General features: G+C 38.5%; 3 protein-coding genes and 1 pseudogene across 3 annotated transcripts; 2 read left to right on the top strand and 2 right to left on the bottom strand.

Annotated features, from left to right (window-relative positions):
* The first annotated feature begins 22,776 nt into the window (after positions 1-22,776).
* On the top strand, positions 22,777-40,238 carry LOC138441576 (olfactory receptor 2C3-like). The gene is made up of 3 exons (XM_069592701.1): positions 22,777-23,653; positions 27,803-27,828; positions 40,086-40,238. Exons 1-3 carry the CDS (start codon positions 22,777-22,779, stop codon positions 40,236-40,238), a joined length of 1,056 nt encoding a protein of 351 aa, XP_069448802.1.
* Positions 40,239-40,352: 114 nt separating this feature from the next.
* OR2C3 (olfactory receptor family 2 subfamily C member 3) lies at positions 40,353-41,312 on the top strand. Its single transcript, XM_069592700.1, has one exon. It carries the CDS (start codon positions 40,353-40,355, stop codon positions 41,310-41,312), a length of 960 nt encoding a protein of 319 aa, XP_069448801.1.
* Positions 41,313-45,553: 4,241 nt separating this feature from the next.
* On the bottom strand, positions 45,554-52,091 carry LOC138441574 (E3 ubiquitin-protein ligase RNF130 pseudogene; annotated as a pseudogene).
* A 16,771-nt stretch (positions 52,092-68,862) lies between these two features.
* LOC138441573 (putative olfactory receptor 2W6) lies at positions 68,863-69,816 on the bottom strand. Its single transcript, XM_069592699.1, has one exon. It carries the CDS (start codon positions 69,814-69,816, stop codon positions 68,863-68,865), a length of 954 nt encoding a protein of 317 aa, XP_069448800.1.
* Positions 69,817-72,089: the final 2,273 nt, after the last annotated feature.

The raw sequence follows: 72,089 nt of genomic DNA, 5'->3' as shown, positions 1-72,089 counted from the left end.
TTTCCAAAATACATAAGAAACTCATACAACTCAATAACAGAAATAATAATGAAAAATAAGTAGCCAAATAAAAGAATAGGCAAAGTATTTGAGTAGACGTTTCTCTGAAGATGTCTTACAGATGTCCAACAGTTATGTGAAAAGACACTCACCATCACTACTCATTAGGGGAATGCAAATCAAAATCACAATGAGATTTCACCTCAAACCAGTTAGGATGACTGTTATTATATTTTCTTTTTTTAATTTATTTTTTATTGAAGGATAATTGTTTTACAGAATTTTGTTGTTTTCTATCAAACCTCAACATGAATCAGCCACACGTATACATATATCCCCTCCCTTTTGAACCTCCCTTCCATCCCCCTCCCCATCCACCCCTCTAGGTTGATACAGAGCCCATGTTTGAGTTTCCTGAGCCATACAGCAAATTCCCATTGGCTGTTTTACATATGGTAATGTAAGTTTCCATGTTACTCTTGCCCTACATTTTACCCTCTCCTCCCCTCTCCCCATGTCCATAAGTCTATTCCCTATGTGTATTTCTCCATTGCTCCCTGTAAATAAAATCTTCAGGGCCATATTTCTATATTCTGTATCTATGCATTGCTGCTGCTGCTAAGTCACTTCAGTCATCTCCGACTCTGTGCGACCCCATAGACAGCAGCCAACCAGGCTCCCTTGTCCCTGGGATTCTCCAGGCAAGAATACTGGAGTGGCCTGCCATTTCCTTCCCCATATATGCATTAGAATGCAATATTTATCTTTCTCTTTCTGACTGATTTCACTCTGTATAATACGTTCTAGGTTCATCTACCTCATCAGAACTGACTCAAATGTGTTCCTTTTATGGCTGAGTAACTAATTATAATCTTTGCAGCCAAAGATGGAGAAGCTCTATACAGTCAACAAAAACAAGACCAGGAACTGACTGTGGCTCAGATCATGAACTCCTTATTACCAAATTCAGACTTAAATTGAAGAAAGTAGGGAAAACCACTAGATCATTCAGGTATGACCTAAATCAAATCCCTTATGATTATACAGTGGAAGTGAGAAAGAGATTCAAGGGCCTAGATCTGATAGATAGAGTGCCTGATGAACTATAAAATGAGATTCGTCACATTGTACAGGAGACAGGGATCAAGACCATCCCCAAGGAAAAGACATGCAAAAAAGCAAAATGGCTGTCTGGGGAGGCCTTACAAATAGCTGTGAAAGGAAGAGAGGTGAAAAACAAAGGAGAAAAGGAAAGATATAAACATCTGAATGCAGAGTTCCAAAGAATAGCAAGAAGAGATAAGAAAACTTTCTTCAGCGATCAATGAAAAGAAATAGAGGAAAACAACAGAGTGGGAAAGACTAGAGATTTCTTCAAGAAAATTAGAGATACCAAGGGAACACTTCCTGCAAAGATGGGCTCAATAAAGGACAGAAATGGTCTGGACCTAACAGAAGCAGAAGATATTAAGAAGAGGTGGCAAGAATACACAGAAGAACTATACAAAAAAGATCTTCACAACCCAGACAATCACAATGGTGTGATCACTCATCTAGAGCCAGACATCCTGGAATGTCAAGTCAAGTGGGCCTTAGAAAGCATCACTATGAACAAAGCTAATGGAGGTGATGGCATTCCAGTTGAGCTGTTTCAAATCCTGAAAGATGATGCTGTGAAAGTGCTGCATTCAATATGCCAGCAAATTTGGAAAACCCAGCAGTGGCCACAGGACTGGAAAAGGTCAGTTTTCATTCCAATCCCAAAGAAAGGCAATGCCAAAGAATGTTCAAACTACTGCACAATGGCACACATCTCACATGCTAGTAAAGTAATGCTCAAAATTCTCCAAGCCAGGCTTCAGCAATACGTGAACCGTGAACTTCCTGATGTTCAAGCTGGTTTTAGAAAAGACAGAGAAACCAGAAATCAAATTGCCAACATCCACTGGATCATGGATAAAGCAAAAGAGTTCCAGAAAAACATCTATTTCTGCTTGATTGGCTATGCCAAAGCCTTTGACTGTGTGGATCATAATAAACTGTGGGAAATTCTGAAAGAGATGGGAATACCAGACCACCTGACCTGCCTCTTGAGAAACCTGTATGCAGGTCAGAAAGCAACAGTTAGAACTGGACATGGAACAACAGACTGGTTCCAAATAGGAAAAGGAGTACGTCAAGGCTGTATATTGTCACCCTGCTTATTTAACTTCTATGCAGAGTACATCATGAGAAATGCTGGACTGGAAGAAACACAAGCTGGAATCAAGATTGCTGGGAGAAATATCAATAACCTCAGATATGCAGATGACACCACCTTTATGGCAGAAATTGAAGAGGAACTAAAGAGCCTCTTGATGAAAGTGAAAGAGGAGAGTGAAAAAGTTGGCTTAAAGCTCAACATTCAGAAAACGAAGACCATGGCATCCGGTCCCATCACTTCATGGGAAATAGATGGGGAAACAGTGGAAACAGCGTCAGACTTTATTTTTCTGTGCTCCAAAGTAACTACAGATGGTGATTGAAGCCATGAAATTAAAAGACGCTTACTCCTTGAAAGGAAACTTATGACCAACCTAGATAGCATATTCAAAAGCAGAGACTTTACTTTGCCGACTAAGGTCCATCTAGTCAGGGCTATGGTTTTTCCAGTGGTCGTGTATGGATGTGAGAGTTGGACTGTGAAGAAGGCTGAGCACTGAAGAATTGATGTTTTTGAACTGTGGTGTTGGAGAAGACTCTTGAAAGTCCCTTGACTGTAAGGAGATCCAACCAGTCCATTCTGAAGGAGATCAGCCCTGGGATTTCTTTGGAAGGAATGATGCTAAAGGTGAAACTCCAGTACTTTGGCCACCTCATGTGAAGTGTTGACTCTTTGGAAAAGACTCTGATGCTGGGAGGGATTGGGGAAGAAGAAGGGGACGACAGAGGATGAGATGGCTGGATGGCATCACTGACTCAATGGACGTGAGTCTGAGTGAACTCCAGGAGTTGGTGATGAACAGGAAGGCCTGGCGTGCTGTGATTCATGGGGTCACAAAGAGTCGGACACGACTGAGTGACTGTACTGAACTGAATATTCCATTGTGTATATGAACCACAACTTCTGTATCCATTCATCTGTCAATGGACATCTAGGTTGCTTCCATGTTCTAGCTATCGTAAATAGTGCTGCAATGAAACACTAGTTTCCTCAGGGTATATACCTAGGAGTGGGATTGCTGAGTCATATGGTGCTTTTATTCCTAGTTTTTTAAGGAATCTCCATACCATCTTCCATAGTGGCTGTATCAATTTACATTCCCACCAACAGTGCAAGAGTGTTCCGTTTTCTCCACACCCCCTCAAACATTTACTGTTTGTAGATTTTTTGATGTTGGTCATTCTGACTGGTTTGAAGTGATATCTCATTGTGGTTTTGATTTGCATTTGTCTAATAATGAGTGATATTGAACATCTTTTCATTTGTTTGTTAGCCATCTGTATGTTTTCTTTGGACAAATGTCTCCTTAGGTCTCTTTCCCACTTTTTGATTGGGTTGTTTTTCTAGCATTGAGTTGTATGAGTTACTTGTATATTTTGGAAATTAATCCTTTGTCAGTTATTTCATTTGCTATTATTTTCTCCCATTCTGAGGGTTGTCTTTTCACCTTGTTTATAGTTTCCTTTACTGTGCAAAAGCTTTTAAGTTTAATCAGGTTCCACCTGTTTACTTTTATTTTTATTTCCATTACCCTAGGAGGTGATCTTGCTTTGATTTCTGTCATCGAGTGGTCTGCTTATGTTTTCCTCTAAGAGTTTTATAGTCTCCGGTCTTACATTTAGGTTTTTAATCCATTTTGAGTTTATCTTTGTGTATGGTGTTAGAAAGTGTTCTAATTTCATTCTTTTACATGTAGCTGTCCAGTTTTCCCAGCACCATTTATTGAAGATGCTACCTTTGCCCCATTGCATATTCTTGCCTCCTTTGTCAAAAACAAGGTACCTATAGGTGCATGGGTTTATTTCTGAGCTTTCTATCTTGTTCCATTGGTCTATATTTCTATTTCTGTGCCAGTACCATACTGCCTTGATGACTGTAGCTTTGTAGTATAATTTGAAGCCAGGAAGGTTGATTCCTCCAGCTCCATTCTTCTTTCTCAAGACTACTTTGGCTGTTCGTGGTCTTTTGTATTTACATGTGTATTTTGAAATTTTTTGTTCTAGCTCTGTGAAAAATGTCATTGGTAATTTGATAGGGATTGCATTGAATCTGTAGATTGTCTTTGGTAGTATAGTCATTTTCACAATATTGATCCTTCCTACCCAAGAACATGGACTATCTCTCCATCTATTTATGTCATCTTTGATTTCTTTCATCAGTATCTTATAATTTTCTGTTTAAAGTTCTTTTTAGGATGACTGTTATTATATTTTCATAATATCATTACTAATGATACAAAGTACCCCATTATATAACCATGTAATGATTGTTTTTTGGTCTTTTCTCTCTCTCTCTCTCTCTCTCTCTCTCTCTCTCTCTCTCTCTCTCTCTCTCTCTCTCTCTTTCTCTCTCTCTCTCTCTCTCTCTTTTTTTTTTTTGTTACTTCAGTATTTCTATTATAATAATGCTACAATTGGCATTTTTTACAAAAAAATCTTTACATTGCTGATAATGTTTGTTTAAAATTTCTAATGTTAACTGGAAATTTCCCTCTATGAAAATAGTGATATCTGTAACATTAAATTACATCAGCCATTGGTGTGGGAGATTTGGTATCAGTTACTTCCCTAAAGCTTGGAGCTAGACCAAGCATGTGAGATGAAAGAAGATTCTTATCTGTTAACAGCTGCTGCTGCTAAGTCACTTCAGTCATGTCTGACTCTGTGCGACACCATAGATGGCAGCCCATCAGTCTCCCCCGTCCCTGGGATTCTCCAGGCAAGAACACTGGAGTGGGTTACCATTTCCTTCTCCAATGCATGAAAGTGAAAGGTGAAAGTGAAGTCGCTCAGTCGTGTCCGACTCTTAGCGACCCCATGGATTGCAGCCTACCAGCTCCTCCATCCATGGGATTTTCCAGGCAAGAGTACTGGAGTGGGGTGCCATTGCCTTTTCCAATCTGTTAACAGCTAGTCTCTGCTTATTTGTAGATAATACTGGAACCAAAATGGTTTCTTACCCAAGACCTGGGTAAAGAAACTGACTCTCAAATCTAACTCGATTATTTTATGTGGAAGGACAGACCAATAAGATGAAAATTGACTACTGGAAAAGTTCACAGATCAACAAAGCAGATACTTGGTTTAAAATGTTTTTAATGTCATTGCTTGACTAAATTTAAATTTTGTTATTTTCATCATATGGGAAAAAAGTTATCTTGATTTTGAGAAAAGATAAAATAATGATTGTATAGGAGATCATAATATGCCACTTTGGTGTAATGAAGATATTTTATAATCAATAAATGCAGGGAAAAGCCTTCTTTGAGCTCCCCTTATCTACTTAAACACAAAGAATTTCTTCAAAGAAATAATTCATTTGTAGTAAATCCCCTCCCTTGGAGTTTTATCACAGGGAGGATTGAATCATCAAAGGAAAGGAGATAAGAAGTCATCATCACATTCAAACAGACATTGTCATCATCTATCATACCCCCCATTATTCTCCTAAGAACCTAAAATTCATTTGCTGTCTGGTAAGTAGTGTTTGGAGAAGGCAATGGCAACCCACTCCAGTACTCTTGCCTGGAAAATTCTATGGACAAAGGAGTCTGGTAGGCTGCAGTCCATGGGGTCGCTAAGAGTCAGACACAACTGAGCGACTTTACTTTCACTTTTCACTTTCATGCATTGGAGAAGGAAATGGCAACCCACTCCAGAGTTCTTGCCTGGAGAATCCCAGGGACTGAGGAGCCTGGTGGGCTGCCATCTATGGGGTCGCACAGAGTCAGACACGACTGAAGTGACTTGGCAGCAGCAGCAGCAGCAAGTAATGTTTGTTCTCTCCCTTTTTCCTGTTAAGATATGTAAGCTCTCATATCTCACTTCTCCTTTGGATATTCACTTTCCAAAAAAATGCCCCCATGGATATAAAATTAAAATTTAATAAATTTGCATATCTTTCCTTCTCTTAATCTATTGTCAGTTTAATTTATAGGGCCTCAGTCACTAAGCTTTAGTAGAGAGAGACAGATGGAAAGATTTCCTCCATTACAATTGTCTGACATGATGATGATGATGATGATGATAATGATGATTTCAAGAAAGTTATAATTGTCTTAACTGATCCTCATCTGAAACTTGTGGAAAGTGTACCTTTGTTGCCACAACATATTTTCAAACATAGAAGTAAAATTTCCCTTTATGACATAACTTGCCTAAATATCTATATTACAGTTCAGTTCAGTTCAGTCACTCAATCATGTCCAACTCTTTGCGACCCCAAGAACTGCAGCACTCCAGGCCTCCCTGTCCATCACCAACTCACAGAGTTTACTCAAACTCATGTCCATTGAGTTGGTGATGCCATCCAACCATCCTCTGTCATCCCCTTCTCCTCCTGCCTTCAATCTTTCCCAGCATCAGGGTCTTTTCAAATGAGTCAGTTCTTCAGTTAAAGTGGCCAAAGTATTGGAGCTTCAGCTTCAGCATCAGTCATTCCAATGAACACCCAGGACTGATTTTCTTTAGGATGGACTGGTTGGATCTCCTTGCTGTTCAAGGAACTCTCAAGAGCCTTCAACACCACAGTTCAAAAGCATCAATTCTTCAGCATTCAGCTTTCTTTATAGTCCAACTCTCACATGCATACATGACTACTAGAAACACCAAAACCTTGACTAGATGGACCTTTGCTGGAAAAGTTATGTCTCTGCTTTTTAATGTATTGTCCAGTTTGGCCATAACTTTTCTTCCAAAGAGTAAGCATCTTTTAATTTCATGGCTGTAGTCACCATCTGCAGTGAATTTGGAGCTCCCCAAAATAAGGTCTGCCACTGTTTCCACTGTTTCCCCATCTATTTGCCATGAAAGTGATGGGACCAGATGCCATGATCTTAGTTTTCTGACTGTTGAGCTATAAATTACAACTTATGTTACAACTCAGTGTTTTTCTTCCAGTGCTACTGTCCAGAAATAATCAGGAACACTGAAGGATACAAGAGCCAAAGCTAACAGTGTAAGAACTTGAGGAGGTCTTGTTTACATCTCTTTTAGATTCAAGACCTAATTGAAAACATTTTCCTGAACAATGAATGATGTAATTTGGCTTAACAATCTGTGTACAGATCTGTGGCCTCATTCTCTCCATCCAGAATGCAAATGTTCAAACTTTCATTAGCATACTCATCATGAATGCCCTATCACCGACCAGAAACTATGCCTTCAACGAATTGCATGGCACCTTTTCCCCTGACATAAGGTCTTTTTGTTGTTGTTTATGGTCCTTTACCTAGCAGTTACTAAAATCAGATTTCTTGAATGACCTGACAGGCACTGGCACTAAGAATTAGCAAATATTAGAAGTTCTAATATTTTTACAACCTAGTAAGATTAGAGGTTAAGTTGCAGAAACTGATGTCATGATGGATTGTCAGTTGGCAGAGAAGCAGATGGTTTGGATTGTTTAAAGTAGAAGGTTAAACATACATAGTTTAGTAATCTTAATAACTATAAAATCTCTATTATTCAAATGCTCTTTGAACCATACTCAATAATAACTTCGAACATCATTTCTTATTATGTATTTCTAATTGATAGACACACCATACTGAAGACAGTTATCTGGTTTATAGGTTAAATCCCCCATGTATGAAGCATTTCTCTCTCATTGTATTTTAACTATGTCAGATGCTTTGTTAGGATTTTTTTTCTTTTTATCAAGCTATAACTTACACCTAACATGTAAATCTAAGTTGTATTGATTTGATACATTTATATATTAAATACAAGTACCGCCATACTTAACATTGTTGACATAGTCAGCACATTATATTACATAATTACCATTTCTTTCTCTTTTTTTTTTCATGATGAGAACATTTAAGATCTAGTCACTTAGCAAATTTTAGGTACATAATGTAATATTGTTAATTATAATCACAAGGCTGTGCGTTAGGTCCCCAGAACTTATTCATCTTCCAACTTCATGGTTGTATCCTTTGAGTAACATATCTTCAGTTTTCAAGGACACTAATTCTAGCCATGAGGCTGAGTAAATTCAGACTGGCACTCCCTGCTGACTGTGTTCCTGATCAGACCCTGAGATGAGGGAAGTCAAGTACAGACATTTAGCTGTAGAATTTGAACTTAACTGCTCTGGTTTGTACAATAACTGTGGTCAGTAACTATCCATAAAGCAAAAGTTATTTTTTGAAATTATTTTCTTTGCTTCCAGTATATTTTACCTAAAAGGTGTTTATAGTAAATATTGTAATTGTCAATACAGTAAATATGGTAAATATTGTAACTGTCAAAAATAAGTTTGACTCTCAGTGTTTCAAATATATGACTATTAATAAGGCAAAATAGAAGGTGGAGCCAAGATTGTGGAGAGGGAAGACATGGAGTCCCATGTCTCTCATACCTAAGATACTCACCAGATGCTGATGGGAGACCTCCAATGGCCAAGCGCATGGGAGGAGCCCCTGGGCAATCAGGTACCAGGTAGTGGGGAGCAGAGGGTGAGAGGTCAATGCAAAGTGGAGGGGACTGGTGCAACTGAGAGGTGGCTGGTGGAAAGGCAAGCAGTTTAGGAGCCAGGAATAGCACATCACCTTAGCTGGGAGGGGGATGGAATCCTTGGGAATTGAAGGATCCATTGAAGGTAGTCCCTGGAGTTCCCTGTACACTTGGCCCTGGGGATCTTTCTGGGGCCCAGAGTCTGGTCCTCCATGCTCTGGAGGCCCTCTGTCCTCCAGGGCTATCTCCACCCTCTCAGCAGAGTCCTCCAAGGCACACTCCATTCTTCAGGGCTTCCTCCACTTGGGTAGGCCCTGGGGATGTGAGGGGGAAGAAGGAAGAGGAAAATCCAGGCTAGTGGAGGCTTCCTCGGGGGCTTCAAGATCAGGGAACCACCTGCCATTCCCCCATTGACTAGGCCTGAGGAGCCCTCTGACCCCAAGCTGAGACCACCAACTTCCAGGACACTCTCCCCCGTCTGGGATCACTCTGAGCCCATCCCTGCACCCTCCAGGGCCCCTTCTATCCTCCAGAGTGCTCGCCTCCCTCTGAGGTCCCTTCCTCCCTCCAGGCTGAGCCCTCCACCATTTGTGGTTCCACTCCATCTTACGGATGCCCCCTTCCACCCTCCAGACCCAGCTGTCCACCCTCTGGGGTGTAGTCCTCAATCCTCTGGGCTCCCCTCTGCCCTCGGGGCCAAGCCCTCACTGAGGGCTCTACCATCCAGGGCCCCTCTTTGTCCTCCAGGGTGCCCTCTCAGGGCACTCTCTGCCTGTATAGGTGCTACTGGTACAAGAAGCAAGGTAGAGGAAAAGGAGCCAGGTCGGTGGGGGGAGGGTACCTTGTGGTGTGGAAGAGCAGAGAACCACCTGGTGTTCCCCCACCCACTCAGGCCCAGAGAGCCTCCTGGTGACATGGGCTTAATCTTTGGCACCCAAAACTGGAGGCACTCCAGAGGACACCTCAGCTGGAAAGAGCCCAAGCTTGCCCCCCTTCCCTGCCCAGTACATTATCCAGAGCTGTGGATCCTGAATGAGGACTTCACTTCCGGGTAAACTACACCTCTCCGTAAATCCCACCGCATCCTAGGCTCTTCCATAACTAAGTACTGGCCTTCACAGCCAAGAAATTTTCAAATTTTCTGCCTTTCTGTTGTTTTCTTTTCTTTTCTTTTCACTCTTTGCCAGTAGAGTTTGGTTTTACCCTCCAGTAGTTGTTTCATATATAACTTTTTTCTATTATTCTTTTTTAATTTTCTAAACTTAATTTTTCACTCCATTATTGTACTGCTCCTTCTTTTTTCATTATATATGTGTATATATACACATATATGTGTTACTATATGTGTATATACACATATATGTTATTATATGTATATATACACATATGTTATTATATACATATATATAGAGAGAGAGAGGCTTCCCAAGTGGTTCAGTGATCAAAAAGCTACTTTCAATGTAGTAGACATGGCTTCAAATTCTGGGTCCAGAAAATCCCCTGGAGAAGGAAAGGGCAACCCACTTCAGTATGCTTGCCTGGGAAATCCCACGGACAGAGGAGCTTGGCAGGCTACAGTCCAAGGGGTCACAGAATTAGACACAACTTAATGACTAAACAACAGCATACATATATATATGCTTTTCTTTCTCTCTCTTTTCTATTGGAGTACAGCTTTACCCTCCAGGGATTGTTTCATCAATAATAGCATTGTTTATTCTAATATATTAGAAATATTTTTTCTAATATATCTGTTGATTTTCTAAGTTCATTTTATTTTTATTCTTTGTTCCTGTTATACTCCCTTTTGTTTTTATTATTATTTTATCTTCTTCTTTGTTTTTGGAGTTTGGTTTTATGCTACAGTGCCTGTTTCAAACAAATTAATATTTTTTCTAGGATATCTGTTAGCATTCTAAATTTATTACATTTATTACTCTTTTTTATTGTTCTACTACTTTCTTTTTTTGAATTATAAAGTCTCAGAAGAAGAAGAGAAAGAGTCTTTGAAAATATTTGGAGAGATGATAGTTGAAATTTTCCCTAACGTCTGACAGGAAATATCTACCCAACCACAGGAAGCACAGAGAGTCCTAAACAGGAAAATCCTAGGAGAAAGACACCAAGACACATATTAATCAAACTAACAAAAACTAAATATAAGGAGGAAAAGTAGCAATGGAAAAGCAAAATATAACATATAAAAGAACCAGAAATTCTATAGGCCAGAAGGAAGTGTCAGGATATATTAAAAGTGATAAAAGAGAAAAACCTACAACTAAAATGACTCTACCCAGCAAGGATATCACTCAGTTTTATGGAGAAATCAAAAACTTTACAGACAAGCAAAAGCTAAGAGAATTCAGCACCACCAAACCATCACTACAACAAATGCTAAAAAAAAAAATCTTCTGTAGGCAAGAAACACAAGAAATGAAAAAGACACACAAAATCAAGCCCAAAATTTAGAAAAATGGCAATAAGAACGTACATATTCTTAATGACCTCAAATGTAAATGAGGTAAATGCCCCTATCAAAACACACAGACTGGATGTATGGACACAGAAATAAGAACCATATACCTGCTGCTTACAAGAGACCCACTTAAGACCTAAAGACACATATAGACTGAAAATGAGGGGATATAAAAAGATATTCCATGCAAATGGAAATCAAAAGAAAGCTGGAATAACAATATTCATATTTAAAAAAATTTTATAAAAACTGTTTAAGAGATAAAGAAGGACACTGCATAATTTAAAAGGGATCAATCCAAGAAGAAATTACAGTTATAAATATTTATGTGCTTCCCTGGTGGCTCAGAGGTTAAAGCTTCTACCTGCAATGTGGGAGACCTGGGTTCAATCCCTGGGTCGGGAAGATCCCCTGGAGAAGGAAATGGCAACCCAATCCAGTATTCTCGCCTGGAGAAGCCCATGTATGGAGGAGCCTGGTGGGCTACAGTCCATGGGGTCACAAAGAGTCAGACATGACTGAGCAATTTCACTTTCACTTTCAGAGGTGCACCTCAATACGTTAGTAAAATGCTAACAACCGTAAATATGGAAACAACAGTAGCATAATAATAAAAGGGGTCTTTAACACCCCACATAGACCAATGAACAGATCATCCAGGCAGAAAATTAATACGGGAAACACAAGTCTTAAATGACATATTAGATCACACGGGCTTAATTGATCTCTTCAGGACATTCCATCCATAAACAGCAAAATACGCATTATTTTCAAGTGCACGTGGAACATTCTCCAGGACAGATCACATCTTGGAAAATTGAAACTGTATCAAGCATCTTTTCTGAGCCACAACACTATGAGATTATGTATCAATTATAGGGGGAAAAAAAAGTGTAAAAAAACACAAACACATGGAGGCTAAACAATACATTTCTAAAAATCAAGAGGTCCCTGAAGAAATCAAAGGGAAAATTTTAAAAAAAAAACCAAATACCTACTAACAAATGACAGTAAAAACATGATGATTCACAACCCACGGGATGCAGGAAAATTTCTATGAGGGAAGTTTAAAGGAATAAAAGCCTACTTTAAGAAATGAAAAAAACATCAAATAAATAATCTAAACTTACACCTAAAGCAAGTGGAAAAAGAAAGCAAAAACCCCAAAGTTAGTAGAAAGAAAGGAATCATAAAATCAGATAAGAAATATTAATAAACAAAAAATACTAAGAAAACAAGAACAAAGATCAATAAACGTAAAGCTGGTTCTTTAAGAATATAAACAAAATTGACAAACCATTAGCCAGAGTCATTGAGGGAAAAAAAGGAAGACTCAAATCAATAAAATAAGAAACAAAAATGGAGAAGTTGCAACAGACAACGCGGAACTACAAAGGATCAAAAGACACTGCTATGAGCAACTAAATGCCAATAAATTTGACAACCTTGAAGAAATGGAAAAACTTTTAGAAAAGCACAACCTTTCAAGATTGAACCAGGAAGAAATAGAAAACATAAACAGACTAAAAAACATTTATTTCTGCTTTATTGACTATGCCAAAGCCTTTGACTGTGTGGATCCCAATAAACTGTAGAAAATTCTTCAAGAGATGAGAATACCAGACCACCTGACCTGCCTCTTGAGAAACCTGTATGCAGGTCAGGAAGCAACAGTTAGAACTGGACATGGAACAACAGACTGGTTCCAAATAGGAAAAGGAGTACGTCAAGGCTGTATATTGTCATCCTGATTATTTAACTTATATGCAGAGTACATCATGAGAAATGCTGGGCTGGAGGAAACACAAGCTGGAATCAAGATTGCCAGGAGAAATATCAATAACCTCAGATATGCAGATGACACCACCCTCATGGCAGAAAGTGAAGAGGAACTCAAAAGCCCCTTGATGAAAGTAAAGAGGAGAGTGAAAAAGTTGGCTTAAAGTTCAACATTCAGAAAACGAAGATCATGGCATCTGGTCCCATCACTTCATGGGAAATAGATGGAGAAACAGCGGCTGACTTTATTATTCTGGGCTCCAAAAGCACTGCAGATGGTGATTGCAGCCAGGAAATTAAAAGACGCTTACTCCTTGGAAGGAAAGTTACGACCAACCTAGACAGCATATTCAAAAGTAGAGACATTACTTTGCCAACAAAGGCCCATCTGGTTAAGGCTATGGTTTGTCCAGTGGTCATGTGTGAATGTGAAAGTTGGACTATAAAGAAAGCTGAGTGCTGAAGAATTGATGCTTTTGAACTGTGGTGTTGGAGAAGGCTCTTGAGAGTCCCTTAGACTGCAAGGAGATCCAACCAGTCCATCCTAAAGGAGATCAGTCCTGGGATTTCTTTGGAAGGGCTGATGTTGATGCTGAAATGACAATATCTTGGCCACCTGATGCGAAGAGCTGACTCATTGGAAAAGACCCTGAAGCTTGGAAAGATTGAGGGCAGGAGGAGAAGGGGACGACAGAGGATGAGATGGTTGGATGGCATCACCAACTCAATGGACATGGGTTTGGGTGGACTCCGGGAGTTGGTGACGGACAGGGAGGCCTGGCGTGCTGCGGCTCATGGGGTCACAAAGCATCAGACAAGACTGAGAGACTGAACTGAACCGAATCACAAGCTGATCAAAATTGTGATCAAAAATCTTCCAAAAGTCAAAAGTAAAGGGCCAGATATCTTGACAGGTGTATTCTATCAAACAGCTAAAGAGCTAACAACTATCCCTCTCAAGCTATTCCAAAAAATTGCACAGGGAGGAACACACCCAAACTCATTCTATGACCCCACCATCATCCTAATATTAAACCTGACAAAATATCACACACACACACACACACACACACACAAATCACAGGCCAATATTACTGATGAAAAAACGTAGATGCAAAAATTCTCAACAAGAGGATGGTAGGAAGTGTAAGAGAGAAGTGACATATGTATAATTATAGCTGATTTGCATTTTTGTATGGCAGAAATCAACAAACCATTGTAATTTTCCTCCAATTAAAAAATTTAAAAAAAATATTCGACAAAATACTAGCAAACAGAATCCAACAACACCTTAAAAGGATCATACATCATGATCAAATGGGGGTTTAATCCCAGGGATGCAAGGATTCTCCAGTGTATATACCATTTAAAGATGGTGAAAAATAAAAACCATATGATAATCTCTAGATGCATAAAAAGCTTTTCACAAAATTCAACACCCATTTATGATAAGAACACTCCTGAAAATGGGCATAGAAGGAACATACCTCAATATAATAAAGGGCATATACAGCAAACCCACAGCAAACATTCTCAATGGTGGAAAACTGAAAGCATTTCCTTTAACATCGGAAACAAGACAAGGGTGCCACTCTCATCACTATTATTCAACATAGTTTTGGAAGTCCTAGCCACATCAATCGCAAAGAAAAGGAAATAAAAGAAATCCAGATTGAAAAAGAAGAAGTATAACTCTTACTGTTTGCAGAGGACCGATACTATATGTACTGCTACTACTAAGTCACTTCAGTCATGTCTGACTCTGTGAGACCCCATAGACAGCAGCCCACCAGGCTCCCCCGTCCCTGGGATTCTCCAGGCAAGAACACTAGAGTGGGTTGCCATTTCCTTCTCCAATGCATGAAAGTGAAAAGTGAAAGTGAAGTTGCTCAATCGTGTCTGACTCTTAGCGACCCCATGGACTGCAGCCTACCAGGCTCCTCCATCCATGGGATTTTCCAGGCAAATGTACTGGAGTGGGGTGCCATCGCCTTCTCCAGAAAGCTGTAAAGCTGCCACTAGAAAATTACTAGAGCTAAGCAATGAATTTGGTAAAGTCACAGAATACAAAATTAATACACAGAAATCCCTAGCATCCCTATACCCTAACAACAAAAAGTCAGAAAAAGAAATTAAGGAAATAATTTCATTCACCATTGTAACAAAAGAATAAAATGTTTAAGAATGAACTTACCTAACGTGACAAAAGACCTGCATGTATAAAACTATCAGAACCTGTTGAAGGAAATCAAAGATGACACAAACAGATGGAGAAATATGCCATGTTCTTGGATTGGAAGAATCAGTCTTATAAAGTGACTATACTACCCAAAGCAATCTACAGATTCAATGTAATCTTTATCAAATTATGAATGACATTGTTCACAGAATAAGAGTAAAAAAAATTTACAACTTGTATGGAAACACAAATGACTGAATAGCCAAAGCAAACTTGAGAAAGAAAACTGGAGCTGGAGGAATCAACCTTCTTCAGACCATCAAGGCAGTACAGTACTAGCACAAAACCGGAATATGGGTCAACTGAACAAGCTAGAAAGCCCAGAGGTAAACGTTCCCTACGGGCACGTTGTCTTCGGCAAAGGAGGAGAGAAAATACAATGGAGAAAACACAGCCTCTTCAATAAGTGGTGCTGGGAAAACTGGACAGCTACATGTAAAAGAATGAAACTAGAACGCTTCCTAATACCACACACAAAAATAAATAGAAAATTAATTAAAGACTTAAATGTAAGGCCCAAAACTTTAAAACTACTAGAGGAAAACATAGGCAGTACACTTTTTGACATAAATCGAGCAAGATCTTCTTTGACCCACCTCTTAGAGTAATGGAAATAAAAACAAAAATAAAAAAGTGGGACCTGATTAAACTTAAATGCTTTTGCAAAGCAAAGGAAACTATAAACAAGATATAAATGCAACCCTTATAATGGGAGAAAATAATAGAAATGAAACAACCAACAAAGGGTTAGTCTCCAAAATATGCAAGCAATTCATGAAGCTCAATACCAGAGAAACAAACAATCCAATCAAAATTTGGTTGGAAGACCTAAGCAGATATTTCTCCAAAGAAGACATATAGATAGCCAACAAACACAAGAGAAGAAGCTCAACACTGCTTATTATTAGAAGCATGCTAATGAAAAGTACTATGAGGTATCACCTCACACTAATCAAAATGGCCATCATCAAAAAATAAATAAACAATAAATAAAAAACAGCGCTTCCCTGGTGGCTCAGACGTTAAAGCATCTGCCTGCAATGCAGGAAACCTGGGTTCGATCCCTGGGTCGGGAAGATCCTCTGGAGAAGGAAATGGCAACCCACTCCAGTATTCTTCCCTGGAGAATTCCATGGATGGAAGAGCCTGGTGGGCTATAGTCCACGGGGTTGCAAAGAGTCAGACATGACTCAAGCAATCCCACTTCTCTGGGCATTTACCCTGAGAAAGTCAAAAGCTACATGTGCCTCAGTATTCAGTGCAGCATTATTTGCAATAATCATTACAGGCAAGCAACCTAGATGTTCATCAACAGTTGAATGGATAAAGAAGATGCATTATATATATACATATATATATGTATACATATATAGACATATATACATATGTATACATGTGTATATATACACATATATACATACATATACATATACATATATACATATATGTGTATATACATGCATGTACATATATGTATATGCATGTATATACATATGTATATCTGTGCATATATGTATATATGTATACATATATGTATATAATGCATCTTCTTTATCCATATGTACATATGTGTATATATAGGCATACATATGTATGTGTATATATGTATATACACATATACATGTGTATATATGTATATGTGTGTACATATATGTATATATACATATACATATGTATATATAATGCATCTTCTTTATCCATATATATATATAAAATGAAATATTATCAGCTCTTAAAAGGAAGAAATGTGGTCACTTGCAGTGATGTGGATGAACCTTGAGTTTGTCATACAGAGTCCAGTAAGTCAGAAAGAAAAAAACAAATATCATATATTAACACATGCATAATTAATTTCTAAAATACACTGATGAATCTATTTACAGGCAGAAATAGAAATGCAGACGTAGAGAATGGGTTTGTGGATATGAGGGAAAGAGAGAGTACAAACTGAGAGAGTAGCATTGACATATACATTACTAAGTATAAAATAGGTAACTTGTGGGAAGCTTCTGTATAGCAGAGGGATCTCAACTCGTTCTGTGTATTGAGAGAGAGGGATAGGTTGTTTTCTGGGAGAGAGGCTCAATAGAGAGGTAACATATATAAACTGGCACCTAAAATGACTAGTGAATGAAGAGCAAACAAAACCCAAAAGTACTAGAAAGAAAAAAAAAACCTTAATGATCAGAGCAGAATTCAATAAAATAGTGATAAAAAATAACAAAGATCAATAAAACTAAAATCAGTTTCTTTGAGGTAATAAAAATGACAAACCTTTGCCAGATTCATCAAGAAAAATAGATGAGAACTCAAAACTATAAAATTAGAAATGAAAAAGGAGATGTTATAACAGAAATACAAAGGAGTATAAGTGATTACTGCAGGCAACCATATGCCAATAAAATGGACAACCTGGAAGAAATGGACAAATTCTTAGAAAAGTACAGCCTTCCAAGACTGAAGCAGGAAGAAATAGAAAATATGAACAGACTAATCACAAGTACTGAAGTTGAAACTGTGATCAAAATTCTTGCAACAAACAAAGACCAAGATCAGAGGGCTCAACGAGTCAATTCTATCAAACATTTAGCGAAGAGCTAACATCTACCCTGCTAAAGTTGATCCAAAAAACTGCAAATGGGTAAACACAACCAGTCTCATTCTATGAGAATAAGAAAAGGAAGTCCACTCTCACCACTATTATTCAATATAGTTTTGGAAGTCCTACTCATGGCAATCAGAGAAGTAATAAAAGTAATCCAGATTGGAAAAGAAGAAAAAACTATCACTGTTCACCGATGACATATTTCTATACATAGAAAATTCTAAAGATGCTACCAGAAACCTACTTGAGTTCATCAATGAGTTTAGTAAAGTCACAGGATACAAATTTAATACTCAGATATCTCTTGCATTCCTATACACTAACAATGAAAATTCAGAAAGAGAGATTAAGGAAACAATCTCATTTATCATCATATGAAAAAGAATAAAATACCTAGGAATAAAACTACCTAAGAAGGCAAAAGATCTGTACTTGAGAAAACTAAAAATTGAGCGATCACATGACCAGTCAATCCCCCTCCTAGGCACGTAACTGGAGAAAACCATCATTCAAAATGATGCACGCAGCTGGATATTCCTTGCAACACTGTTTGCAATAGTCAAGACATAGAAACAGCCTTGATACTCATCAACAGATGAATAGATAAAGAAGTTGTGGTACATATATGCAATGGAACATTACTCTCATCAAAAGGAACGACTTTGAGTCAGTTAAACTGAGGCTGATGAACCCAGAGGTTGTTACGCAGAGTGAAGTGAGTCAGAAAGAAAAAATTTTGTTTATTTATATGTATGTATGGAATGTAGAAGAATGGTACTGTTGAACCTATTTGCAAGGCAAGAATAGAAATACAACTATAAGAGAACAGACTTCTGGACACAGCAGAGGGAGGAGAGAGTGGGATGGATTGAGAGAGTAGCATTGAAACATACATTACCACTTGTAAAATAGCTGGTGGGAAGTTGCTTTATAACACAAGGAGCTCATCCAGATAGAAAATTAAAAAGAAAACATAATCATTAAGTGGTACATTAGAATGTATAGACTTATTTAATAATTGTTATTTATAGGACATTCCATCTGAAAATGGCAGACTACACTTTCTTCTCATGGAATATTCACACAGCCCTTGTACCATTTTGTGAATGAGTTTAATTCAATTGATTTGTACTCTTTAAAATCATTAAAGTGGCAAATTTATGAGGTGGATGAACTTGGAGCATATTATACAGAGTGAAATATGTCAGAAAGAGAAAGACAAATACTATGTATTAATGCATTAAGGCAAGGGTGGGATGATTTGAGAGAATAGCACTAAAATATGTATATTACCAAATGTGTTACATATTTACTACAGTAAAAATAAGCTTGTTCTATCAAGAAAAGTACTAGTTTATTACTGTATTGTACACTCTGAGTAGAATAACTAGATTTTTTAAAAATCTGTAGGACATGTACCAAAATTACTGTGAAAGTAAAGTCGCTCAGTTGTGTCCGACTCTTTGCAACCCCGTGGCGTGGACTGTAGCCCACCAGGCTCCTCTGTCCATGAGATTCTCCAGGCAAGAATACTGGAGTGGGTTGCCATTTCCTTCTCCAGGGGATCTTCGCAACCCGGGGATTGAACCCAGGTCTCCTGCATTGCAGGCAGATGCTTTAACCTCTGAGCCACCAGGGAAGCCTAACAAATATTTCAGGCTCTCTCCTCAACTACATGAAAACACTTTTGTGTAGACACACAAATCTTGTGTTCTGCAATCAATGTTTGGCAGTATAGAAACCTAAAATAACATTGAAATAACATTCAAAATATTACTCTGTACACACATGATCACTTCTGTGTATACAGAAATTATAATAGAATTGTAATTATTCAATAGGGAAAAAATTCCCAAAGCTTCTTCTGTTCCAGCTTCACTCCCCTGATGTAACCACCCTCTGTCTCATTCCTGAATGCTCTGGCAATAGCATGAGTGTCTTGTGATTTTAAGAGTTTTATGACATATTTGGTCCTTTGGGGGTTGGCATATATTTCTTGGTCTGAAAATACTGTGAATTATCCTCATTCTTTTTGCTAACCACTTTCTTAGGGAAAATATCAGTGCTTCTCTGTAATTTAAACTTATTCCAATTAAAAAAATTAAGACTGTGTCCTTACACACGCATTAGAATAGAATTTAGTACACCTGCCACCACTGACATGAAGATTTCCAATATTTTTAAGGCTTCCAGATCCCTTGGATACTCTCTTATTTTTAATGCCACTTACTTTTAATTTGTTAATCTTATCAAATATTGAAATAAAATACTGCCCATTATGCAACATTTGCACCCTGACTACAGAGAGATGATGCTGAAAGATAGTCATCAGTAAGTGATATTCTTCAGTTTATTTGCTTTTTCATGGTATATATTTAAGATAAAATAGTATCACAGAGTTTCTGGTAATTCCAATAAGATGAGCACTGATCCTTTTGAGTAATAGGATTTTTCTCTTTTTGAAGTCCTTGGTATTTTAGTAGGTTGCCTACCGTCAGGGGAAGAGTTTGGAACTGCATAAATGATTTTAAAAATACGTAACTGTCATTCCTGTAACTGTCATCATGCTTTCTATGTCATGATGTCACATGACATGGGGCTGGGTCACATTTTTCAAGAGTGATTTTTATTGTAATGGTTTTGGTGAGTCATTGGATGAGCAAAACTCTTCCTTTACAGGACTTTTTTTTTTTTTTACTAAGAATCTGGGTGTCATGAGCGTAGCTCCAGTACTTGCACTGAGCAACTCTTGTACTTTGTGTAAGCCACTGAACATTTCTAGAAATGAATCACATTATCACTAAGATCTCCATTTCCTCAAAAATTCTACCAAACTATTACTTCATGACTGTGATTGATGTTTTGGTCCCCATCTGTTGGGAACATTCATACGTGTTCTTCATATGTGAGTCAACAAAATTTTCTTTATCTCCATAGGGGCAACTAAACCCATAGATGACAACACAGTCCTCAGTTTAGACTTTGACTTTTCTGTGTCATCATAAACTCATCTGTGGTGACTCTTTGCAGGGGGCAGTTATTTTATTGTATCATGACTATTCTTTATTGCACATCAATATACTCATTCACATATCCTCCCCCATATCCACGTTATGAAACCACTCCTGACAACTCTCCATGCTTCCTGAATTTGGATGGGGTCAGAATATGTCTCCCTGGTGCCTTCTCAGAGTATTAGGTGCTGCTCTAGTGTGCTGGAGGATTGTCTCATCATTCTGGTGCAGTGAAGACCACAGCAGTACAGCTTCTGTGTATGAATTTTGGCAAATTCCTGAAGCTCTCTGAGTCCTATTTCTACAAATTCATCGGGAAACTCTACATATATTTTTAAAACTGTGAATGTATAAGTGTTCAATTTATTCATTTGGTCAACTTCCAGTTATATAAATAGGTAAGTTCCCTGCTGTGGGATTTTAAAAGAATTGACAGTTGAGTTTATAAATGCTCTATTCTTCACAATGCATGGACTCCAATTATAATTAATTTACTTTTCCTTTTAAAAGACTGAAAAGACAAAATTCATGTTTTTGTTAAGAACAGTCCCAGAACTCTTCAGATACACCTGAGGCAGACTGATTGTTTTCTTCTAAGAGCTTCTGACTTCACACACTGTTCCTGCTAGGTCCTGTGTTGTTTATTTAATGTTTATAAGAGGAACAGATGGTCTGGGTCACTGGGGCATGACTTTGACAGCTTTAAGTGTTCATTCTGAGAAATACTTTTGTGAGGTTATCAACTATAACCTTCATTTTGCTTCAGTTCTGCCTCCACCATGATTATACACCATTCTAAAAACTGCTTCACAGTTTGCTCATTCAGTGATAATTGATTAAGGGACTTCTGTAACAGAAAGCCATAACTCCATGAAATTTTTACTCTAGTGGATTGAGGTAGGTAATAAACACAATAAATTGGAATAGAATATTTGTTCTATGGTAATAGATATTATGAATAAAAATAAAGCAGGAAAGGGGGAGAATGGAGCTGAGAGGAAGCTGTAATTTTCAATATTAAATAACACAGTGAGGGAGGCCCTCAGTAAAATATGACTTTTGAGAAACAAACTGAAGGAGGTGAGAAATGTGAGCATGTGGCTGTCTTGGAGGAAAATCACTACAAGCTTTGCTCCATGAAACTGGGGGTGTTCAGCAGGGGAGCAATATGACCATATTATATTTTAATATAATCTTCCAACTACTATGTTGAGAATAACTTGAAGGGAAGTAATAAGGAAGCAGGAAGACAAGTTAGGATGTTATATCAACAGTTCAGGTGATAAATGATAACAGCAAGGGTCAGGGTAGAAACATTAGAGGTAGTGAGAAGTCATGAGAATCTGGATACATTTAATAATACATTTAATAAAACAAAAAAAATTGCCAATTATTGTGGGATTTGAGAGAAGAGAAATGTCAAGATGGATTCCATGTGGCTATTAGCTGAGTGGCAAAGGAGCACAGGCCCAACTTTTTAACATTTTACTTTATACTGGACTATAAGTGATTAACAATGTTCAGGTGGACAGCAAAGGTCAGATATGTAAATGTGTCTATTACCCCCCAGCTCCCCTCCCATCCAGGCTGCCACACAACATTAAGCAAATTTTAGCACAGGCTCATTTTAATGCCTGTGTAGTATTTCATTATATGAAATACCATACCCAGTGATAACTCATCACTAAACACTTAGGTTGATTCTGGATGTTGTTTTCTGTAAGTAATATTTCAGTTAATAACTCATTGGCAAAAATATTTCACGCATCCATTTTTCCACAGGCTATGCATATTTCCATGTCATTTAGCACACATTCCAAACTGGCCTTCAAGAAGATGATGCAACCTCATCCACAATGAAGTTGAATGGACAATTTCAGGAGCAATGGATATGCATCTAGATTTAAAGTTTGCTCACTGATATAATCCCCTTTATACCTCACATCCTGTGCCTTCCCACTCACCTGCAGGCAACCTGTTTGCCCTACCTTTAGCTGTATGTATGATGGAAATAGCCAGTGTAAGTTTTCCAGTTTTTATACTGCTGGGCTTCTCTGAACGACCCTCTCTAGAACCCATCCTCATCATTGTGGTCTCCTGTGTGGATGTGCATCTCCACACTCCTATGTACTTCTTTCTGGTCAACCTTTCCTTCCTGGACATTAGCTTCACCACAAGCATCGTCCCTCAACTCCTGATCAATCTCTGGGGACCACAGAAAGCCATAAGCTATGGAGGGTGTGTGATCCAGTTCTATATCTCCCACTGGTTGGGGGCAACTGAATGTGTCCTCCTGGCAGTCATGGCCTACGATCGCTATGCTGCCATCTGCAGGCCACTCCACTACACTGCCATCATGCATCCAAAGCTTTGCTGCAGCCTGGCTTTTGCCTCGTGGCTTGGGGGTCTGACCACAAGCATGGTAGGTTCCACACTCACCATGCTCCTGCCTCTCTGTGGGAACAATCTCATTGACCACTTTTTCTGTGAGATGCCCCTCATTATGCAACTGGCTTGTGTGGATACCGGCTTCAATGAAGTAGAGATGTACGTGGCCAGCTTTATCTTTGTTGTCTTGCCTCTGGGTCTCATTCTGGTCTCCTACAGCCATATTGCCTGGGCTGCGTTGAAGATCAGGTCAGCAGAAGGGTGGAGAAAGGCACTCAATACCTGCTCGTCCCATGTGGCAGTAGTGGCCCTGTTTTACGGGAGCATCCTTTTCATGTATCTCCAGCCTGCCAGGAGAAACTCTCATGAGGAAGGTAAGCTTGTAGCCCTCTTCTACACTGTGGTCACCCCAATGCTGAACCCCCTGATTTACACGCTAAGGAACAAGACTGTGAAGAAGGCACTTAGGCACATTGTATTAGGGAACTGTGGTTTTGGAGGAACACATATATTTAAAAACTTATCACTTGTGAGGAGGAAGCAGATTTAAAGGGATCAAAACTGATTTGGAGCATCAGGATATTTGGGATATCATTTCTATACACTATTTCTTAAGTTCAAAGTAAATGACAAGCTGAAATGGATGTACTTACATATTTTTTTCAGGCCAATGCAAAGAGAACTTATTTTCTGTTTTTATTTTTTATTAATAAGTATATTTTGCTAATTATTTATATAGCTTTGTATATATTACATTCATGCTAATTATGATATTGTAAATTGTTTATGTAGCTACATATGCTAATTGTTATATGATTTTGTTAACATTTTAAAGCAATGTCTGTCACTAAGGGTGTCTAATATATATGAAATCCTTTACCTTTTTCTCCTCTAATATTTGTAATGACTCAGTGAGGTAGATATTATTGACCTCACAAAGATTAGATAATTACAAAGTTATCAAGATTTTATGCTGAGATGTAAGTCTATTCTTTGTATCCATGGACATATTTGCCATTTTGGCTATAGTCTCTTGTGATGTAATAAGAAATATATACTTTTTTTGTTTTGTCCTGACTTCTGGCACTGAGCTTCTAGGACCCTTGAAATTTTCTGAGTAATATGGATGAAAAGGTATCTTTTATTTTCATAACAAACACATTTCAACATACCTAAGTTTATGCCAATGAATTAACTCAAAGAAGAGTCCCTAGATAGCTTCCAGAGGATGCCTGGAAACCAGAGGAACTGACCATGTGGTTAGAAGTTTGTGATTTTCAGTCCTAACCCAATGTCTGGGAAGGAGTTACTGGAAGTTAAGTCATTAATGACCAATAACTAAATGAATCATGCCTATCCAATGAACCTCCACAAAAACTTTAAACAATAGTGTTTGGATACTTCCAGGTTGGTGGCTGCATCTATGTGACAAGAAGGTAGGTGCCCTAAACTCTGCCGAGACAGAAGTTCCTGTGCTCAAGACCTTTCCAAACTTCATCCCATGTATCTCTTCTTTTATATTATTTGTAATAAACCAGTACACTAAAGTGTTTCCCTGAGTTATATGAGTCACTCTTGCAAATCACTAAATCTAAAGAAGGGGTTATGGCAACTCTTGATTTATCGTTAGTTGGTCATAGACATGGGTGGCAATCTGGAGCTTGCAACTGCCTTCTAAACCGGGAGTGGTCTTGTGGAGGACTTTGTTCTTAAATTGGCAGGATCTGGTACTAGATTTAGGTAGTTACTCTCAAAGTTAAATTGAATTACAGGATGCCCCGTTGGTGTTTGGAGAGTTGGAATATTGGTTATTGTTGTGAAAAAAATCTCACATGTTTGGTGTCAGAAAAGATGTGAGCAAAATACAATTCATGCACTTTCAGAAGGAGGAAACTAAAGGGGCAAATGCCTCAAAAGTAGAATTTTGAGTTGAATTTTCAGCAAATTAGAGATATCTTCAATAACATGCTGCACAGATATATCTGTAAAAATAGAAGGATCAGTTTCCCTATTCAAGTCTACATATTCTGTGTACAGGATATGTAAGATATTTTTATTCACTCAGTACTATTCATATGTCCAAGAATGATTTCTGGAGGTTATGAAAACTAGCACACAAAGCTGCACTAAAAAAAGTGAATTAAGTTCAAGAGCAATCACTGGACTTGTTGATGTAAAACTCAAAATCATGTTGTAAAGTTAATAATATTTACATTTTTGAGATGGGAAAATTCTGATCAGAGAAAAAATTTGATATAAAGAAAAAATAGCATTCATGTTTTTCTTTCAAACATATTAAGTAGGAGTACCACAAACTCATTTACTTTCAGCAATATTTTGAAAGGTTTTTCTGGACTTTCTTTGGCCAAAACCCTGTCTCTAGAAATTTTGCTCCCACTTTTCAAATTCAACACCTCCCTAAATGTCACAAGTTGACTCTCAGACTACTCATTTGAATAATACCAACAGATATTGGGAGATTTAGATCTTAGATAAAGTAAAAGTAAATAGAGTATTGAGGTTGATAACTTATCAACACTATCAACTATTAATTCCTTAGTTTATTTCAGTTTATTGGGATATAGTTGCCTTACAATGTTGTGTTTGTTTCTTGGAGTAAAGCTACAAAAAACCTAGAGAGCATATTAAAGAGCAAAGACATCACTTTGTGGACAAAGGTCTGAGCTTAGACAAAGGTCTAGGCTATGGTTTTTCCAGTAGTCGTGTATGGATGTTAGAGTAAGACCATAAAGAAGGCTAAGCACCAAAGAATTGAAGCTTTTGAACTGGTGTTGGAGAAGATTCTTGAGATTTCCTTGGATAACATGGAGATCAAAATCCTTCATTCTAGGAAATCAACCCTGAATACTCATTGGAAGGACTGATGCTGCCATTGAAGCTCCAATACTTTCATCACCTGATGCGAAGAGCTGACTCATTGGAAAAGACCCTGATGCTGGGAAAGATTGAAGGTAGAAAGAGAAGAGGGTGGTAGAGGATGAGATGGTTAGATAGCATCACTGACTCAATGGAAATGAATCTGAGCAAAAACTGGGAGACAGTGAAGGACAGGGAAGTCTGCATGCTGCAGACCACAGGGTCCCAAAAGAGTTGGACTTGACTTAGGGACTGAACAAAAACAACAATCTCCTAAAGAACCATCTTAACTTAGAGTAGAATTCAGTTTTCTTTTATGCTTAGAGAAAAGGTGAGGCAGGAGGGTTTAAGATTAAAGGGTCTTGCACCTACCTAGCATTCAAGGGAAGCATAACTTTACCTTGTTTTTTGGCTTGTTCACATAGAGTAGATCACAAGGTTCCAGTGAAACTTTAAACTAATAACAGTCATTTTATTTTACCATTCTTATCTCCACTTGTTTGCAACGTTTCTAGATTGAAAGAGAACTACAGTAAGTAACAGCCATAACTAATCTGGGAGTGCAGGATGGGAAATTTCTTAAGGGAACTTAGTGAGTTATTTGAGCACAAGAAACATTTTTCTGGGCTTCCCAGGTGGTGCAGTGGTAAAGAATCTTTCTGCTAATGCAAAAGACACTGGTTTGATCCCTGGGTCTGGAAGATCCCCTGGAAGAGGGCACAGCAACCCACTCTAGTATTCTTGCCTGGAGAATCCCACGGATGGAATAAACCTGGTGGTCTAAAGTTCATAAGGTTACAAAGAGTCAGACATGACGGAGCCACTTAGCACGGCAGAGCACAGTTTAATGCTGTAACTTTTGACATGCAGTGCTAGTCAGACATGACTGAAGCGACTTAGCAGCAGCAGCAGCAGCTGAAGTGCTAAAGTAATAGAATACATAGGCTAAAGAATGAGGGAGGCAGTTTCAACACGGTGTTCTTTGATATCCTCCTCAGAACCTAAAGGAATTCATTTGAAGTGTGATTTGTGGCTTATGATGAAGTCAACAACTAAAAGGACAACAGTGATTCTACACAATTTCTGGCCCCACATCCAGTAGAAGTAATGTAAACCCACCAACAGAGCCATCCTGAGGCAGTGCAGCCTGAGGGAGAGTAAGGGAGGGTCTTGCTAAACAGTGTAAATTTTTATCCTGCTTGTATTATAAGTCCTTAAGCCACAGTGAATGGAGAAGGCAATGGCACCCCACTCCAGAACTCTTGCCTGGAAAATCCCATGGATGGAGGAGCCTGGTAGGCTGTCCATGGGGTCGCTGAGGGTCGGACATGACTGAGCGAATTCACTTTCACTTTTCACTTTCATGCATTGGAGAAGGAAATGGCAACCCACTCCAGTGTTCTTGCCTGGAGAATCCCAGGGACGGGGCAGCCTGGTGGGTTGCTGTCTATGGGGTCGCACAGAGTCAGACACGACTGAATTGACTTAGCAGCAGCAGCAAGACACAGTGAAAGGGGAAAAGATGCTTATGTGACCTATTGGAAATTCAGTTCAGTTGAATTCAGTTCAGTCACTCAGTTGTGTCCGACTCTTTGTGAGTCCATAGCCTGCATCATGCCAGGCTTCCCTGTCCATCACCAGCTCCCGGAGCTTACTCAAACTCATGTCCATCAAGTCGGTGATGCCACCCAACCATCTCATCCTCTGTCATCCCCATTCTCCTTCCGATTCAATCTTTCCCGGCATGGGTCTTTTCCAATGAGTTGGTTCTTCGCATCAGATGGCCAAGGTATTGCAGTTTCAACTTCAACATCAGTCCTTCCAATGAATATTCAGACCTGATTCCCTTTAGGATAGACTGGTTGGATCTCCTTGCAGTCCAAAGGACTCTCAAGAGTCTTCAACACCACAGTTCAAAAGCATCAATTCTTTGGCCTTTAGCTTTCATTATAGTCCAACTCTCACATCCATACATGACTGGAAAAACAATAGCTTTCACTAGATGGACCTTTGTTGACAAAGTAATGTCTTGGCTTTTGAATATACTGTCTAGGTTGGTCATAGCTTTTCTTCCAAGGAGTAAGCGTCTTTTAATCTCATGTCTGCAATCACCATCTGTAGTGATTTTGGAGCCCAAAAAAATAAAGTCTGTCACTGTTTCCATTGTTTCCCTATCTACTTGCCATGAAGTGATGGGACCAGATGTCATGATCTTCATTTTTTGAATACTGAGTTTTAAGCCAACTTTTTCACTCTCCTCTTTCACTTTCATCAGGAGACTCTTTAGTTCTTTGCTTTCTGCCATAGGGTGGTATCATCTGTATGTCTCAGGTTATTGATATTTCTCCCAGCAATCTTGATTCCAACTTGTGCTTCATCCAGCCCAGCATTTCACATGATGTACTCTGCATATAAGTTAAATAAACAGGGTGACAATATACAGCCTTGATGTACTCCTTCCCCTACTTGGAACCAGTCTGTTATTCCATGTCCAGTTCTAACCGTTGCTTCTTTACCTGCATACAGATTTCTCAAGAGGCAGGTCAGGTATTCTTATCTCGAAGAATTTTCCACAGTTTATTGTGATCCACAGAGTCAAAGGCTTTGGCATTATCAATAAAGCAGAAGTAGATATTTTTCTGGAATGCTGTTGCTTTTTTGATGATCAGGCAGATTTTGGCAATTTGATCTCTGGTTCCTCTGATTTTTCTAAATTCAGTTTGAACATCTGGAAGTTCACGGTTCACATACTGTTGAAGCCTGGAAATTAGCCACCTGCTCTTTTGTATTATGCACCTATGCATCTTTTTTGCCCAATACAGAATAATCTTTGAATCTCCATGATTACTCCTGTCACTCTTACCCCTTTTTTCAGCAAGCTTTTGAACACAGGTTTTGATGCTCTCTCACCCAAGCAAACCGAACCTGAGCCACCCCAGGCCACTTTGTATACCCCACAACTTTCCCTCAGGGTCTCCTCACATGCTTAATTCAAGTATGCACAGTCTGGAAATGAAGCCACACTTCCCACAGGGATTGAAGTCAATGGGATGACTTCCCTTCCTTCCATCAGGAAACTGATCTGAGATGCATATTTGTATGGGTATTTTCCCACAAAAATCAGTTCTCTGACACATGTTAGATATCCTTAGAATTTAACTGACACTATTTACCTGAAAATAGTATCAGATATCCAGTTTAAAGACTTGTTCCCACAAGACTGTACTGACTTCAGACCCCAGTCACAAGTCTAGCTTGTCAGCTGTGCTTCTAAATAGGGACTTCCCCAGTGGCTCAGCTAGTAAAGCATCTGCCTGCAATGCAGGAGACCCAGGTTTGACCCTTGGGTCAGGAAGCTCCCCTGGAGGAGGGAATGGCTACCCACTCCAGTGTTCTTGCCTGAAGAAGTCCATGGACAGAGAAGCCTGGTGGGCTGCAGTTCATGGGGTTGCCTCAGTCACAAGTCTAGCTTGTCACCTGTGCTTCTAATTAACTCAACTATAAATTGAAGGTTTCCATGACTCCCTCCTCAGGTTTGATTAATTTGTTAGAATGGCTTACAGAACTCAGGAGAACATTTTTCTCACTAAATTAATTATTCACTCATTCCAAAGAATATTAAAGATTACAAATAAATACCCAGATAAAGAGATATATAGGGTGGCATCCAGGTGAGCCTTAAAAACAGGAGCTTCTATTCCCATGTATTTTGAAATGTCCAACTCTCATGACACGAAGATGTTTTCTTGTTCACCAATATGGAAACCCCCTACAGCCTGCATTTCTGAGTTTTTATTGAGGCTTCATGACATAGACATGGTTGACTTAATCATTGACCTTTAGTGAATGATTCGACCTCCATCCTCTCTCCTCTCTTCTGAGGTTAGGGAGTTGGGTGTATGGTGGAAGGGGCAGGACTGAATGTTTCAACACTATAACCACCTGGTTGATTCCTCTGGCAACCAGCCCCAGTCTGCTGGTTATCTAGTGCATGGTAAGTCGACCCAATGGACCATAATCCGCCAAGCTGCTCTTTCCAGGGATTCTCCAGGCAAAAGTACTGAAGTAGGTTGCCATGCCCTTCTCCAGGCAATCTTCTGACCCAAGTATCGAACCCATATCTCTTATGTCTCCTGCATTGACAGACGAGTGCTTTACAACTAGCGCCACCTGGGAAGCCCCAGTGGTTACCTAGAGACTTTCCAAAAGTCACCCCATTAACACAAACTCAAGTATAGTTGAAAGGGATTTTTATCATTTATAAATGATAACCATTTCTCCTTTTTCCTCTAAAAACATTTCAGAAAATTTAAATATTATAACAAATGATGTCCTTATCAGTCTAGTCATCTAAGACATTATAATATATATAATTATTATATATATATATATCTCATACAGCTCCCATATCTCTGCTAGATGGAGTACTGCTACCCCTGCTCATGGCCAAAGTCACCTCTGCCTTTGTCCTGCTCTACTGTTATTTGACATTATAAACCAGATGCCCTGGACATAGAGTTTGCCTTGGGGACACCCAGACTAAAGTGAAAGTAATTTCTTCAAGCTCAGCACACTCCACTTTGTCTTTCAGCTTGGGATGGGATAGTGTGTGAAGTAGAGGGAGTCAGATGGTATCAAAAATATGGTTAAAACTGTAAACACACTCAACAGGCAACCTTCTTGGTCCAAGGTTGTAATGCCAGATATGAGAAAACAACCCAGAAATTAGCAAGCTCATGACTTCCTGGCAAGCTTTTTCACTAAATATTTCATAGATATATTTTGACATCAATATGTTATATATATATATATATATATATATATATATATATATATATGAACAGTGGCTGACTTTATTTTTCTGGGCTCCAAAATCACTGCAGATGGTGACTGCAGCCATGAAATTAAAAGATGCTTACTCCTTGGAAATAAAGTTATGACCAACCTAGACAGCATATTAAAAAGCAGAGACCTCACTTTGCCAACAAAGGTCCGTCTAGTCAAGGCTATGGTTTTTCCAGTGGTCATGTATGGATGTGAGAGTGGGACTATAAAGAAAGCTGAGTGCAGAAGAATTGATGCTTTTGAACTTTGGTGTTGGAGAAGACTCTTGAGAGTACTTTGGAATGCAAGGAGATCCAACCAGTCTATCTTAAAGGAGATCAGTCCTGGGTGTTCATTGGAAGGACTGATGTTGAAGCTGAAATTCCAATACTTTGGCCACCTGATGGGAAGAACTGACTCATTGGAGACGACCCAGAGGATGGTACGGGGAGGGAGGAGGGAGAGGGGTTCAGGATGGGGAACACGTGTATACCTGTGGCAGATTCATGTTGATGTATGGCAAAACCAATACAATATTGTAAAGTAATTAACCTCCAATTAAAATAAAGAAATTTATATATTTTTTTAAAAAAGACCCTGATGCTGGGAAAGATTGAGGGCAGGAGGAGAAGGGGACGACAGAGGATGAGATGGCTGGATGGCATCACCAACTCAATGGACATGGGTTTGGGTGGACTCCAGGAGTTGGTGATGGACAGGGAGGCCTGGCGTGCTGTGGTTCATGGGGTCACGACTGAACTGAATATGTATTGTGAAATTTTAATTACCATGAGCATTTTCCTCAGTTTCATTATAACATACAAAATTAAAATAAATCCATATGTATTGAAATTCTTGCAAACTTGGCTACTAGTTGTAGAAGATGGATCTTAGAATTCTGAAGCAAATAATATTCACATGTTTATATTTTATGGAAATATAAAATTTGAAATTGTTAAGAAACTATACATTTATACTCTTACCAATAGCATGTGGAAAGGCATATAGTCTCACAATTTCACTAACTTTTGATTCTGTAGATCATTTTAGTCTTTGCTTGTCAATTATCTGATCACTAGTAAGCTTTAACACCTTTTGAAATGTTTTGGATACTATATGCTTTCTGCACTAAATTGTTTTCCCCCTTTTTTCATTGTTGTCCTTGTTGTTTTACATTTTCTTATTGCTTTAAAGGAATAGTTTATATATGAATCTATTTCCTTTCATTATTAGAAGTGATAATCTTTCCAGTGGGATGTATATTCTTTTGATATGATTTTTTTGTTTCCTTTGTGTTACAAAAGCTTTAAATTTTGTGTATTAAATTCCATCAACCATGTAACTATAACTTCTTATAGTCCTTATTTCATTCAACAAAATGAAACATTATTTTAACTTATTTTGTATATGCAACCTGTTCTGTGTGCTGGAGAGGCAAGAACAAAGAAATGATGTCCCCCTTTCACAGATATACAAGCTTATCAAATAAGCAAGCCTATAGAGAATGTAGGTCTTGTCCTGTAGACAAGACAGGACCAATATTCAATAGGGTGAGAGTGGAGAAACTGACAGGAGGTCTTGAGTTGCCATTTTAGCTCTTCATAATTAAATGGGGGAGGGAGATACGAAACATGAGTGTGGAAGGGAATTTCATGGAGAAAGAGTAACTGGTGCAAAGGCTTTAGAGGAGAAAAAATTTCAGATGGGGAATTGTCAGGGGTGGCTGAAAGAGAGTGAGGGAAAGTGTGATAGGAATTTAGATCTGAGAGATCCTTAAGATCCAGGTGCTGAGGGATCTTCCAGACCCCAGGCAAATGTTGACTTTAATGTTTTCAGACTATCTTAATAAGTTAGAGCAAATTATTTTATGCCCTGATGCCTGAAATATGCTTAGAAATGGTCCTCCAACCACAAAATTGTGTTTATTTTGTGTTTAATAGATTTCTATTTTATTCTTATCTTTTCAATCCTTTCTACAATGTCTGTGTTTGTGTGTGTGTGTGTGTGTGTGTGTGCATGATAGGACAAAGAAAGAATTAATTTAATATATTCAAATTTTTATTCAATGATCCCACCACAATATATTTCAATTAGCTATATTTCTACTATTATCCTGAAATTATATATTTTCCAAAAACTAAATTTCTTATGTATATAAGTTTATTTGGGGAATATCAATTCTGTTCTTTTAATATTTATTTATGCATGATGCGTCCATGGTGGCTCAAACAGTAAAGAATCTGTCTGCAGCGCAGGAAATATGTTCAAACCCTGGGTCAGAAAGATCCCTTGGTGAAGGAAATGACTACCCACTCCAGTATTTTTGCCTGGGAAATCCCATGGAGAGAGGAGCCTGGCAGGCTACAGTCCCTGCAGTGACAAAGAGTTGGACATGACTAACACTTTGACTTTCACAGCGCACTTTCAGTAACCGTGGATTAATAGAATATTTTCTTAGCTAGTAGAGCAAGGAATATATCATTATTCTTTCTGTTTTTCAGATTCAGAAATTTCCTGGGTGTTCCTATACTTACTTTACTATCTTAAATGTTACAATAAGTTCCATTCCTGCTACTCAAAAACAGTATCTTATTGGGACTCTGGTAGTGAGCTAGAGTTTAAATTAATGTCAGAAGAACTCACATTTTTGTAGGACCAAGACCTCTATGTAGATAATAAGGAAAGGACATGAAGCACAGGGTTTTAGTATCTGGTATGAGGTCAGGTCATACTTGCTATAGGACCTCGTTCCTTACTTAGTGACTATGTGACTTGATTCAATTAATTCTCCTCTCTGAGATTCATTCTCTTCATCTGTAAAACTGTGTAACAGCACCAACCACATATGGTTGTTATGGAGCAATAAGTAGTGAGAGGCTGGGAAATAACATAGTGATAAACATATAAAAACTCAGTAGTGTTTATGTTCCTTTTTATGCACATAATTCTTTTATTTCTTCATAAAATTTTCTAATTTTCTTTTCCTACTATTTACACTAGATGTACTGCTATAACTGATACCATTATAGTTACTCAAAGGATACAAAGTTTACATAGGTGCATCTCTTCTGTAGGTGGTTGAAAACCATCAGAAAGAGAAAAGGGAATGGTCAAAGTTGACTTTGAGGTTTCTAACCTGAGAAACAAGTTAGAATAGAGTTGTCATCAAGTGAGATGGGGATCCTGAAGCTAGAGAGGGTCTGGTAGGAAACAGAGTTCATTTTCAGAAGCGTTAAGAATGTGTATTAGCCATCTGTATTTAAATTTGAACTAATATTACATGTAGAATGGCTTAAACAACAATAACATATTTTCTCACAGGTCAGACATTGGACCTGTGAGACAGATCAGTCTTACACCAAGGTGTCATCAGGTTAATTGCTGGTAAGGTCTCTCTTCCTGGTTCGGAGACTGCCTTGCTCTTACTGTGTGTTCACATGGCCTTTCCTCTCTGCACCCTGGGGGATAGAAACAGGGAGAAAGAGATGCAGATCTGGTATTTTCCGCCTTCTTATAAGGACACATATCCTGTGGGATTAGAATGTGACAAATGAGCTCCCTCATATAAACCTAGTTATTCCTTAAAGCCCTCATATCCAAACACAGTCACAATCGGGTTAATAGCCTCAGCATATGAATTCTGGTTAGGGGAAAGAGTCATTTCATAACACTCTTTAAATCAACATGCAACATAGACAATGAGTTGTTTGAGTCTGACGTGTAGAACTGAGTTGCTGGCCAGGGATACAATTCAAAGAGTCTTCAGGATTTAGTTAATATTTGAATCCATTAGTCTACATTAGGTCACTAAGGGAATATATGAGATAGGAAATAAATATTTATGAGTGCAAATCTCTCCACCATTTAGTAGCCACATGACCTTGAGCAAGTCATTTGCCCATTCAAAGCCTCAGTTGCCTCACCTTTAAAATGAGGTTCATAATAGCTCTTTGCAGAGTTAAATTAAGAATAATTTGCACTCAAAAATAAGATAAAATATTTATTGGTAAAAATGACCCATATTGGATTGTAAGGCTGTAGACTATGTCAAGCACATATTTCACTGCATACGTTGCTTGGTTGTTTCCCATTCACAATAGCATCAAAATAATAATATACTCAAGAATAAACTTAACCAAGGAGGTAAAATATATGCATATTCAAAACTATAAGAATTTGAAGAATTTGGAATAACACAAATAAATGGAAAGAGCCCACGTCCATGGATCAGAAGAACTAATCTTGGTAAAATGCCCATACTACCCAAAGTCATCTGTAGCTTCACAGCAATCTCAATCAAAATAAAATGTCATTTTTTACCAAAAAAAATGTAATCACAATATTTGGATGAAACTTTAAAAGATTCCAAATAACCAAGGGGTTGAGGAAAAATAACAAAACCAGATGTCTCATAATTCCTGATCTAAAACTGTAATACAAAACTATGGCTTCCTCGATGGCTCAGTGGTAAGGAATTCACCTGCTAATGCAGGAGACATGGGAAGCCCAGGTTCAATCTCTGGGTCAGGAAGATTCCCCAAAGAAGGAAATGGCATCCCACACCAGTACTCTCTCCTGGAAAGCCCCAGGGACAGAAGAGCTTGGAAAGCTAAGGTCCATGGGGCCACAAATGGTCAGACACGACTTAGCCACTGAAAAACAACAGCATAGTAAACATAATAGTGTGAAAGCGTGAAAGTGTTAGTTGCTCAGTCATGTCAACTATGCGACTCCATGGACTGTAGCCTGCCAGGCTCCTCTGTCCATGGAATTCTCCAGGTAAGAATACTGGAGTGGGTTGCCATGACCTTCTCCAGGGGACCTTCCTGACCCTGGGATTGACCCCAGGTCTCCTGCATTGTAGGTCAATTCTCATACATTGCACCACCACACCAAGAAAGTCCCCAAAATAAGTTCTAATCACAAAGTTACCATGTGATCTATTAATTCCACTCCTAGATGTGCACCAAAATAATTGAAATATTCAAACAATATTTGTAGAGACATGTCATTAGCAGCTCTATTCACAATAGCGAAAAGTGGAAATAACACAAAGATCCATCAACAAATAAACCAATGTGCTTAGTTGCTCATTCTTGTCCAACTCTTTGCCACCCTATGGACTATAGCCCACCAGGTTCCTCTGCATATGAGGATTCTCCAGGCAAGAATACTGAAGTGGGTCGTCATGCCCTCCTTCAGGGGATCTTCCCAACCCAGGGATCAAACCCTGGTCTCCCACATTGCAGGCAGATTCTTTACCATCTGAGCTACCAAGGAAGCCCAAGAATACTGGAATGGGTAGCCTGTTCCTTCTCCATGGGATCTTCCCAACCCAGGAATCAAACCAGGGTCTCCTGCATTGCAGGAGGATTCCAGTGGACATCAACAAATAACTAGATAAACATAATGTGTCAAAGTCATACAATAGAATATAACTCAGCTCTAAAAGCAAATATAATAATGATACACACTACAACATAGAAAAACCTGAGAACATCCTAAGTGAAAGAAGTCAAATATAAAAGCCCACATACAGTATGATTTCATTTACATGGAATATCCAAGATAGGCAAACTCATAAAGACAGAAAGTAGATTTTTCTAAAGACTAGGAAAAAATGGAAAGTGACTGCTAGAAAGGGGTTTGGTAGGGTTAATAAAAAAGTTCATGAACTAGATACGGGTGATGGTTGTACTATTTTGTAAATGTGCAATTCCACTGATCTGTACATTTTTAAATGGTTACAGTAACAAATTTATGTTACATGTATTTTACTACAGTATATTAGTTCATCATTGTATTATACTCCAATAATAGAATAATTGAATCTTGAAAAAAAAATCTGTAACACAAGTACTGAAGTTACTGTAGTGAACAAATATTTCATGCTTTTCTTCACAAGATACAGACACCATTGCGTAGATGCGTAGACAATCAATGTTCGGCAGTATAAAAACCTAAAATAACACTGAGATAGCATTCAAACTCACACTTCTGTACACATACGAACAATTCTATGTGTACAGACATTCTAATAGAATTATAATTATTCAATAGGGAAGAAAATCCCCAAAGCTTTTTCTCCTCCAACTTCACTCCCCTGGTGTAATCACAGTCTGCCTCCTTCCTGAATGCTCCGGGGGATAAAATGAATGTCTTGTCATTTTATTAGTTTTATGACACACTTTATCTCTGGGGACTGCCATATATTTCTCATTCTGAAAATTCTGTGAATCATTTTCACTTCTTTTGCTTACACTTTTCTTAGGAAAAAATAAGTGTTTCTCTCTAATTTAAACCTATTCTAATTTTAAAACTTAAGACTGCCCTTACATATGCATTTGAAGTGAATCTAGCACACCTACCATCACTGACTTGGAGATTTCCAGCAATTTTAGAACATCAAAATACCTTGCCGACTCTCCTACTTTTCAAAGCCATATGTATTGAATTAATGGATCTTATTAATTATTGAAATAAAATACTACTTGTTATATAATATTTGCACCCTGCAAAGAGAGAGAGGATACTGCTAGCTTACCATCAGTAAGTGATATTCTCAGATTTATTTGTTATTGATGATATTTAAGATAAACTGGAATCATACAGTTTCTGGTCATTCTAATTAGGTTTGAGAGCACTGCACCATATCGATTTGCTCTTTTGGGGGTCTTTGGCTTATTAGCAGGTTGGATAAATTCAGGAGTAGAATTTGTGATGACATAATTGACTCACAAAATTTGAACTCATTCCTGTAACTCTCACCATGCTATCTTTCTTTGTCACAATGTCACAGAACTTGGGGCTGGGTCACATTTTCAAGAATGATTTTTTATTGTGATGTTTTGGTGAATCATTGAATGAGCAAAACTCTTCCTTTACTGGAATTTTTTTTTTTTTTTTACTAAGAATCTGGTTGCTTAGTATAGCTCCAGTACTTGCACTGAACAACACTTGAACTTTGAGTAAGCCACTGATCATTTCTATAGTGAAAGTGAAATCACTCAGTCATGTCCAACTCTTTGTGATCCCATGGTCTATACAATCTGTGGAATTCTCCAGGTTGGCAGCTCAGCTGGTAAAGAATCCACCTGCAGTGCAGGAGACCCCAGTTTGATTCCTGGATTGGGAAGATCTCCTGGAGAAGGGAATGGCTACCCACTCCAGCATTCTGGCCTGGAGAATTCCATAGAATGTATAGTCCATGGGGTTGCAAAGAGTTGGACATGACTGAGTGACTTTCACTTCACTGATCATTTCTAGAAATAAATCAAATTATCACTAAGATCTCCATTTTCTCCAAAATTCTACCAAACTATTACTTCATGACTGTGAACTTCTGATCCCTATCTTTTGGCGACAGTCACACATTTTATTCATATGTGTGTTAATAAAATTTTCATATCTCCAGTAGGGATACTTAAGCCCATGAGAGACAATGCAGTCTTCAGTTTAGCCTTTTACTTTTCTATGTACTCATCAGTTCATCTGAGGTGACTCTTTATATAAGGCAATTATTTTATTATGTCATGAATCAGTTGCACAGCACTATCCTCAGTCACCTCTTCTCTCCCACATCCACATTATGAAGCAACTCTTTATGTTTACAGAATTTGAAAGGGTGCAGAATCCTCTTCCTGGTGCTTTCTCAGAGGCTCAGTGCTGTCTGCTGTACTATATGTAACCAGATGATTTTCTCAGCATTCTAGCTCAGTAAAGTCCAAACCAGTACAAGTTCTGTGCCTGAATTTTGGGAAAGGCATGAGGCTCCCTGAACCCCATCTCCACAAATGCATGGGGAAATTCTACATGTATTATAAAACACTGTAAACATACCTGTGTTCAATTTATTTTGCTTGGTCAACTTCCAGTTATAGAAGTGGATAAGTTTCCCTCCCTGGAATTTTAAAAGTGTTGATAGTTGAGTTTATAGCTGCTCAGATCCTCACACTTGAATGAACTCTAATTATAATGCATTTATTTTTCTTTTCAAAAACCAGGGGAGAAAAATTTCATGTGTTTGCAAACAAAGGTTCCAGAACTTTTCAGAGATACCTGAAGCAAAGTGCTTGTCTATTTTCCTTTAAGAGGGCTTCTGACTTCACACATTGTCCGTGCTCAGTTCTGGTTTGTTTTATTCAACATTTATAAAAGGAAGGCATGGTCTGGGCCAGCTGTGCATGACTTTGACAGCTCTAAATGTTCCTTCTTGACAGAACTGCTTGAGGCTGCACTTTCATGTCCCTCTGCCGCTGCTGCTGCTGCTGCTAAGTCGCTTCAGTCGTGTCTGACTCTGTGCGACCCCATAGACAGCAGCCCACCAAGCTCCTCTGTCCACAGAATTCTCCAGGCAAGAATACTGGAGTGGATTGCCATTCCCTTCTCCATCATGTCCCTCAACTATACCTTTATTTTGCCTTAGTTCTTCTTTTATCATGCTCACACAGCATTTTAACAAAACTGCTTCACAATTTGCTGATTTGATCACTGTCAATTAAGGAACTTTTGTGCTTCAGACACTGAGTTAGCACTGGGAACTCAAAAATAAAGTAACAGAAAGCCCTATGTCCATGGAATTTGTACTGTAATGGAGTGAGGCAGGTAATAGACATAATAAATTAGAATAGAATATTTGTTCTATGAAGATAAGTACTATGGACAAAAAGAAATTAAGCAGGAAAGGGGATAAGAGAGATGGGAGAGAGCCGTTATTTTCAATTTTAAAAACACAGTGAGGGAAACCTTCAGTAAAAGATGACTTAAAGAAGAGAGGAATATGAGCATGTGGCTACCTTGGAGGAAAACTACTGCAAGCCTTTTTCTATGATAAGAAAGCAGTGGACCAATTATGTCCATGTTACATTTTAACATAATCTTCTGGATATTGTGTTGAGGATACTTTGAAAGGAAGTAACAGGGAAGCAGGAAGACAAGCTAGGATGTTGCAGCAACAGTTCAGGTGATAAATGATAACAGCAAAGGCCAAGGTAGAAGCAGCAGAGGTGGTAAGAAGTGAAGACAAGCTGGCTATATTTAATAATAAGACAAACATTTGCCAATGTTTGTGAGATTTGACAGAGAGAGAAATGTCAAGATGAACTCGTGTGGCTACTAACTGAGGACGGAAGTAGCACAGGCTCAATTTTAATACTTGTGCTGTGTTTCATCACATGGAATGTCATCCGCCAGTCAATGAAAACCTTATCTCTAAAAATTTAGGTTGATAAACTCATTGCCAAGAATTGTGCATGCATCCATTTTTCCCCAGGCTATGCATATTTCCATGTCACTTGGCACACACTCCAAGCTGACCTTCAAGAAGTTGATGGACCATTACCCATGGAGCAGTTGATTGGATGCTTTCAGGAATAAAGGATATAAATTTACGTTTAAAGTTTGCTAACTAATATAATCACTACATGCCTCATACCCTGTGCCCCCTACTCATCTACAGGGGACTTGTTTGCCCTACTTCTAGCTGTATGTATGATGGAAATAGCCAATGTAAGTTTTCCAGAAGTTTTTATACTGCTGGGCTTCTCTGAACGACCCTCTCTAGAACCCATCCTTTTTATCTTTGTCTTGGGGATTTATGTGGTGTCTGTCTTGGGTAATGGCATCATCATTGTGGTCTCCTGCGTGGATGTGCATCTCCACACTCCTATGTACTTCTTTCTGGTCAACCTTTCCTTCCTGGACATTAGCTTCACCACAAGCATCGTCCCTCAACTCCTGGTCAATCTCTGGGGACCACAGAAAGCCATAAGCTATGGAGGGTGTGTGATCCAGTTCTATATCTCCCACTGGTTGGGGGCAACTGAATGTGTCCTCCTGGCAGTCATGGCCTACGATCGCTATGCTGCCATCTGCAGGCCACTCCACTACACTGCCATCATGCATCCAAAGCTTTGCTGCAGCCTGGCTTTTGCCTCGTGGCTTGGGGGTCTGACCACCAGCATGGTAGGTTCCACACTCACCATGCTCCTGCCTCTCTGTGGGAACAATCTCATTGACCACTTTTTCTGTGAGATGCCCCTCATTATGCAACTGGCCTGTGTGGATACCAGCTTCAATGAAGTAGAGATGTACGTGGCCAGCTTTATCTTTGTTGTCTTGCCTCTGGGTCTCATTTTGGTCTCCTACAGCCGTATTGCCTGGGCTGTGTTGAAGATCAGGTCAGCAGAAGGGTGGAGAAAGGCACTCAATACCTGCTCGTCCCATGTAGCAGTAGTGGCTCTGTTTTATGGGAGCATCCTTTTCATGTATCTTCAGCCTGCCAGGAGAAACTCTCGTGAGGAAGGTAAGCTTGTAGCCCTCTTCTACACTGTGGTCACCCCAATGCTGAACCCCCTGATTTACACGCTAAGGAACAAGACTGTGAAGAAGGCACTTAGGCACATTGTACTGGAGAATTGTGGTTCTGGAGGGACACGAGGTGATATTTAGAAACTCATCACTTGTGAGGAGGGAGCTGGTTTAAAGGGATCAAAGTTATTTTTTTTTAATGAGAGAAAAAGAAATAAATGATTTGGAGGGGCAGAATATTAGGGATTTCATCTCTGTACAAAATTTCTTGAGTTCAAATTAGGTGACAAATTGAGTTGGATGTACTCATACTGTTTTCAGGCCAAGATAAAGTATTTTCTGTTTTCATATTTCGTTCATAATTATATTGTTTGGTTGTTTATATAGTTTTATATGTATGACATGTATGCTGGCTATGATATTGTAAATTTTTTATGTAGCTACACATGTTAATTGTTATATTATTTTGTTAATATTTTATAGAATGTCTGCCACTAAGGGTGCCTCATTTGTGTGAAGTCCTTTGCCTTTTCCCCCCAATATTTGTAGTGACTCAGTGATGTAGATATTATTGACCTCATAGCAGTTAGAGAATACAAAGTGACTCAATGGACATGAGTTTGAGCAAATTCTGGTGACAGTGAAGGACAAGGAAGCTTGGCATGCTACAGGGAAGCCTGGCATGCTGCAGTCCATGGGGATGGAGAAAGTAGGACACAACTGAGCGACTGAACAGCAAATCAAGATTTTAGGTTGATATATAAGTCTAGCATATTTATCCATAGTTATCTTTGCCATTTTTCTTATAATCCTCTGTGATGTAATAAGAAATAGATATTTTTCTTATCCTGAGTCTTGGCACTGAGCTTCTAGGACCCTTGGAATTTTCTGAGTGATATCAGTGAGAAGAACAACTTTTGTTATTCATAACAAGTCCATTTCAACCATACCTGAGTTTATGACAATGAAATAACTCAACCTAGAGTCCTTAGATAGCTTCAGGATGGAGTCTGGGTGTCAGAGGACCCAACCATATGATTAGAAGTTTGGAACTTGCAGCCCCACATCCAACCTCTGGGGAGGGGGAGTAGCTAGAAATTAAGGCACCAATGGTCAGTTTTTACTTAATCAATCATGCCTATGCAGTGGACCTATATAAAAACCTTAAACAGTGGGATTTGGAAAGCTCCAGGATGGTGAATAAATCTATATGGCAAGAAGGTAGTGAACACCAAACTTTGCAGACACAGACACAGAAGCTCCTTTGCTCAGGACTCATCCCATGTACCTCTTCATTTATATTCTATATAATAAACCAGTACACTTAATGTTTCCCTGAGTTCTGTAAGTCATTCGAGGAAGTCACTTAACCTGAACAAAGGGCAGGTCGTGGCAATCTATGGTTATAGTCTGTTGGTGGTTTGTGGCAATCTAGAACTTGCAACTGACTTTTGAACTGGGGCCGGGTGAGGGGGAGGGGTCCTGTGCAGAACTTTGCTCTTAAATCAGTGGGGTCTGGTGTTAAATTCAGGTGTACTTAGTGTCAGAATTAAATTGAATTATCAGATATACAGTTGATTTTTGGAGAGTTTGAATATTGGTTATTGATGTGGAATAATCTCACACATTTGGTTCCAGAAATGTTTTGAGCAAAAAGCAATTCATACTGCTTCAGGAGGAGGAATATAAAGATGCAGATGTCTCAAGAGTAGAACTTTTAGCTGGATTTCCAGCCAATTAGATATTTCATCAATAACATACTATACAGATTCATCTCTAATTACAGAAATATCAACTTTTGTATTCAGCTCTATGCCTTCAGTTTACAAGAAATATAAAGTTATTTTTCATTCAATAGAATATGTTTACTTTTTTCATATGTCCGATCATGCATTTACTCATTCCTAAAATGAGATCTTTAAATGAGATCTATTCCTGGAGGTTAGGAAAACTAGCACACAATGGTGCTCTAAAAAGATGAACCAAGTTCACAGAGCAATCACAGTACTTGATTTAAAACTCAAAACAGTGTTGGAAAGTTAATAATATTGACATTTTTGTGATGAAAAATGCTGATCAGACAGAAAAACAATTTTTGATATTTTACTGATTTTTTACCTTTTATTTCATATTGGAGTATAATTATTAATAATTCTGTGTTAGTTCTAGGTATGCAGCAAAGTGATTCAGTTATACATGTATTAATTCTTTTTCAAATACTTTTCTCACTTAGATTGTCACATAATATTGAACAGAGTTCCCTGTGCTGTACAGTACGTTCTTGCTGGCTATTTATTTTAAATATAGCAGTGGGTACCTGTTAATCCCAAACTCCCTAACTATCCTTCCCCCTACCCTTCTATCCTGGTAATCATAAATTCATTCTCTAAGTCTGAATCTGTTTCTTCTTTGTAATTAAGTCCTTTTACATTACTTTCTGTAGGTTGTGCATATTAACAAACCATATGGTATTTGTCTCTCTGCCTGATTTATTTCACTCAGTATGACTATCTCTATGTCCATCCATGTTGCTGAATATGACATTATTTCATTCTTTTTAATGGCTGAATAATATTCCTTTTTATATATGCACCACATTTTGGGGGGCTCCAAAATCACTGCAGATGGTGATTGCAGCCATGAAATTAAAAGACGCTTACTCCTTGGAAGGAAAGTTATGACCAACCTAGATAGTATATTCAAAAGCAGAGACATTACTTTGCTGACTAAGGTCTGCCTAGTCAAGGCTATGGTTTTTCCTGTGGTCATGTATGGATGTGAGAGTTGGACTGTGAAGAAGGCTGAGTGCCAAAGAATTGATGCGTTTGAACTGTGGTGTTGGAGAAGACTCTTGAGGGTCCCTTGGACTGCAAGGAGATCCAACCAGTGCATTCTGAAGGAGATCAACCCTGGGATTTCTTTGGAAGGAATGATGCTAAAGCTGAAGCTCCAGTACTTTGGCCACCTCATGCGAAGAGTTGACTCATTGGAAAAGACTCTGATGCCGGGAGAGATTGAGGGCAGGAGGAGAAGGGGACGACCCAGGATGAGATGGCTGGCTGACATCACGGACTCAATGGATGTGAGTCTGAGTGAACTCCAGGAGATGGTGATGGACAGGGAGGCCTGGCGTACTGCGATTCGTGGGGTCGCAAAGAGTCGGACATGACTGAGCAACTGAACTGAACTGAACTGAACATTGTCTTTATCCATTCCTCTGTTGATGGACTTTTAGGTTACTTCCATTTCTTGGCTATTCTAAACAATGCTGCAATGAACATTGGGGTGAATATATCCTTTCGGACAACTTTTTCTTCAGATATATGACCAGGAGAGGGATTGGGGGGTCATGTGGTAGCTCTATTTTTAGTTTTTTAAGACATCCCCATACTGTTCACCTCAGTGGCTGTACAATGTACATGTCCACCAACAGTGTGGGAGGGTTTTGTTTTCTCGACATCCTCTCCAGCATTTGTTTGTGGATTTTTTGATGGTAACCATTCTGATTAGCATGATTTTGAATTGTATTTCTCTGATTATTAGCAATATTGAACATCTTTTCATGTGTCTCTTAGCCATCTGTATGTCTTCTTTGGAGAAGTGTCTCTTTAGGTTTTCTGTCCATTTTTTATTTTGTTTTGATGATATTAAGCCACTTAAGCTGTTTGTAAATTTTAGAGACTAATTCATTATCGATCATATCATTTGCAAATATTTTCTCCCATTCTGTGGGTTATCTGTAAATTTTCTTTAGGGTTTCCTTTACTGTACAAAATGTTTTTGAGTTTAAGTGGGTCTCATTTATTTATTTTTGCTTTTATTTCCATTAGTCAGATAATGGAAACAGATTTTAAAAAGGAATCACTGTGATTTATGTAACTGTGTTCTGCCTATGTTCTCCTGTAAGAGTTTTATAATATCTGGTCTCACATTTAGGCCTTTAATCCATTTTGAGCTTATTTTGTATATGATGTTAAAGAATATTCTAATTTCATTTTTTTACAGGTAACTATTCAGTTTTCCCACCACCATTTACTGAAGAGACTGTCTTTCCAACATTGTGTAGTCCTGCCTCCTTTGTTGTTGATTAATTGACCATAGACACATAGGTTTATTTCTGGGTTTTCCATGCTGTTCCACTGATCTATATTTCTACTTTTGTGCCAGAACAATACTGTTATTATTTTAATTTTATTATTTATTTATTTTAATACAAAGCTTTGGCATTAGCAGTTTTATGAAAAATAAAATGTACTAAAAATAAATGCTTGTGTGGCATGATTGGTAAATGATGCATAAACATAGGTTCTTTTTCCTTCAAGGCAATCAGTCAGAAAGCAGTTTTTCCTTCTTCAAAACTATTCTACCTCATTAGCATTCAACTAGCTGTGGCTCTGATGATCACGTAGCAGTGTGACAGCACTGAGGAGGCCATAACTGTCAATAATAAATTGTTCTTTTGTTACTACGATGTTGATCTCTCTTGTTCTAGGAGTGTGCTCCCCATGTTGAGGAAGAAGTGAGATCCCCAAGTTGTGGCTCCAGGCCAAACAAGTTGTCACTGGAGAGCTCACCTAGGGCTGATTTTCAGTTAACTACTTGGGCTCTGTAAGTGTTTCCATATCAAATGCTACTTAATCAGTAGCCAGCAAATTTGGCACAATTCCCAGAGCCTTCAAGATATTCAGTTTGCGCATGGTACAGGTACAATGTTCACTAAGTCAGGGAACCACACAGGATTTGTAGAATACATGCTTGCAGGGGAGAATCTGGACAATATCATTCTGTTTATAGCTTTCTATGCAGACTGCACAATGATCAAAGTCTGGATCTGTTTCCTTACCACCCTGTTTCACTGTTCTGCTTGTCTATTTGCTGGTGGCTTTCTTGGCTCCATCTCCAAAAGGACGCTGGTTCCTGCCCCCCGGGCATTGGTGTACCTGATCTTCTGAATGAAGTAGTACATAAGCCATGCCGAAGAAATAATCATCAAAACCATGAAAGATATTGACACAACGACTGAAGTTCTTCCGCGGCATCTGAGTTCCTATAGCTATTGTCATTTGTACAGAGATGTTTTTCTCCAGATAACTCAAAATATCATTACCTCTCAATTCTGTAATCATGACAATAATAATATCTCCAGTGCCTGGATGAGTCATGGTGACTGGCTCTTCTTTGGATATATTATTGTAGATGACTAGAGCAACTGCATTGTGGAAAACAGGCAGGCCGTGATATTTTCTCTTTAAAGGTGCAATTTCCCCTCTGCAGCAAGGCAATCCACGGTTTGATGTTAGGAGGGACAAAGAACCATGTTTGAAGATCACAGCCCAGATGATCAGCAACTCCATGGATGGGCATCAGTGCCAGGAACTGACGGCCTTGGGCAAGCTCATAGCGCTCTCGCGATGGATGCAGGGTGTAAAAAGGAGTGCCGCGGCTAGGCTCCCGCACCGTCACGTTGATGAGTGCAATGTAGCACTCCTGGCTCGCGTTGTCCAACCACGCTGGTCACAGGCTGCTGGTCAGCAGAGCGAGCGCGGCGAACCAGGCGGCGCTCACAGTCCCTCCTGGCCGCCAAGGTCGCTCGTCTAGGGGCTCCCAGGCCGCTGGGAGAGGCGGGACGGCGCCTCAGACCCTGCAGCATGGACGCATGCCCTGAGACCAGTGCCAAATTCGGCACTCCTGGGAGCCGGCGCCACAGAACCGCTGCTTGGCCACCTCCAGGACTTGCCGGGTCGTCTCCTCTGGGTCACTCCAAGGCCTGGTTTGCGGGCCCACTCCATCCCCTGTGGCCGGTCCCGCTGAGTGGGGGCTCCTCAGGAGAATGCCTGCAATACTGATAATGCCTGCAATTTTGATAACTAGCTTTGGAGTACAGTTTGAAGTCAGGGAGCCTGATTCGTCCAGCTCCATTTATCTTTCTGGAAATTGCTTTGGCTATTTGTGGCCTTTTGTGTCTCCATATAAATTTTAAGTTGTTACTTTTGTTGTCGTTCTAGTTCCAAGGAAAAAAACAGCATTGGTAACGATACCGATTGCATTAAATCTGTAGATTGCTTAGGGTAGTACAGTCATTTTGATAATATCCGTCTTTCAATGCAAGAGCAAGGTACAGCTTTCCATCCCTATTGTCTTTGATTTCTTTCATCAGGGTATTAGAGTTTTCAGAGTACAAATCTTTTGTCTCCAGAGGTAGGTTTATTCCTAGGTATTTTACTCTTTTTGATGCCATGGTAATTGGGGTTGTTTCTTGAATTTCTCTTTCTGATATTTTGTTGTTAGTGTTTAGGTGTGCAGCAGGTTTCATTGATGTGCTCTAGCCGTTTTCTGGAAGCATCTTTAGATTTTTAATGTATACTGTCATTCCATTTGCAAACAGTGACAGCTTTACTTCTTTTCAAATTTGGATTCCTTTTACTTGTTTTTTTTTTTATTTCTCTGTGATTGCTATAGCTAGGACTTCCAAAGATTGTTGAATGAAAGTGAAGAGGGTGGACATCCTTGTCTTGTTCCTGATCTTAGAGGAAATGTTTTCAGCTTTTTACTGTTGAGTATAATGTTATCTGTAGGTTTGTCACATATGGCTTTTATTATGTTAAAGTAGTTTCCCTCTATGCCCACTTTCTGGAGAGTTTTTATCGTAACTAGATGCTGAACTTTGTCAAAGCTTTTCCTACATTTATTGAGATGATGGTTTTTATTCTTCAGTGTGTTGATATGGTATATTACACTGACTTATTTGCAGATACTGAAAAATCCTTGCATCCCTGGGATAAATTCCACTTGATCATAGTATATGAACCTTTTAACATATTGTTGGATTCAGATTGCTAGTATTGTGTTGAGGAATTTTGTATCTATGTTCATCAGTGATATTGATCTTTGTTTCGTTTTTTGTGGTATCTTTGTCTGGTTTTGGAGTCAGGATGATGTTTACCACATAGAATGGGTTTGGGAGATTTCCTTCCTCTGCAACTTTTTGAAACAGTTTCAGAAAGATAGGTGTTAGCTCTCACCTGAATATTTGATCGAATTCACCTGTGAAGCCATCTGGTCCTGTACTTTAGTTTGTTGGAAGTTTTTTAATCACAATTTCAAATGCACTAGTTGTGATTGATCTGTTCATATTTTTTATTTCTTGTTGGTTCAGTCTTGGGAGATTGTATCTTTCTAAGAACATTTCCATTTATTCCACGTTATCCATTTTATTTGCATGCAGTTCCTCTTAGTAGTTTCTTAATGTCCTTTGTATTTCTGTGATGTCAATTGTAACTTCACTTTATTTCTAATTTTATTGATTTGAGCCCTTTCCCTTTTTTCTTGATGAATCTGGCTAAAAGTTTATCAAATTTGTTTATTTTTTCAAAGAACCAGCTTTTAGTCATTCTTCAACTCTGTTTCATTTTTTGTGCTCTGAATGGTATGTTTTCTTACCTTCTATTGACATTAGGTGCTGTTTTTTTTCTTCTTCTCCAGTCAGTTTAGGTGTAAGGTTAGGTTATTTATTTGAGATTTCTCTTGCTTCATGAACTGCTTTTGCTGCATCCCATAGGTTTTGGATCACTGTGCTTTCATTTTCATTTGTCTCTAGGTATTTTTTTATTTCCTCTTTGATTTCTTCAGTGATCCATTGGCTGTTCAGTAGTATATTGTTAAGCCTCTATGTGCTTGTGTTTTTACTAATCTCCTAGCAATGTGGTTGGAAGAGATGCTTCATATGAATTTAGTTCCGTTCAGTCACTCAGTCATGTCTGACTCTGCGACCCCATGGAATGCAGCATGCCAGGCTTCCCTATCCATCACCAACTTCCAGAGCTTGCTCAAATTCAAGTACATCAAGTTGGTGATGCCATCCAACCATCTCATCTTCTGTTGTCCCCTTCTCCTCTCACCTTCAATCTTTACCAGCATCAGGGTCTTTTCCAATGAGTCGGTTTTTCACATCAGGTGGCCAAGGTATTGGAGTTTCAGCTTCAACATCAGTCCTTCCAATGAACACCCAGGACTGATCTCCTTTAGCCTGGACTGGTTGGATCTCCTTGCAGTCCAAGGAACTCGCAAGAGTCTTCTCCAACACCACAATTCAAAAGCATCAATTTTTCGGCGCTCAGCTTTCTTTATAGTCCAGCTCTCACATCCATACATGACTACTGGAAAAACCATAGCCTTGACTAGATGGACCTTTGTTGGCAAAGTAATGTCTCTGCTTTTGAATATGCTGTCTAGGTTTGTCATAGCTTTCCTTCCAAGGAGCAAGTGTCTTTTAATTTCATGGCTGCAGTCACCATCTGCAGATTTTGGAGCCCAAGAAAATAAAATAAGTGGTAGAGCAGGGGAAAAAAATGTCACCCATAATATTTTTCTATTCCTACAGAAATAAACATTATTGACTCTATGATCTAAGCAGTCTAATGTAATCAACACACCACTAGTTGGTTCCCTAAATGTTATAAATTTGAATCAATTCACAGCCTCCATCCCTGCTTCTATGTTCAATTTTACTTGGGCCTGGGAACAAGACTGGCAAAAGAGACTGACTAATATCTACTGGAAGAGTTTTTATCTATCAACTATCAAGATCCATCTCTCCAGCGGATATACTTTAGTGCAGATTTATGTAGGACATAGTTATCACATTCTATGCCTCTTTCAAGAAGTTCATCTACAGCCTGTTTCCAGATTTCTGTCATTAACTTCCCAGCCCTTTTCTTGTCAAATCCCTGAACAAAACACCAGCCTGTTAGGCAATGACCAGAAATCAGTGTGTATCCAAACTCAGTTGCACATCTCCTTCCATGAAAATTAAGAGCCAGATGAACTACCTGTAGTCTTCCCACTATCTATAATGTGGGGATATAAAATGTCTCTATACCACTATCTTACAGGATGCTTAGAGGGGGCTGTGACATAATAATGACAATTTTTTTCTACTGCTTGTGTATAATTTAGATTAATCTATAAATAGGTCCTTGTTTTTTCCTCCATTGATAATTGGTTAAAAATTACAAAAATTTTGAGGGCTTAGGGCAGTAAGAGAAAGAAGTAGGTCAGTAGTGACCTAGGGAGTCAGAGAAGTAACATGAATTGGGAAAATAGTTAATGGAGTCACTGATAATTTTTACCTTGTTTAGTACCCAAAAATAAAAAGACCAAATGGTGGAAAATCATAATTTTAAAATCATTAGATGAAAACTTTCAAGATCTGTAGAATGATGTCAGTCTGAAAACTGAAAAATATTCCTGACTCTTTGAAAAGATGAATAAAAAATATTTCTTGGTATTTGAATGTACTATAATTTTCTTTGCCTGTTCATGGTTTAATTTAAAATTAGTACTCAAGATTTTAGAGCCTCCAAACATAGAAGCAAGGAACAGGACAGAAGTACCCACTGGGATACCCATTTTCCCAAGCATGCATCATCCTCTTGATCTCAAGACTGGATGCCAATTCAAGACAGTAGTGCAGGTATTCCTCAGTTTATTCAGGAATAGTTGACCAAACACATCACCCCAGAACTACAGAGGACAGCACTGAACTCTGCTCATCTCTTACCCTATCTCTGGCACAAAGAAGAATTATAAGGATTACTAGCACTCTCTTTCAGTTGTTTTAAATGGCCAGGCTGATAGGTCATTTGCTAACCCAACTGCTACCTACCTGTGCTACTGAATTCAAGTCCATACTGCTCACTGTACAGTTTGGAGCTGATGACCCAAAACTTATTTGATGTAGCAAAAGGAGCTGTAAGAGTGAAGTTTATAGCAATATAATCCTACCTTAAGAAACAAGAGACATTTCAAATCAACAACCTAAACTTATGCCTAAACCAATTAGAAAAAAAAAGAAAGAAAAAAAAAGCCCACAAAATTAGTAGAAGGAAAGAAATCATATATATTAGAGCAGATATAAATGAAAAAGAAATTAAGGTAGCAATGGTAAAAAAAAAATCAATGACAGTAACAGCTGTTTCTTTTATAAGATAAGCAAAATTTATAAGCATTTACCAGACTCATCAAAAAAAAAAAGACTCAATAAAATTAGAAATAAAAACAGAGAAGTTGCAACTGACACTGCAGAAATAGAAAGAATCATAAGAGACTACTACAAACAACTACATTCCAATGAAATGGATAAACTGGAAGAAATGGACAAATTTTTAGAAAAGTACAATCTTTTAAGACTGAACCAGGAAGAAATAGAAAATATGAACAGACCAATTACAAGCACCAAAACTGTAACTTATTAAAAATCTTCCAACAAACAGAAGCTCAGGGCCATATGGTTTCACAGGTGGATTCCCTCAAATGCTTAGAGAAGAGCTAACATCTGTACTGCTCAAGCCCTTCCAAAACTTGCGGGGAGAAGAACACTTCCAAATTAATTCTATGATGCTACCATCACCCTGATACCAAAACAAAAGATATAACAAAAAAAGAATTAATGCCATTCTCCCAAATCATCCCACCCTCTCCCTCTCCCACAGAGTCCAAAAGACTGTTCTATACATCTGTGTCTCTTTTGCTGTCTCACATACAGGGTTATTGTTACCATTTTTTTAAATTCCATATATATGCATTAGTATACTGTATTGGTGTTTTTCTTTCTGGTTTACTTCACTCTGTATAATCGGCTCCAGTTTCATCCACCTCATTAGAACTGATTCAAATGTATTCTTTTTAATGGCTGAGTAATACTCCATTGTGTATATGTACCACAGCTTTCTTAGCCATTCATCTGCTGATGGACATCTACATGTATAATATCATATAAGAAACGAATTGCCAGTCTATGTTCGATGCAGGGTGCAAGATGCTTGGGGCTGGTGCACTGGGATGACCCAGAGGGATGGTGTGGGCGGGGGTGGGCGGGGAGGTCGGAGGGGTGTTCGGGATTGGGAACACGTGTACACCCATGGCGGATTCATGTTGATGTGTGGCAAAACCAATACACTATTGTAAAGTTAAAAAAAAAAAAAAAGAAAGAAAATTACATGCTGTTATCACTGATGAACATAGATGCAAAAATCCTCAACAAAATAGTAGAAGAATCCAACAACACAATAAAAAAAATCATATACCATGATCAAGTGGGATATATCCCAGGGATGTAAAGATTCTTCAATATAAAAACCAATACAATATTGTGAAGTAATTAACCTCCAATTAAAATAAATAAATTTATATTTTAAAAAATGAAAGGTATCTTGGGATATAGGGCATGAAAGGAGTTATTGAAGCTTGAGGGCCATTTAAAAAAAAATCAACCAATATGATACACCATATAAAAATTAAAGGATTAAAAACTATATGATAATCTCAATAGATACCAAAAAAGCTTTCAACAAAATTAAGAAGCCATTTATGATTAAAAAAAACTTTCCAGAAAAAGGGCATAGAAGGAACCTCCCTCTACATAATAAAGATCATATATGACCATATATGAAAACTCACATCAAACATAACTCTTAATGGTGAAAACCTGAAAGCATTTGCTGTAAGATCAGGAATAAGACAAGAGTGTCCACTCTCACCACTATTATTTAACATAGTTTTGGAAGTCATAGCCATGGCAATCAGAGAAGAAAAAGATATAAAAGTAATCCAGATTGGAAAAGAAGTAAAACTGTCTCTGGTTGCAAATGGCATGATACCATACTTAGAAAATCCTAAAGATGCCACCAGAAAATTACTTAACCCAATTAATGGATTTAGTAAAGATGCATGATGAAAATTAATACACAGATATTTCTTGCATTCCATAAGTTAATAATAAAAAATCAGAAAGAGAAATTAAAGAAACAACCCTATTCACCATTGCAACAAAAAGAATGAAATACCTAGGAATGTCTACCTAATGAGAAAAAAGATCTGTATGCAGAAAATTATAAGACACTGATAAAAGAAATCAAACATGACAGTAACAGAAGGGGAAATGCACTATTTTCCTGAATTCAGTTCAGTTCAGTTGCTCAGTCATGTCCAACTCTTTGAGATTCCGTGGACTGTGGCATGCCAGGCTTCACTGTCCATCACCAACTCCAGGATCTTACACAAACTCACGTCCATCAAATCAGTGATGTCTTCCAACCATATCATTTTCTGTCATCCCCTCCTCCTCTCACCTTCAAACTTTCCCAGCATCAGGGTCTTTTCCAATGAGTCAATTCTTCCCATCAGGTGGTCAAAGTATTGGAGCTTCAGCTCCAGCATCAGTCCTTCCAATGAATATTCAGGACCGATTTCCTTTAGGATGGACTGATGGATCTCCTTGCAGTCCAAGGGACTCTCAAGAGTCTTCTCCAACACCACAGTTCAATGGCATCAATTCTTCGGCACTCAGCTTTCTTTATAGTCCAGCTCTCATATCCATACATGACCACTAGAAAAACCATACCTTTGACTAGACAGACCTGTGTCAGCAAAGTGTCTAGATTGGTCATAGATTTTCTTCCAAGGAGCAAGTGTCTTCTAATTTCATGGCTAATTTCATTTCTGCTGTGATTTTGGAGTCTGCACCCCGCCCCCCCACAACAAAAACTAAAGTCTGTCACTGTTTCCATTGTTTCCCCATCTACTTGCCATGAAATGATGGGACCAGATGCCATGATTTTAGTTTTCTGAATGTTGAGTTTTAAGCCAACTTTTTCACTCTCCTCTTTCACTTTCATCAAGAGGCTCTTTAGTTCTTCTTCACTTTCTGCCCTAAGGGTGGTGTCATCTGCATATCTGAAGTTATTGATATTTCTCCCAGCGATCTTGATTCCAGCTTGTGCTTCATCCAGCCCAGCATTTCACATGATATGCTCTGTGTATAAGATAAATAAGCAGGGTGACAATGTACAGTCTTGATGTACTCCTTTCCCGATTTGGAACCAGTCTATTGTTCCATGTCCAGTTCTTACTGTTGCTTCCTAACCTGCATACAGATTTCTCAGGAGATGGGTCAGGTGGTCTGATATTCCCATCTCTCAGAATTTTCCACAGTTTATTGTTATCCACACAGTCAAAGGCTTTGGTATAGTCAATAAAGCAGAAGTAGATGTTTTTCTGGAACTCTCTTGCTTTTTCAATGATCCAGCAGATGTTGGCAATTTGACCTCTGGTTCCTCTGCCTTTTCTAAATCCAGCTTGAACATTGGGAAGTTAATGGTTCACATACTGTTGAATCCTGGCTTGGAGAATTTTGAGCATTACTTTGCTAGCGTGTGAGATGAGTGCAATTGTGGGATAGTTTGAACATTCTTTGGCATTGCCTTTCTTTGGAATTGGAATGAAAACTGACCTTTTCCAGTCCTGTGGCCACTGCTGAGTTTTCCAAATTTGCTGGCATATTGAGTACAGCACTTTCACAGCTGCATCTTTCAGGATTCCTGGATTGGAATAGTCAATATTTTGAAAATGACTATGCTACTCAAAACAATCTACAGATTCACTACAATCCCAAGCAAATTGCCAACGGCATTTTTCACAGAACTAGAAAAAAATTTCACAATTTTTGTGGAAACACAAAAGACCCTGAATGACTAAAGCAATCTTGAAAAGAAAAATGGAGCTGGAGGAATCAGGCTCCCTGACTTCAGATTATACAAAAGGCTACAGCTTTATAATCAAAGCTGTTTATTACAAAACAGTAGGGTACTGGTCCAAAAATAGAAACATAGATTTTTTTTTGAACAATGTAGAAAGCCCTATATACCTATGGGCATCTTATCTTTGACAAATTGGGCAAAAATATACATTGGAGAAAAAACAACCTCTTCAATAAGTGGCACTGGGAAAACTGAACCGATATGTATAAAAAATGAAGTTAGAACATCTCCTAACTCAATACATAAAAATAACCTCAAAATAGATTAAAATACCTAAATGTGAGGCTAGAATCTATAAATCTCTTAGAAGAAAACAGGCAGAACACTCTGTGATGTATGACAGTAAGATGCTATTAGATCTGCATCTAATAAACAGAATAAAAACAAAATAAAGAAAAAGAAATTAAGGAAACAATTCCATTCACCATTGCAACGAAAAGAATAAAGTACTTAGGAATATATCTACCTAAAGAAACTAAAGACTTATATATAGAAAACTATAAAACACTGATGAAAGAAATCAAAGAGGACACTAATAGATGGAGAAATATACCATGTTCATGGATTGGAAGAATCAATATAGTGAAAATGAGTATACTACCCAAAGCAATTTACAAATTCAATGCAATCCCTATCAAGCTACCAGCCACATTTTTCACAGAACTAGAACAAATAATTTCAAGATTTGTATGGAAATACAAAAAACCTCGAATAGCCAAAGCAATCTTGAGAAAGAAGAATGGAACTGGAGGAATCAACTTGCCTGACTTCAGGCTCTACTACAAAGCCACAGTCATCAAGACAGTATGGTACTGGCACAAAGACAGACATATAGATCAGTGGAACAAAATAGAAAGTCGAGAGATAAATCCACACACATATGGACACCTTATCTTTGACAAAGGAGGCAAGAATATACAATGGAGTAAAGACAATCTCTTTAACAAGTGGTGCTGGGAAAACTGGTCAACCACTTGTAAAAGAATGAAACTAGATCACTTTCTAACACCGCACACAAAAATAAACTCAAAATGGATTAAAGATCTAAATGTAAGATCAGAAACTATAAAACTCCTAGAGGAGAACATAGGCAAAACACTCTCAGACATAAATCACAGCAGGATCCTCTATGATCCACCTCCCAGAATTCTGGAAATAAAAGCAAAAATAAACAAATGGGATCTAATTAAAATTAAAAGCTTCTGCACAACAAAGGAAAATATAAGCAAGGTGAAAAGACAGCCTTCTGAATGGGAGAAAATAATAGCAAATGAAGCAACTGACAAACAACTAATCTCAAAAATATACAAGCAACTTATGCAGCTCAATTCCAGAAAAATAAACGACCCAATCAAAAAATGGGCCAAAGAACTAAATAGACATTTCTCCAAAGAAGACATACGGATGGCTAACAAACACATGAAAAGATGCTCAACATCACTCATTATTAGAGAAATGCAAATCAAAACCACAATGAGGTACCACTTCACACCAGTCAGAATGGCTGCGATCCAAAAATCTGCAAGCAATAAATGCTGGAGAGGGTGTGGAGAAAAGGGAACCCTCCTACACTGTTGGTGGGAATGCAAACTAGTACAGCCACTATGGAGAACAGTGTGGAGATTCCTTAAAAAATTGCAAATAGAACTACCTTATGACCCAGCAATCCCACTGCTGGGCATACACACCGAGGAAACCAGAATTGAAAGAGACACATGTACCCCAATGTTCATCGCAGCACTGTTTATAATAGCCAGGACATGGAAACAACCTAGATGTCCATCAGCAGATGAATGGATAAGAAAGCTGTGGTACATATACACAATGGAGTATTACTCAGCCGTTAAAAAGAATTCATTTGAATCAGTTCTGATGAGATGGATGAAACTGGAGCCGATTATACAGAGTGAAGTAAGCCAGAAAGAAAAACACCAATACAGTATACTAACACATATATATGGAATTTAGGAAGATGGCAATGACGACCCTGTATGCAAGACAGGGAAAGAGACACAGATGTGTATAATGGACTTTTGGACTCAGAGGGAGAGGGAGAGGGTGGGATGATTTGGGAGAATGACATTCTAACATGTATACTATCATGTGAATTGAATCGCCAGTCTATGTCTGACGCAGGATGCAGCATGCTTGGGGCTGGTGCATGGGGATGACCCAGAAAGATGTTATGGGGAGGGAGGTGGGAGGGGGTTTAATGTTTGGGAATGCATGTAAGAATTAAAGATTTTAAAATTTAAAAAAATAAAAATAAAAAAAAAAAACAAAATAAAAACAGAAATAAAAACAAAAATAAACAAATGAGACCTAATTAAACTTAAAAGTTTTTGCACAGCAAAGCAAACCATAAACAAGTTGAAAATACAACCCTCAGAATGGGAGAAAATATTTGCAAATGAAGCAACTGAAAAGAATTAATCTCCAAAATATATAAGTAGCTCATGCAGCTCAAAATCAAAAAACAAGCAACCCATTCAAAAACTGGGCCAAAGACCTAAAGAGACATTTCTCCAAAGAAAACATAGAGATGACTGACAAACACATGAAAAGATTTCAACATTGTTCATTATTAGAGAAATGCAAATCAAAGCTAAAATGAGTTATCAACTCACACCAATCAGAATGGTAATCATCAAAAAATCTACAAACAGTAAATACTGGAGAGGATGTAGACAAAAGGAAATCCTCTTGCACTCTTGGTGGAAAGGCAAGTGGACACAAACACTATGGAGAATAGTATGGAGAGTCCTTTAAAAATTAAAAATAGAATTACCATACGACAGTAATCCCATTACTGGGCATATACCCTGAGAAAACCATAATTCAAAAAGACACATGCTTATTTAAAGCAATTATCCTTCATTTAAAAAATTAATTAATTTTAAAATAAGAGACACAGGCACCCCAATGTTCATTGCAGCACTATCTACAATAGTGACGACATGGTAGCAATCTAGATGTCTATCAATAGAGGAATTGATAAAGAAGTTGTGGCACAAATGCATAATGGACTATTACTCAGACATAAATGTAGGGGACAGGAAGAATAGAAGAAAAACAGGCCCCGGCAAGGGCTGCAGAAGGAATTTATAACTAATGATAAACTGGATGCTTTAAGGCATGAGACTCTTGGAACAAGTCCAGAGGGAACAGTTCATAATCTTGAAAACAGGATAGGATCCTGGGGTCGGAAAACAGACCCCAGACTGTTTTCCAACTGGAGTCTCAGAGTCACATTTTTTACATATCTGCAGGAAAATCTATAAATAAGAATATTAGTCTTAGTTACTGATTTGTTATTGACTACTGTTTCTTGGTTACTCAGTGGTTAATGATCACTTTGTTCTTTGGCCCTGAAGGCCCCATGAGTTATGGCTTAACTCCCTGCACAATCCTTCCTTCACAGCTGAGAGTATAATATAGCTGGCATGGATTCAGTTTCAGCACCTTCACCTTGGAGTGGTGATGGTCCCCTGATCCTCATCTTTTACTGGAAAAAGTTGATTTAAAGCTCAACATTCAGAAAACAAAGATCACGGCATCCAGTCCCATCACTTCATGAGAAATAGATGGAGAAACAGTGGAAACAGTGTCAGACTTTATTTTTTGGGGCTCCAAAATCACTGAAGATGGTGACTGCAGCCATGAAATTAAAAGACGCTTACTCCTTGGAAGAAAAGTTATAACCAACCTAGATAGCATATTCAAAAGCAGAGACATAACTTTGCCGACTAAGGTCCATCTAGTCAAGGCTATGGTTTTTCCTGTGGTAATATATGGATGTGAGAGTCGGACTGTGAAGCAGGCTGAGCACCGAAGAATTGATGCATTTGAACTGTGGTGTTGGAGAAGACTCTTGAGAGTCCCTTGGACTGCAAGGAGATCCAACCAATCCATTCTGAAGGAGATCAGTCCTGGGCGTTCTTTGGAAGGAATGATGCTAAAGCTGAAACTCCAGTACTTTGGCCACGTCATGGGAAGAGTTGACTCATTGGAAAAGACTCTGATTCTGGGAGGGATTGGGGGCAGGAGGAGAAGGGGACGACAGAGGATGAGATGGCTGAATGGCATCACTGACTTGATGGACGTGAGTCTGAGTGAACTCTGGGAGTTGGTGATGGACAGGGAGGCCTGGCATGCTGCAATTCATGGGGTCACAAAGAGTCGGACACGACTGAGAGACTGAACTGAACTGAGCTGAACTGTGTCTTGTTTTTCATTCTCCCACCACATCTTACTTTCAGAAACCCTGCTTGTCGAGCCAGACTCAACACATAAAAAGGAACAAAATTTGGTCATTTGTAGATGAACTTAGAATCTGTCATACAGAGTGTGAAGTAAGTCAGGAAGAGAAAAGCAAATATCATATATTCATCTATTCATATATGTATATGGAAACTAAAAAATGGTACTAATAAACCTATTTTAAGACATGAATTGAGATGCAGGCATAGAGAATGGGCTTCTAGACACAATGGGGTAAGGAGAGGGTGGAACAAATTGAGAGGGTAGCATTGACATATATACACTACCATTTGTAAAACAGATAGCTAGAGACAAGCTGTTGTATAGCACAGGGAACTCATGGAGGGGGGGAGGGAGGCTCAGAATGGAGGGAATATATGTGTAAATATAGCTGGTTCAGGAGAAGGCAATGGCGACCCACTCCAGTACTCTTGCCTGGAAAATCCCATGGGTGGAGGAGGCTGATAGGCTGCAGTCCATGGGGTCGCTAAGAGTCGGACACGACTGAGTGACTTCACTTTCACTCTTCACTTTCATGCATTGGAGAAGGACATGGCAACCACTCCAGTGTTCTTGCCTGGAGAATCCCAAGGACGGAGGAGCCTGGTGGGCTGCCGTCTATGGGTCGCACAGAGTCGGACACGACTGAAGCGACTTAGCAGCAGCATAGCTGGTTCAAGTTGCTGTACAGCAGAAATTAACACAACATTGTAAAACAATTATACTTCCATTTAAAACAATAAATTTAAAAAAATTTTTAAGGTTTTGCTGCAAGGAATAAGACTTTATTCAAAAAACCAACAAAATATGATTATGGCCTAGTGCCCTAAAGAGCCAGCTCAACTCAGAGTAGAATCCAGGCTTCTTCTATGCTATGAGAAACACAGAAGCAGGAGGACCCAAGATTAAAGGGTACAGGTGTATTGCCGCCTGACCTTCAAGGGAAGCATAATCTTTCTTTGTTATTCACAAACCTGAATTTGTTTGTGAATAACAAGTCTTTGTTGTTCACAAACCTGAATTTAAAAACTCCTGTGACTGAAAGGGAATAGAATCTAAAAAAGAATTTTAAAATATATATAATATATATATATATAATGGGCTCACTTTGCTATATAGCAGAATCTAACACAGCATTGTAAATCAATTATACTTCAATAGCAAAATAATTTTTAAAAAGACTCCTATGAAACTTCAAGTTATTGGCAGTTATTTTACTTGACCTTCTTATCTCTTCCTATTTGCAAGGTTTCTAGACTAAAAGAGCATTTATCTACAAGAAGTAATGCTGTCTTACGCTTAGTCGTTCAGTCGTGTCTGACTCTTTGTGATCCCAGACTGTGGCCTGCCAGGCTCCTCTGTCCATGGGGATTCTCCAAGGAAGAATACTGGAGTGGGTTGCCATACCCTCCTCCAGGGGATCTTCCCAACTCAGGGATCCAACCCAGGTCTCCCACACTGAAGGCAGATTCTTTATTGTCTGAGCCACCAGGGAAACCCAAGAACACCGGAGTAAGTAGCCTATCCCTTCTCCAGGGGAATCTTCCCAACCCAGGATTTGAACAAGTGTTTCCCCTATTGTGGGTGGATTCTTTAACAGCTGAGCTACCAGAGAAGTCCAAATGCATGCTCATAGACAAGCAATTCTCAACAAAGAGACCAAGAATACACGATGTAAAAAGGGCAGTGTTTTAAGTAAACAGTTTGGGGGAAACTGAATATCCACATGCAAAAGAATAAAATTGAAGCCCTAGCTAACACCATACACGTAAATAAACTAAGAATAGATTAAAGGCTTACATGTTATAATCTGAAACTCCTGGAAGAAACATGAAGGAAAGCCTTCATGGCATTGGTCTTGGAGATGGGAAGCCCCAAGACATAATAGTCATCACTAAACTGGAACTGAGGTTTGGGAACTTTCTTGAGGAAACTAAATGAGTTATTTGAGTACAAGCAACATTTTTCTAATGTTTAACTCAACATGAAGGACTGAAGTAAAAGAATACTTAGGTTAAAGAATGAGAAAGGCAATTTCCACACGGTGTTAATTTTTTCTCTGTTACATATGCTTAACAGTGAAGACATCCTCCCAGAACCCAGAGATATAGTTGAAGTGTGATTTTTTTGCCTCAGAATGAAGTCAAGACTGAAAGGACACCAGTGATTCTACACAATTTCTGGCCTCACATCCAGTAGAGGTGTCACATACCCACAAATAGAACCATCTGGAGACAGTGCAGCCAGAGGGATAGTGAGGGAACATCTTCCTAAATAGAGTGAATTTCTGTCCTATTTGAGAGTAAGTCCTTAAGTTACAGTGAAAAGGAAAAAGATGCTTACATGACCTGTTCAAAACTAGCCACTTATCTTTTTGTATCATGTGCCTTTCCTGCTCAATATATCAGAATCTTCTAGTGGAGACTAGAAGACAACCCTTGTCACCTTTGCCCCCTTTTGTAGCCAACAGTTGCACACAGGTTTTGATGCCCTCTCACCCAAGCAAACAGACCCTGAGTCAACCCAAGCTCCCTTTGTGAACTCCCCAGTTTTCCCGCAGGGTCTCCTCACATGCTTACTCAAGCATGCACAGTCTGGAAATGAAGCCACTTCTCCCACAGGGATGGAAGCCAGTGGAGATGCTTCCCTTCCATCTATCAGGAAACTGATCTGAGATGCATTTCTGTGTGGGTGTTTTTTTCACATCAACCAGTTCTCTGACACAAGTTGAATATCCTTACAATTTAACTGACACTATCTGCCAGGAGATAGTGTCAGATTTCACAAGTTAAAGAATAGGTCCCACAAGACTGTACCTTACTTCAGACACCAATTATAAGTCCACTTGTCTAATTATACCAGTTATAAATAGGAGGTTACCATAACTTCCTTCTCAGGTTTGATTAATTCGTTAGAAGGCTCACAGAATTCAGGAGAACACTTTAATCATTGAATTATTCATCCATCCCAGAGGATAATAAAGATTATAAATAAATACTCAGATAAAGAGATATACAAGGTGGAGCCAGATAAGTCGCAAACATAGGAACTTCACCCTAAAGGAGTTTGGGGTGTTCCACTCTCATAACACATGGATTTATTCTTGTTCACCAACCTGGAAACTCCCAAAAGCCTATACTTCTGAGTTTTTATGGAGGCCTCACAACAAAGGCATTGTTGATTAAATCTATGAACTTTAATGATTGATTCAACCTCCATCCTCATTCTTCTCCCCTGAGTTCAGGGGGTTGGGTGGAGGATGGGAAGGGCAGAGCTAAATTTTTCAATTCTATAATCACTTAGTCGTTTCCTCTGGGAATGAGCCCCAATCTAGTGGTTATTTCCAAAAACCACCCCATTAACATGAACTCAGGTGTGGCTGAAAGGGATTATTTTTTATTATTATTAATAGCAAATCACATCCATTTTATCTTTATTGCTCTAAAACCATTTTAGAAACTGGATTCTTTACCAGCTGAGCTACCAGAGAAATCTAGAAATAACTAAATATTATAACAAAAGACATTTCTATAGATCCAATAATTTAGGAAATTATAGAAGTTTGGGAAGTTATGTGCCAGTACCTATGGACTGGGAATGAAGACTTACACATATATCTCACTTTATATCAAAATATTCACAATTTCATACAGCTACCAGTTCCCTGCTAAATGGAACACTAATACCCTCAGTTCAGTTCAGTTCAGTTCAGTCACTCAGTCGTGTCCAACTCTTCGCGACCCCATGAATAGCAGCACGCCTGGCCTCCCTGTACCCATCACCAACTCCTGGAGTTCACTCAAACTCATGTCCATCGAGTCGGTGATGCCATCCAGCCATCTCATCTTCTATTGTCCCCTTCTCCCAGGAGCCCCCAATCTCTCCCAGCATCAGAGTCTTTTCCAATGAGTCAACTCCTCACATGAGGTGGCCAAAATACTGGAGTTTCAGCTTTAGCATCATTCCTTCCAAAGAACACCCAGGACTGATCTTCAGAATGAACTGTTTGGATCTCCTTGCAGTCCAAGGGTCTCTCAGGAGTCTTCTCCAACACCACAGTTCAAAAGCATCAATTCTTCTGCACTCAGCTTTCTTCACAGTCCAGCTCTCACATCCATACGTGACCACTGTGAGAGTTGCCTTGACTAGACAGACCTTTGTTGGTAAAGTAATGTCCTCCTTTTGAATATCCTATCTAGGTTGGCCATAACTTTCCTTCCAAGGAGTAAGCATCTTTTAATTTCATGGCTGCAGTCACCATCTGCAGTGATTTTGGAGCCCAAAAATATAAAGTCTGACACAGTTTCCACTGTTTCCCCATCTATTTCCCATGAAGTGATGGGACCGGATGCCATGATCTTCGTTTTCTATGTTTCGCATGTTTATAGACACTTTGATATTTCCTTTAAGAAACTACCAATTTATTCTCTTACAACAACATGTAGTAATGCATACAGTCTCACTATTGGATGAATGTTGAGCTTTAAGCCAACTTTTTCACTCTCCTCTTTCACTTTCATCAAGAGGCTTTTTAGTTCCTCTTCACTTCTGCCATAAGGGTGGTGTCATCTGCATATCTGAGGTTATTGATATTTTTCCCAGCAATCTTGATTCCAGCTTGTGCTTCTTCCAGCCCAGTGTTTCTCGTGATGTACTCTGCATAGAAGTTAAATAAGCAGGGTGACAATATACAGCCTTGATGTACTCCTTTTCCTATTTGAAACCAGTCTGTTGTTCCATGTCCAGTTCTAACTGTTGCTTCCTGACCTGCATATAGGTTTCTCCTGGTCATGGCCAAACTCACCTCTGCCTTTGCCCTGCTTTCCCTTTAATTGATATTATAAGCCAGATATACTAGGCATCCTCTGTATTGCAGACACAGAGGTTAAAGTGATTTCCCCAATCTCAGAAAACTCTACTGTCTTCCACTTGGGTTGGGACAATTGTTAGGACAATTGTTAGGAGCTAGATAGTTGGGTAAATTGTTAGGAGCTAGATAGTATCCAAACTATGAAGGTTAAAACCTGTAAATACCCTCAGCATGGCAAGCTGCTTAGCCCAAGACAGTAATAAAAGATTTGAGAAATCAACCCAGAATAGTGCAGACTCAGAACTTCCTGGCAAGTTCTTTCACTAAGTATTTTATAGATATGTTTTTTTTGTCAACATGTACTATGTATATTCATTTTTGAAGAAAGTGATGTTTCACATGTTTATAGACACTTTGAAATTTCCCTTAAGAAACTACCAATTTATTCTTTTACAACAACATGTAGAAAGGCATACGGTCTCACTATTGGATGGATTATACTAACATTGGATTCTGTAGATCATTTCAGTCTTTGCTTGTCTATCTTACCTGTTTATTTTGCAATATTTGATCATTAGTGAGTTTTAACACCCTTTGAAATGTTTTGGGGGCTATTTGTTCTTTTGCACTAAATTTTTTCCCTTATTTTCATTGTTGTTTTTGTTGTTCTTTTACTTTGCTTATTGATTTAAATGAACATTTTATATATGAATTTATTTCCCTTTGTAATTATAAGTGGTGAATAATTTTTCCAGTTAGATGTTACCTCTTTGGTATTTTTTGTTTATTTGTTTCCTTTATGGAATAAAAGTTTTAAATTTCATGTATTAAATTCCATCAATCATGTATTTATGCTTTCTTAAATTCATTATTTCATTTAATGAAATTAATTATAATTTTAATATGTTTTACATGTATAATCTGTTTTGGGGGGCTGGGGCTGAAAAACAAGGAAATGATGTCATCAATTTCATGAGGTGTTCAAGTTTATCAAATAAGCAAGCCAATAGCAAGTATAGATTAGAAAAAGACAGGACTAATACTCAAGCAGGATCTGTCTGGAAGACATGACAGAAGGTCTGGAGTTGCCATAACAGTAGAGTTTATACCTCTCTTTTTTGCACATAATTCTTTTATTTCTTTGGAAAATATTTCTTTATCTCACTGTTTACTAGTATTCACAGTAAGATGCACTGTTGTAACAGAAACCAACAATATAGTGACTCAAAGGAGATAAAGTTTATACAGGTGTAAGGTGCATCTCTGCTGTAGAAGATTGGCAACCATCGGTTGAAGAGCAAAGACTACTGACAAACAATAGATTTATTTGTTAACTGGCAATTAACCCTGTATATGAAATATAAACTTAGATGTGATCACCATCAGTTTGCTCTTAGACTCAGAAAGATCACTTGATGTTTGCTTAAATCATATACCCCTACAGCTCATCTAATCTGGAGTTCATGCTCCCATGGGCCAGAGGCTTTCTAAATGCAGAACCCAAAATATGAGATTTGTGCTGTCAAGAAAGAAAAAGAAAAAAATGTGTAGTCTTCATATTTAGAAAGACTGTTAATCAGTGTTAAAATATGATCATCATCATCTTACTCTTCTTCAGCATCTTTGTCATAATCATCATTATCACTAAATTAGATTTTATTTAAGTAAGGTTTCTGAATGGGTAGCTGTTCCCTTCTCCAGGGGATCTTCCCAACCCAGAGATTGAAACTAGGTCTCCCTCATTGCAGGCAGGAAGCCCTTCTGATATTAATAAAAGGGAAACAAAGACAAAAATGATGGAATTGTATGCAGTGAAGTTATTATATGCTTTAGTTAGAATTCTATTTTGAACCACATCTACAAACTGGAATCGTATTTAATGGTGAACCTTGTTGACATGAAAGCCTTCATTATGGAAAAATGGCTTAGAGATAGTTTTCTCTTTAGAAAGGAAAGGGGTGCATTAAAGGAATTCAGCTATTCAAATTCTGTGTCATCATAATGAAGAACAATTTCTGTCTACATGTAATTACTTAAAAACCTTTAAGTACATTTTGGTAAAATACAGAGGTTTTAATATTTCTCTCCTATAGGTGGATTCTGTTTGCTAGCTTTGTGAAGCTGCATTTGCTAGAATATATATTAGAGAAAGATGTGTTCACCAAAAATCAAATTATGGTTTTCATAAATCATTGAAAATGCTTGCAATCTTATCCTAATTGACTTTTATCGATCTTGATATACTTAACACTTCAGTTTTTTTTTTAATAGGTACATTAGAAGTGCTTATCAAGCTGTTTTCTTTCAGAAAAAATGAGCAAATATCATTTTGAATGATTAATTATTCTATATGATTTATTTCAATATAGCATAAAATCTTGTTCTAAGACTGTTGTTTATATAAAGTGAAGTGAGTGAGTGAAAGTCAATCAGTGGTGTCGACTCTTGGCTACCCCATGGACATCCATGGACATCCATGGAATTCTCCAGGCCAGAATACTGAAGTGGGTATCCTTTCCCTTCTCCAGAGGACCTTCCCAACCCAGGGATCCACCCAGGTCTCCTGCATTGCAGGCAGGTTCTTTGCCAGCTGAGCCACTAAGGAAGCCCAAGAATACTGGAGTGGGTAGCCTGTCACTTCTCCAGCGGATCTTCCCAACCCAGGAATTGAACCAGAGTCTCTTCCATTGCAGGTGGATTCTTTACCAACTGAGCTATCAGGGAAGCCCTGTTGTTTATACAGACCCACACTAAATGCATTTGATGTACCAAAAGCTACCAAGAGATGGTATACAAAGCCTGGGAGATACAAGTATAAATGTATCAAAACATTAGACAAAACAGTGAAAAAAATTCAGAGACTTTATAAGAGACACAAAAAAAGAAAAATTGAAACAAACTTCCTTTTACTTGGAGAAATCAAAAAATAAAAATAGTACTTTAGATGTAGGCTCACTTGTCCTCTTTATTTTCTGCAATACCCAGTTAACTTCTGACAATTCAAAGAGAAAATCTGAGCAAAAAAAAAAAAAAAAAGACAAATTTTATTTTGTCTGAGGAAACAACTATTTGAATATGTGGGAAAAACAAGAAATTGAGTATAAACCTAAAGAATTTAGGGTTTAAAAGTTAGATAAAGCTTATGCAAAGGTTAATTGAGACATACTTAATTTTATATAAGATTTTTGGAAAGTACTGATAGAGACTGTATTAGTCAGGATTCTCAGAGAAAGAGAGCCAGTAGGATATGTAGAGGTAGGGAGATTTGTAGATCTTTAGATAGACAGATATTTAGAGAGGGGGTGAGAGAGACAGAGAGATTATATATCTACATAAGAAAGAGAAATTTAGGAATTGGCTTATGGGGTATAGGCGGCTGGCAAGTTTGAAATCTATAGAGCTAGCTGAAAACCCAGGAAAGAGGTGATGTTGTAACTAGAGTGCAAAGGCAGTTTGGAAGCAGAATTCCCTCTTCCTCTTCCTCTGGTGACCTCTTTCTAAGACCTTCAAGTGATCAGATAAGACCTATTCTATTTTAGGTACTATGACCTAGTCAAGTGGACACTTGTTTACACAAGTTAACCATCATAAAGACTAACTAGTTCCTGGAAATAGTTGACATTTTATTACTTTAAAACTTATTCAAAGTTTCTTATTTTCACTTTACACTGTCAAGTCTAAGAAAAAACAATGTGAGGCTAACTACGACTTGCCATTAAATCTTGAATCATTTTTACTTCAGAAATGTCAAAAGTGAAAATGCATGAGTTGACAAAACACAGCTCTATTTTCATAATAATTAGTTTCATTGTCAGCATTGTCATCATCATCATCATCATTTGTCCTGGAAAACTCTTTTATATCAAGCAGTGTGTTTCCCTTGTTTCCCAGACTCTTCCTGTCCATGTGTTACCACACCACTATTCTTCTTCAATGACCCTCTGTTTTTGAATTATTGAAACTTGTATCCCTAATGCTTTCTCCAGGGGAGACATACAGCTTGCTTAGGAGCTTTTTCCAATAGAGACTCTTTAAGGAGGTGACTTTCAGACTTTTTTGTCCATGGTTCACAGTAAGACACATATTTAACAGACATACACACTCACACAATTGATTCACCTTACTCTGTGTGATCCTCTGAGATTTTCTAATCTATTTTATGTTAACTCACTTTTAAATGCTTGTTAAAATTCATTGAATTGATTTCATGATCAGTAAGGGACATATGACTTAAAATTAAAAGAAATATTGCTCTAACTGAAGCAGCTACAAATTGCTTACACAGGACAGAAGAAGGCAAGCAATGGCCTGAAGAATCAATAGTATCATATCCATGGGGGTCTGGAAAATTCAGAACTAAAGGGTATATGAAATAGAACAAGTGTAACCCTAAATAGAACAAGTGTACCCCTAAAAAAGGAAAAGAAAGGGATGACAGGATATGAGATGGTTGGATGACATCACCGATTCAATGGACATGAGTTTGAGCAAACTCCAAGAGATGGGGAAGGACAGGGAAGCCTGGTGTGCTACAATCCATGGGGTCTCAAAGAAACACATGACTTGGTGACTGAACAACAACAAACACAAAATAATGGTCATTTTCTCTCACATACACACACACACAAACATATATGTCCACACACTTATTGTTCTGACACGATGCCTCCTTTTCTGTGTATCTGACCTGAAATTGACATTACAAATCTCTGGAATCAGAGTCACAAGTTAGCTGCAAAGAAATAATTACCTCCCTGTAAAACTCCACTGAGTAGTACATTATCCTTTGTGATTAGCTGGCATGTTATCTTTTGTAACTATAATAACTCTGTCATTTTGCAGAAAATAGAGGGTCTGTACATCTGCAAGCAAGGAAACAAGTTATTGAGTAAAGGGCCCCTGAAAGAGAGAAGACCCTGCTTTATAACATTTCAGCATTATACAAGGAATTGTGCATTGTTATTGTGCTGAAACAGAGCAGTTTTCATGGATGAAAGAACCTCAGGATGAGTACTGCCTGCCTACATCAGTGCCCTCTTGCATCCAATGGGCTGCGGTCTTTCCCAAGAACCTTCCGCATGGCCCACTTCACATCCTTGTTTCTCAGCGTGTAGATGAAGGGATTCAGAGTGGGGGTCACTAGGCAGTAGAAGAGGGTGAGAAACTTGCCCTGGTCCTGGCTCGCTATATTCCCAGGTTGCATATACATGCAGATAATGCTGCTGTAGAAAAGAGATACCACAACCATGTGGGAGGAGCAGGTATTAAAGGCCTTTTGCCTCCCTGCTGCAGACTGGATCCGCAGCACCGCAGCTGCAATATAACCGTAGGAGACAAGTATCATTGTGAGAGGCACAAGAACGATGGGAATGGCCAGGAAGAAAGCCAAGCCCTCAACCCGACTGGTGTCCACACAGGAGATTCGAATGATAGCAGGCATCTCACACACAAAGTGGTTGATGCGGCGGTGACCACACCTCCCCAGGGACATCGTCAGTGGGGACATCAAGATGGAGTTGGCAATCCCACTAAGCCATGCGAAGGCTGCCAGCTGCAGGCACAGCTGCGGGTGCATGATGGTCGTGTACTGAAGCAGCTTGCACACAGCCGCAAAGCGGTCATAGGCCATGACAGAGAGTAGAATGCACTCAATGCCCCCCACAGAGAGGAACGCAAAGAGCTGGATGACACAACCCACATAGGTGATGGTTTTGTATGGGCCCCAGAGGTTGACCAACATCTGGGGAATGCTGCTGGTTGTGTAGCAGAGATCCAGGAGAGACAGGTTGCTGAGAAAGAAGTACATAGGGGTATGCGGTTGAGGGTCCACCAGGGAGAGAAAGATGATCATGGAGTTGCCAGCAACAGCCAGAAAGTAAAAGATCATGTTGACAAAAAACAGGACCATCTCCAGCTTTGGCCGGTCAGAGAACCCAAGCAAAATGAAATCTCCTCCAGAGCTCTCATTGTTTCTCTCCATCACCTTTGGCTTGATAAACCTATTTTAATATATTTTCTATTATCCATACAGAAAAGGTTCATCTTATTTTATCCCCACAGTAAGAAAGCTTTTTATTTTGCTACCCACACTATTTAAATGGACTGTATTTCCAGCTGATTACTGGGAATTTCAGGGCAAGACATTAAGTAAAGATGCATGCGTGCATGCTAAGTCACTTCAGTCGTGTCCGACTCTTTGTGACCCTATAAAGCTGACCATGCTTCCTTGTCCATGGGATTCTCCAGGCAAGAATACTGGAGTGGGTTGCCATGCCCTCCTCCAGGGGATCTTCCAGACCCAGGGATCGAACCCACATCTCCTGTGGCTCCTGCAATGCTGGCAGATTCTCTACCACTGAGCTACCAGGGAAGCCCTTAAACAAAGACATTTGGCTGTAAAGGAATGGAAGTTATAACTTTTGCTTCAGTAGCCTCTAATATGGTCAAGTGAGTTAAGTGAATAAATCTTTTAAATATATATATAGAGAGAGATAGATATAATCAGAAATAAAGTAATTCAAGGGGCAGCAAGCATACTTTTGTCAGACTCTGCTAACACTGAGCCCATTTCCTCTTTACTAACTGATAAATTCCCCCCTCAAATTTATGGACAATAGCTTCAATTAATATTATCAGTGCTCATATTTTCATAACTATATTTAAAATCAAATTTTAAAATGTGTTTGTGACTGACCATGGGCCAGATGCTGCACTGTAAGCCACAAGTATAGCTGAGACTCAGTACCTATTTACAAGATACTCACAATACCAATACATTGTAAGGGAAGTAACAACATGGGGTGGGGGTCGACAGAGACTCAAAATAGGAGAGCCCCAAATTTACTTGCTTCTGAATTGTTCATAATTTGGTCCAATCTCTTGAACCAGTGATTACAGTGACATTATCCATGAGACCAAAAGCAGCTTTGTTTGTGCAAAGGTAAGGGGTTTTGTTTGTTTTTTTCCCTGCCAAGCGTGTTCACAAAATGGGCAGAAAGATGAGACATGTTCTTGTTTAGAGATGCATATTAAAGTATGAAACAGAAATGATCTAATGTCTAAGAGTTTGTTTCCAAATACTCCAGGAAATGAATAAAAGAAATGGATAAAGGGAAACAAGTGAGAGGTGTTCTTCTGTGCATTCCAGCTCAATATAATACTATGCACAGAGATCAATTAAAAGGAAAAATCAGGATAATTGTGCAAGGTTACTTTTGCAGTAGATTTGTTTTCTGACCTGCATTGGTAGAGTGAGAGTTAACTGAATGCTTACATTGTCAAATAGACACCAGTCAAGTGTTTGGCCTGGAAATATAGAACTCCCCTAAGATTTAGAAATTAATAGGAAAAAATGTCTCCATGTCAACCATTAAATGTTAGCTGTATGGATATAATTTTCTACATCAGCACATTTGGAGTTGACAAGGACCCAGTGGCTAGAAAAACTAGGATACAGTTTAAATGGAGAGTAAATGCGTCACTGTGGTCTTCCGCAGCTCTGCTGTCCACATGTGGTTCAATCAGAAACGGCTGCAGACTCAGAAAAGAATTATTGTCTGAAATGAATCTATCTGCAAAGAACAATTAGAGTCAGGGTTTTTAAAAAAATTAACCTGAAAATTGTAGCAAACCAACCTAAGGGATGGTCTATTATGAGTGCATCATATCCACAGACCTCCTAGATAGTATACATACTGAGAGTGAACTAGGTCAGCAGAAATTGCAAGCTTGAAAACTGTAACATGGACAGGACAAAATTTTTTTCTAGTAGAAGAATCATTAGCTGCATTTCAAAACAAAAAACCACTTTGTAAGGAAACTTGTGATTTGTAAACACTGTATATAAAAGAGCAACATTTCTTTTTCTTTCTTATTTTTGACTGAACAGTGATGCCCTACAGGCAAGGGCCTTTTAGTTCGTTTCTTAATTACTTGAAAACAATCCTTATCATAAGAACAATATGTGTTTGTTACAGAAAAACAAGAAAGCAAAGACGATTGAAGAAAATAAATTCCATAATCCCATTCACTCATAGACAATTATAGCTAATTATTTCATGTGTATACTTGTATACTTTTTTCCCTACTTTATTATTCCAGATTTGTTTAATACATATGTGTATTATATGTATAATCATATATAGTGCAGCTGCTATGGAAAACATATAAAGGATCCTCCAAAAATTAAGAATACAAATTTAATATGATTGAGCATTTCCACTTTTGAGACTATATCCACAGAAGATGAAAAGA

This window comes from Ovis canadensis, chromosome 5, assembly GCF_042477335.2.
Source record: "Ovis canadensis isolate MfBH-ARS-UI-01 breed Bighorn chromosome 5, ARS-UI_OviCan_v2, whole genome shotgun sequence".
NCBI classification, from domain to species: domain Eukaryota; kingdom Metazoa; phylum Chordata; class Mammalia; order Artiodactyla; family Bovidae; genus Ovis; species Ovis canadensis.
The sequence above is the reverse complement of the archived record's forward strand: the minus strand, read 5'-3'. Positions and strand labels throughout refer to the sequence as shown.

Bases quoted from the DNA above. Each gene is read 5' to 3' on its own strand.
- LOC138441573 (XM_069592699.1), bottom strand. From the start codon at position 69,816: ATGGAGAGAAACAATGAGAGCTCTGGAGGAGATTTCATTTTGCTTGGG.
- LOC138441576 (XM_069592701.1), top strand. From the start codon at position 22,777: ATGATGGAAATAGCCAGTGTAAGTTTTCCAGTTTTTATACTGCTGGGC. The intron at 23,654-27,802 runs GTTTTGGAGGAA...TTTTCCAATGAG, and splicing joins CATTGTATTAGGGAACTGTG to TTGGTTCTTCGCATCAGATG. The intron at 27,829-40,085 runs GTATTGCAGTTT...CTAAAAATTTAG, and splicing joins CTTCGCATCAGATGGCCAAG to GTTGATAAACTCATTGCCAA.
- OR2C3 (XM_069592700.1), top strand. From the start codon at position 40,353: ATGATGGAAATAGCCAATGTAAGTTTTCCAGAAGTTTTTATACTGCTG.